The sequence below is a fragment of the Malus domestica genome, chromosome 14 (assembly GCF_042453785.1).
Source record: "Malus domestica chromosome 14, GDT2T_hap1".
NCBI lineage: Eukaryota > Viridiplantae > Streptophyta > Magnoliopsida > Rosales > Rosaceae > Malus > Malus domestica.
This window is the reverse complement of record NC_091674.1, coordinates 10,567,980-10,640,068: the sequence shown is the minus strand read 5'-3', so window position 1 is coordinate 10,640,068 and position 72,089 is coordinate 10,567,980. Positions and strand designations below refer to the sequence as shown.

The 72,089-nt window shown below is 37.3% G+C and overlaps 4 protein-coding genes and 1 long non-coding RNA gene across 5 annotated transcripts; 4 read left to right on the top strand and 1 right to left on the bottom strand.

The window, feature by feature from the left end:
• The first annotated feature begins 12,837 nt into the window (after positions 1 to 12,837).
• Positions 12,838 to 14,499, top strand: LOC139191149 (uncharacterized). Its single transcript, XM_070811711.1, has 2 exons — positions 12,838 to 13,425; positions 13,774 to 14,499. The coding sequence occupies exons 1-2, from the start codon at positions 12,838 to 12,840 to the stop codon at positions 14,497 to 14,499; spliced, it is 1,314 nt and encodes a 437-aa protein (XP_070667812.1).
• A 6,857-nt stretch (positions 14,500 to 21,356) lies between these two features.
• Positions 21,357 to 26,538, top strand: LOC103454580 (protein STRICTOSIDINE SYNTHASE-LIKE 10-like). Its single transcript, XM_008394180.4, has 3 exons — positions 21,357 to 21,779; positions 24,723 to 24,986; positions 25,820 to 26,538. Exons 1-3 carry the CDS (start codon positions 21,484 to 21,486, stop codon positions 26,385 to 26,387), a joined length of 1,128 nt encoding a protein of 375 aa, XP_008392402.3. The 5' UTR covers positions 21,357 to 21,483; the 3' UTR covers positions 26,388 to 26,538.
• A 19,766-nt stretch (positions 26,539 to 46,304) lies between these two features.
• LOC103454582 (uncharacterized) lies at positions 46,305 to 54,278 on the top strand. Its single transcript, XM_008394181.4, has 6 exons — positions 46,305 to 46,803; positions 47,315 to 47,421; positions 48,009 to 48,117; positions 48,204 to 48,365; positions 48,825 to 48,998; positions 54,019 to 54,278. The coding sequence occupies exons 1-6, from the start codon at positions 46,468 to 46,470 to the stop codon at positions 54,046 to 54,048; spliced, it is 918 nt and encodes a 305-aa protein (XP_008392403.3). The 5' UTR covers positions 46,305 to 46,467; the 3' UTR covers positions 54,049 to 54,278.
• A 97-nt stretch (positions 54,279 to 54,375) lies between these two features.
• Positions 54,376 to 59,461, bottom strand: LOC103454579 (uncharacterized). Its single transcript, XM_008394179.4, has 16 exons — positions 59,207 to 59,461; positions 58,593 to 58,792; positions 57,766 to 57,851; positions 57,562 to 57,657; positions 57,357 to 57,480; positions 56,616 to 56,677; positions 56,450 to 56,518; positions 56,285 to 56,355; positions 56,103 to 56,199; positions 55,872 to 55,946; positions 55,643 to 55,741; positions 55,335 to 55,478; positions 55,208 to 55,237; positions 55,060 to 55,122; positions 54,877 to 54,954; positions 54,376 to 54,778 (listed from the first exon to the last, which is right to left on the bottom strand). Exons 1-16 carry the CDS (start codon positions 59,323 to 59,325, stop codon positions 54,686 to 54,688), a joined length of 1,506 nt encoding a protein of 501 aa, XP_008392401.3. The 5' UTR covers positions 59,326 to 59,461; the 3' UTR covers positions 54,376 to 54,685.
• Positions 59,462 to 62,250: 2,789 nt separating this feature from the next.
• Positions 62,251 to 62,819, top strand: LOC114821150 (uncharacterized). Its single transcript, XR_003768565.2, has 2 exons — positions 62,251 to 62,482; positions 62,576 to 62,819. It is a non-coding gene; the product is annotated as an uncharacterized lncRNA (long non-coding RNA).
• The last annotated feature ends 9,270 nt before the right edge of the window (positions 62,820 to 72,089 follow it).

Here is a 72,089-nt window from a genome sequence, read left to right as displayed (position 1 = left end):
TTGATGGAAACATACCTCACTGTTGAAAGAAAATAGTCTCTCTATTTTTGGTGATACATCGACTTTACGGAGGGTTTTTTTATGCAAGGCCGATTGGAGGAGAAAGATATGAGGTTGAATATCATTGTGTTCAAATTTCATAATTTCTATGGAGCAGAAAATTCCAGTTTTGCAAGTTAATCCTGAGGAAGTTGCATTCCCGTTTGAACTACGCAACTGTGGGAGGATAAAAATTCAAAGTATTTCTTTATTTTTTCTAGTAACTTGCGGTATATGCCTAGAAAGCTAAGACATAGAGCTATAAGTTTCTTATTTTTTAAGAATTTTCTATAAAATGGAACAACCCTAGACTTGTGTGCAAGACAGATGATGTGTTTCCCAAGCCAACAAGAATTCTTTCCCATTTGGTGTCATTAATTGTTTAGAAATTTGTTTTGTTTTAGGATAGTTTCTACCATACTTTTTTTGGGTTTTCTAGTAAAATAGGATGTCCTAAGGCCATCTCCAACCGAAAAAGGGCCGAAGGGCTATGTTTAGTCATATGGCCCTGTAAGAAATTATATTTTAATGAATAGTATCAGGCCATATTTTATACCATCTCAAACCGAGGGGGCTAAAGGACCATAGGCCAAACATAGCCCTTTGACAAAAAAATCATCTTCAACCGAGGGGGCCAAAGGACCATAGGCCAAACATAATTTATTATTTTAATTGAATTAATATATTTAATTAAATTAAACTACCATATTAAAATAAGATTTTTGAACATATTGGAAGATTATTGAAAGAGGTGGCCATTTTAAATTATTGAAAAAAATTAAAGGAAAGATTATTGGAAGATAATAGAATGTAAAGAATTGAAATAAAATGAGGTAAGATAGTATTGAATGATAAAAAGTATGTGAGAAATGGTGTAGTAAAAAAAAGGTGGGTTGGGCTCGTTGAGCTGGCTGGCTTGATTTGGTGGTTTTGGCTCGATGGGACCCACAAGCCCTTTGGCCTAGCCCTCAGTTGGAGACTGTTTTCGTGTCATTTCAAGCTATTTTTAGCCCTATGACCCTTTGGCTATATCAGTTGGAGATAGCCTAAGCTGTCTTCATATCTCATTACACAATCATAATACCATATCATCACCATCTAAGCAATTTGCAAAGAAGAGCCTAGGAAGGTACCTTGCTAAGGATTTCTAGTTCTATCTTTCATTTATTTTTATTTTTATGTGTAACAAAGTACTCTTTTTAAAGGTTTATGATGAAGCAATGGCATGAATCTTTGCGAAATACTTTGTTAATTGTTATTTGATTCTATTTGTGCATATACTAAAATCTAGCCTTCTCCAACCTGTAAAGGGTTTTATTTACTTTTCAAGAATTTTAAAAGTGAAGAATATTGATGAATTTTATAATGTATTTTAGTGTACAAATTATGTATATCCCACTGAGATTTTGAAGGAATTCGCTCAATAATTCACATGATGGGGTTTAAGTAAATATGAGGGTTGATCCTTGGCTGCTCTGTTTTATAATTTTCATCATCACATACATAGGTTGTGTACAAATTACTGGTATTAAATAAGTATAAATCAATGCAAATCTAGGGAAAGAAACAAATAAGGAAGTGTGGAGGTCAAAAGGGAGTAGGATTCTCTCCCCTCCTAATCTCCCTCCCCTCCTATTTGAACAGTTACGGTTAAGCCACGTCAACATCTTGTGTTAATTTTTTAATAGCCAAAAGAAGACAAAAAGCAATATATGAGAGGATGGCAGGGAAATGGATAGGAATAAGTGGGGAGAGAATCATACTCTGGTCAAAAGTGGGATGGGGAAGTCATTTTTATGAGATTTTTTAGTGTTTTGGATAGGGATGGGTTCGAAAAATCGAAAACCGAAAAAAAAATCGAACTGAGGCTAAAAAAAACAAACCGAACGAATCTAATTGCTTTGGTTTCGATTTTAGGGGTATGGAAACCGAACCAAACCCGCATCATTTGGTTTTCGATGATTAAAGAGACTCTCCACTCGGTGATCGATCAGATGGACAGAGTTCAATTCCACCTCATGGCCTGATCCAACCATTTGCTTCGAATTGCTCCAAAACCTGTTGGTGTCACTACGCTCCAGCCACTTAGCGGATTCTATCCCCCAAGAATAATGTGATCGTATTAAGTTTGCTAGTTGCAGCTATTGACTGATGAATTATGAATGTGATCACCAACATCGTAAAATGTAAGATATGTAATATTTTTTTAATCCCATTTGTTGATAAGTTGGTGTCAAAAGTCTGGTGTGGTGTTATTCACATTTTCTTTATGTTGCGACAAGCAAGAGTTATGTCAATTGGCTAAGGCAGTGTATTACTTTTGCACTTGAGATTGATCTTGTTCCCTATTGATTAGAACAATTTACAATATCATGCTATCAAAAATTTATTTACGCAAGGGCATATTTGAAAGTACATCTATAAAATAGAACTTAAAAAAAGTTCGTGAAAGTCAATCATTTAAGACGAAAGCAGATGACATTTATCACAATGGTGAAAAACAATAATGCCTATGCATCATGATGCGGGTTGCATCCCCACAATTCCTCTTTTCCCTAACAACTCACTATTTAATAGGGTAATAGTAGGGAGACCAAATTTTTAAACCAAATAACATGGTTATTGATGCTTGGATTATTAGTTGTTGATTAACATGTTTATTTCCTATTTTTGACACATAATTTGAATTACGAATTTTGTCTAAAAAATTTGTCCATCTTGCATTAAGAAAAATACTTTTATCTACTTGTATTAAGCAATGTATTGGACCAAATTCTGGTAACACGGAAAAAATCTCTTGCTCCATTTTTTTTATTCTTTACAAATAGAAATATAAAACAAAATTGATAGAGTTTGACCATGCCCCAGAAGACCCAAAAGCAATATGACGCTAAAAGCCCGGTCAAGTTAGGCCATCTCCAACTGATCCGGCCAGAAGGCCATAAGGGTGAAAATAGTCTGAAATGACACGAAAATCGTCACCAATCAAAGGCTAGGCCAAAGGTTTTGTGGCCCCATCAGGCTACAATTGCATAATCGGGCCAACTAGCTGGCCTAAACCAGCCAGCCAAGGCTGGTCCAGAAATTTGAAGCCCAACGGCTATTAGTTGACGCCACCTAGTCGTTGGATTTGAATTTTTTTTATTAATTTTTTTTTTTTACAAAATTTAAAAAAATCTAATTGTTTTTTTTTTCCTATAACTACTTAAGCCATTAAACAATATTAAACAAAATTAAATAACATTAAACTTAAACAACATTAAAAAAAAACATTTAACAACATAAAACTTAAATGCCTACTCCATTCTTTTTTTGGCCTAAAGATGTGCAACAAGATCCTATTGTAGGTATTTGTTTGTGGCACGTGAACGTATCATCCTATTGCGCCTCATGTATTCGTTTAATGAGATATTACCAGTTCTTGGATCGAAAGGCAAATTAGGCCCATCATATATTTTTGCACGAGCACTCATTGACCTATTTGGATCATCTTAGTCGTCATCAGATTCTCCATCTATATAGCCATCACGCTCATCCTCCACAATCATGTTGTGTAATATGATGCACGACATCATGATGGAGTTCAATTTACCTCGACTCCACCATCTTTCATGTTCCTTGATGATCTTCCACCGTGTTTGTAGAATACCGAAAGCTCGCTCAACATCTTTCCGGTATGCCTCTTGGTGTAAGGTAAACCACCTTTGGGCGTCATCCATAGGGTTTGGAACTACTTGGACAAGTGTTGCCCACTTTAAGTAGATGTCATCTGCCAAGTAATACCCCATATTGTACTGACAGTTGTTGATGTAGTAGTTAAGTTGAGGTGATTTACCCTCCATTAGGTTATTGAATAAGGGTGAACGCCCAAGAACTATAATGTCATTTTAAGATCCAGGGACTCCAAAGAAAGCATGCCAGATCTATGTGTCAAACGAGGCACCTTCCATTAAAGCCTCATTGTCATCCGGTGGGACAGTTCTTCCACTACCAATGCATGCAATCTAATGACCATATCATGCCCAGAATGGCACAGTCTTCAGCTTTACGAAGGAGTTGATCCATATCTTCTTGATTTGGTTCACGGAGGTCCTCTTTGTAAAGGTGAACAATTGTGTCACAAAATTCAGCAAGACGATCAAGGCATGTAGACTCAGACATACCATATGTATCACCTATTGTATCAAGTAGGGAGGCATAGACCATCATTCAAAGTGCAATAGTAACCTTCTGATGAAGTGAGAAACCAGGGCGGGCTGCTCTGTCCAACTTCTGTTAAAAGTATAGATTGACATGCTAGACATCATGAAGTAAACGGTAAAAAACATGACGCCTCATCCAGAAACAAAATCTGAAATCCTCTTATGTGTACACCAGTTGGGGTTGAAATAGTTGTTCATCAGATTGTCATGCGACATCTCTCTATTTCGTGGTTTGTAAGAGCGACCAGCAACAGAGCCACCCCATTGAGGTTGTTCCTCAGTTGGCTCACACACCATGACCCCAGCCATGGCTGCCATATATGATGTGTTGCGCCATGCTTCATCTTCTTCATCAGACTCCTCATCTTCCCATCTCATCTGCGCCCATTTTTCTCCAATTCGGAATTGGATAAGGACCCCCAATTGGAATCCGAAGAGGATCCAAAGTTGGAATTCATTGCAAACTTGAATTAAAGAGATTGAATTGAAATAGACTGAATTGAAAGAGATATTGGAGAGGGCAAAGCTAAAAGTGTGTGAATTATAGCCCAATATCCACCCTATTTATGGACATTGGAAGCTAAAGATAAGAAGTGCCACACAGATAAAAATCCTATCTAAAATTCCTACAACCAATTACATCTCAACACGTGGCACTCGAAATCCGAGATGTAAAATTATTGAGATTCCTTATCAACAAGAAATCTGCAATGTTACTCACATATCGACACGTGTTACTTGAAACCCGAGACATAAATTTATTGAGATTCCTTATCAACAAGAAATCTGCAAAGTAACTCACTTATCGACACGTGCCACTCGAAATCCTATCCGAAAAATTATTGAGACCACATCTCGAAAAATTATTGAGGTAGTTTAATTTAAGTAACCATATTAATTAATTCAACTAAAATAATAAATTATGTTTGGCCTATGGCCTTTTGGCCCCTTCGGTTGGAGATGGTTTTTGTCACAAGACTATATTTGGCCTATGGCCCTTTGGCCCCTCAGTTGGAGATGATAAGAAATATAGCATGGCACCGTTCATTAAAATATTAATTTCTAAGAGGGCTATAGGGCTAAAACGGGCCATATGGCCCTTCTTCGGTTGGAGATGGCCTTAGAGAAACATTTTTCCTATATTCTGGTCTCCTTCCTTCTATGAAGTAGGTTCCAGAGTTCGAGTTCCTTCATTGCTTCCAATTCCTCTTCTTTTAAGGTTCAAATCTCTCTCTCCCCCTCTCTCTCCAAGTGGGTTAATTAGTTCATATTGTCTCTACTATTCCTCCAAAACTTTGTATTATGTGCTCGTATCAAGCCGTTAAATTGTTCTCCTCCTTGATTTTTCCAATTATGTTGGCTCACTTAAGCATCATGCTAATAAAGCTTTTGATTTTATGCAATATTATTACATGATTTTACCGAATGTACGTTTATAAGCCAATATGCATTATTGGGTTCTACAGATTTTCATGGTTGTTTCTGTTTCCATTGTCGAACTAAGACTCTTGTTTACAGTTGTTACAGTATATTGTTCCAAAAATACTATTACTTTACGTTTAAGACAGTTGCATTCAATTACATTGTGATTTTTTTACAAAAATGATATGATAATTACACTAAACTCATCTAAACTACGGGGAATGAGAATTGAATTTCGGTGTCGAGGGTTGAGCACACTGCTCTAGCCAACTTGGCTAAACTCATGCCTGCTAATTACATTGTGTTTGGTTTGTCTTTTAATAGTAGTACTTGTTAACATAATCACTGAACATTTGATTTGGTTGAGGAACTTGATATTTAATACAGAACAATTATTATTAGTTATAATGTTAGTTTGGTAGTTGTAGTTACTTCTTATTTTTCAATTCTGGTCATTCTTACTGTTCATGTGTGGTTTTCCTTTTGGGTTTTTATCACAAATGGTCCCTGACATTGATCAAACACATCATTTTGGTCCCTGACATTGAAAATCGATAGAAATGGTCCCTGACGTCCCTGACATTGATCAAACACATCACAAATGGTCCTTCCGTTAAAAACTTTTTGGGCAATTTTCAAAGCTTCGTAACTCAATCGTTTCTTAACCAAATTCGACCCATGATATATCAAAATGAAGATAGGAAAGTGTAAAACAAGATTATACCTATTTGGAAACCCAATGGTTGCTAGAGATAGCCGGAAAATAGCCTCAAATGTGACTGGTTCGCGAAAAAACTGGAAAACTCGCCTGAAATGGGGTAAACTTTAAACATTCATAACTTCTTCAATAATCAACGAAATCGAGTGATTCAAAAACGAATATCATACTTCTCGACGAGAATAAGAGAATGGTAGCTTTCTTGATGGCTAAATCGTCGTAGTTTTGCTAGAAAACGACTCGAAATTGGCTAACTCGAAAATGGTTATCCAAGTTCGAGCCATTTTCCGGTCAAACCACGGTAAATTAGCAGTCAATAAAGGTACCATTCTCTTTTTATCATTGAGAAGTATTATTTTCAGTATTGAATCACTCAATTTCGTTGAGTATTGAAGAAGTTATGAATGTTTAAAGTTTACCCCATTTCAGGCGAGTTTTCCAGTTTTTTCACGGACCAGTCACATTTGAGGCTATTTTCCGGCCATCACCGGTAACCATTGGGCTTCCAAATAGGTATAATCTTGTTCTAAACTTTCCTATCTTCATTTTGATATATCATTGGTCGAATTTGGTTAAGAAACGATTGAGTTACGAAGCTTTAAAAATTGCCCAAAAAGTTTTTAACGGAATGACCATTTGTGATGTGTTTGATCAATGTCAGGGACCATTTCTATTGATTTTCAATGTCAGGGACCAAAATGATGTGTTTGATCAATGTCAGGGACTATTTGTGATAAAAACCCTTTCCTTTTTGCATGTAGCAGAATGGAGATTGCTAGAATAGCAAGGTGTAGTTATCGTGCAGTTACAGTCGTCTTTGCTTTGTTTGAACACAGTAAATATGAAAATATCTGTAAAGAGATATGTTTAAGGTTTAAGAAACTAACAGTAGGGAGTTTTGAGCTGACATATTCTCTTCTCGAGCATCCTACTTGCTTGCTGCAATCGGATATGGATGTGCATTTTATTAAGGATAGTGAAGGATCACCAGATTATCATGAGCATTAGGCACTAGATTAGGACTTAGCTTAGCTATTATGCTAAGGTTGTTACAGTTGGTTATGTATTGATGATGACTCGGTATTAGAATAGATATTTTTATGGATCCATATATATCTCTTGTAATCTACAATTACAATTAATGAGAATCATTTTTCTTCAACCACAATCTTTGCCAATCTCTCTTTCTCTCTCTTCCAATTTTGTTTACACAGATACATAAATTTCTACATGGTATCTTCGCCGGAGTCCACCAACGTCGATCCTCCGCTTCTCGTTTCTTGATTTCTTGCATTTTCTTATCGCCCAAACATGTCTTACTTAATTTCTCTTCTATCTCTTTTGCAATTCGTCTGCAATTTCTATGGTGACTACTCTGAATTCCTCTAATTCTACTTCTCCTGCTACATCTTCTAGTCCTACTCCTCTTGGCGAAATCTCTAATACTATCCCTCTATCAATTGAGACAATCACCGTCCAAAATATTGCTAGAATGGTTTCGACAAAACTCAATCGCCAAAACTACATCACATGGCGTATCTTGTTTCTTCTCGTTCTGAAACGGTTCAAGCTTTTAGGGCTTATCAATGGCGACAATCTCTGTCCTTTGGATCTCAAACTCTCAATCATGCATATGAACTGTGGTGTGAACGAGATCAAATCCTGACGATTTGGATCAACTCCAATCTGGCTGAAGATCTTCTTCATCTGATTATTGGAATGGAAGATTCTTGTTCTCTATGGCAATCTCTCGAACGCCGCTTCGCCGGAGCTTCGTGCACTCATATTCATAGTCTTCGATCTAAAATCCAAACCATTCAGAAAGGTGATGCTTCCATGACCGATTACCTTAACTCTATTAAGGATATCTTTGATAAACTTGTTGCTGAGGGAAAAGCAATCTCTGATTCCGATCTTGTGGCTTATTTTCTTGCTGGACTCTCGAATGAATATGAATCTTTTGTTGATTCGATTGAAACAAGGACTAAGTTTGTTAATGGGGATGAACTCCATGGTCTTCTACTTAGTAAGGAGATATCTCTTCAGGAACGCAAAACTCGACCATCTTCCTCCTCTACATCTACACAATTTCATGCTTATGCTGCTCAGCAAGGATTTTCTAATTCCAACTCATTCCGAGGTAATTTTAAAGGCATATACCAAAATCAGAATCACAATCGTTTCAATCAGTATCACAATTTTGGCCCTGCTCCATCTTGTTCCTCATTTTCTAGAACAAATTCTGGGTAAAATTCTGGAAGTTTTCAGTCTAGACAATCCTTATTTCTTTCTGGTCATTCCATGCCATGTCAACTTTGTAATCAATATGGCCATTCTGCTCTTTATTATGGCCGTCTCTCACAGTTTGTTGCTTAGAATCCTCCTCCTATGGGTTTGAATGCTATGATTGGTTCACATTCTCTAAGCTGCTGGATTACTGACAGTGACACCACACATCATGTTACTCCTGATCCAGCTTTTCTAAATTCTGCAATACCCTACAATGGCACATAACAGCTCTTTTTTGGTGATGGCAAAGGTCTGTGTATTTGTCATACTGGCTATGCTTTAATTCGCACCCCTAATGTTGTGTTTAAACTTCATGATGTGTTATTAGTGCCTCAAGCTTCTCATAATCTCCTGTTAGTATATAAATTTGTCTATAAAAATTGGTGTTCGCTGACTTTTGATCCCTTTAGATTCTACATCAAGGATCTAAAAACTGGGAGGATGCTTTTCCAGGGCCCCAGTGAAGGTGGTTTGTACCCTTTATGTTGGAATGCTTCCAATGGTATTTATGGTATTGCCATCTCGCCTTATGCTTTAATGATAACCAAAGCTGATATCAATACATGGCACGGAAGACTTGGACATCCTTTTAGTCTAGTTTTAAATAAAGTAGTGAATAAAGGTCAATTGTATGTTGTTGGTTCAGTTTCTCAGAAGTCTTTTTGTTTAGATTGTCAACTTGGGAAGGCCTTTAAATTGCCATTTTCTACATTGCCTTGTACTTCAACTCGGCCATTTATTCTTGTTTATGCTGATGTATGGGGGTCCTTCTCCCACACATTCTTGTACTAGATATAGATATTACCTAATTCTAGTTGATGATTTCACTAAGTACATCTGGTTATATCCACTGCATTACAAATCAAATGTGTGTTCTGTTCTTCAGAATTTTGTTATGAAAGTTCAAACATTTTTTTACAGTAAGGTTCAATGTTTAAGGTCCAATTCAAGGGGTGAGTTCTTAAGTGCCATTTTGCAAAGTTTCTTTAATACTGATGGAATCACTCATCAAATAAGATGCCCCCACACTCCTGAGCAAAATGGATGTGCAGAAAGAAAACATAGTCATGTAGTTGAAATGGGTAAAACATTGCTTTCTCACAGTGGCTTACCAACGCAATACTGGATAGAAGCATTTCAAATTGTTGTTTATTTGATTAATAGGCTGCCTCTTCAATCCTCTTCTGTTAGCCCTTGGGAATTGTTATTCAAAGCTACTCCTAAGTATCACACTTTGAAGACATTTGGGTGTGCATGCTACCCATAGCAACAACCCTATTCTTCCAGTAAATTGGCTCCAAAGAGTAAGCTCTGTGTGTTTTTGGGATATAGCCTAAATCACAATGGATATAGGTGTCTAAATCCTATCATTAACATACTTTATATTTCGAGGCATATAGTGTTTGATGAAACTTCATTTCTTTTCAAACAATCACAGATTTCATCCCTGCCTCCTTCTTCTCTTCCTATCCCTACTACATTCTCTAATCCTATTTCTATCACTATACCTATTCCTACCCCTACCTCCATTCCTCCCACTTCACCCATCCCTACCACTTCACCAATTGCTTCCCCATCTCCTATATTAGTACCAGAACTTGCAACCACAAATAATTCCTCTCTTTCACTAATTGCACAACCTACTTCATCTATTCCAGTCAATCAACATCCTATGGTTACAAGAGCTAAAGCTGGTATAACTAAACCCGAAGGTTTTACAGCCACTAAGAACATTCTTCCACCCTTTGTTGACAACCTTACCATCATCCTTCCTACACCTACCACTTATCATCAAGCTTCTAAGAATCCCAATTTGGTGAAAGCAATGGCAGATGAATTTCAAGCCTTTCAAGCCACATGTACTTGGGAGTTAGTACCTTCACATCCAAGTTACAATCTAGTAGGATACAAATGGGTGTTTAAAATAAAACACAAGGCTGATGGATCCATCGAGAGGTATAAGGCTCGGTTGATGGCTAAAGGGTTCCACCAACAAGACGGCCTTGATTTTTCAAAGACCTTTAGCCCAGTAGCTAAACCAATAACCATCAGAATTCTTTTGTCTCTATGACATATGATTGGTTTGTGCATCAGTTGGATGTGAGTAATGCTTTGATGTATATATGATTCAACCTCTAAGTTTTGTGGATCAGTCTAAACCGCAACATGTTTGTAAACTCAAAAGCCCCCAGAGCTTGGTATAAAGCTTTCTACAGTGCCATTGTTTCCTTGGGTTTCTCATCCTTATCCTCTAATACGAGTATCTTCATAAAGAAAGATTCTCACATCACTTTCCTATTAGTTTATGTTGATGACATTATAATAACTGGGAGTTCCACTGCAGTATGTTAATCCATTATTTCCAAGCTTCAAGCTTTATTCCCAGTCAAAGACTTAGGAGATATCCACTATTTTCTTAGCATTGAAGTTCACAGGTATGCCAAAGGGTTATTTCTCAATCAATCCAAATATGCTTCAGATTTACTTAAGAAGAATGATATGCTTGGGGTCATACCATGTACGACTCCAGTTAGTTCAACAAAATTAGATCACTCTAATACCCCTCTCCCTAATCCCTCATCTTATCTGTCCATTGTTGGTGCTCTCTAATATCTCACTTGGACGAGACTTGATTTGGCGTTTGCAGTTAATCAAGTATGCCAATACATGCATAGTTCTAGAACTATTCACTTGCAGGTTGTGAAGAGAATTCTCTGGTACTTGAAGGGCACTATTGACTCGGGTTTATGGTTTACTAAAGGCTAGCAAGTTCTTACAGCATGGACTGATGCTGATTGGGCAGGATGCCCTGTTGACAGATGATCCATCAATGGATATTGTGTGTTTCTAGGACTGAATCTCATCTCTTGGAGTGCCAAGAAACAAAGTACAATTGTTCGATCCTCTACTGAAGCAGAGTACATATCACTAGCTCATACTGATGCAAAACTTAGTTGGGTTTGTAAAATTTTGCAAGATGTTTCATTTCCTCTCCTCAAAACACCAAGTATTTTCTGTGACAACAAAAGTACCATTGCTCTAACTTTCAACCCAGTTTTTCATGCCAGAACTAAACATGTAGAGATTGACTATCACTACATTAGGGAAAAAGTTCTTCTAGGTCATATCAGCATTCATCATATGGCTTTCTTGTTTCAAATTGCTAATATATTTACCAAATCACTACCTGCAGACAGATTTGCACAGTTAAGATCTAAGTTCTCAGTTCGATCCCCTTCCTTTAGCTTGAGGGGGTGTACTAAGGATAGTGAAAGATCACTAGATTATCATGAGCATTAGGCGCTGGATTAGTACTTAGCTTAGTTATTAAGCTAAGGTTGTTACAGTTAGTTATGTATTGATGCTGACTCAGCATTAGAATAGATATTTTTATAGATGCATATATATCCCTTATAATATGCAATTACAGTTAATGAGAATCATTTTTCTTCAACCACAATCTTTGCCAATCTCTCTATATCTCTCTTCCAATTCTGTTTACACAAATACATAAATTTCTACACATTTAATGCTTATGTGTTTATCGATGTTGAAGAGTAGTTTTGTTGATATTTCAGTCAAGGATCTTGTAAGTTCAAATAATAAGGATGGCAATCTTGCAGCGTCTAATCCTCCACCTCAGAGTCGTGCTGTTTCTAATTATGTTCTGACCAAGCACCTCATAGCCATGCAGTTTCTAATCATGTAACTCCTGATCATCTAACTTCTGATCATGCATCGTCTAATCATGTAACGTCTGGAGCACATAACCATGCAACACCTGGAGCTCCTACTCGTGGATTGTCTGATGATGCAACATCTAATCAGGCAGCTTCTAATAATGCAATGTCTAGTGATGTAACATCTAATCATGCAGCTTCTTACCATGCATAATTTATTGATGTAATATCTAACCATGATGCGTCCAACAATGAAGTATCTAATCGTGTAGCGTTTGGTGATGTGATATCTAATTATGCAACGTGTGATGATGTAATATCTAATCATTTAGCGTCTTCATCATGCATGTTAGATAGCATCTTCAGATTTCAAGAAAGCGATACACACATGTCTTAAGGTTGGAAAGAATACATTGATCATGTAGGCCAGAAGTTTGAATGAGGTGCAATTGAATTTCGTACAAAGTTGTGTATGTATGCCTTAGCGATGGGATTTCGTTTTGCTTATGCAAAGAATGATAAGCACCGTGTTGTTGTTGAATGTTTTAAAAAGATTTCAGATGGATGTAATTGGCGTGTTTTTGCTTCGGTTTGTCGGTTGAATGGTTTTTTCTACATAAAGACTCTAACTAATGTTCACACTTGCACGGGTGTTAACCGTGAGGAGAAAAGTAAGATGATGAGTGCAAGGATCGTATCTTCTGTTTTGGTGGATCAAATCTGGGAGAAACGGTCTATTAAGATAGTATATATTGTCAAGGATTTTAAGCAGAATTATGGTCTTGATATCCCTTACCATACTACATGGTGTGCAAAAGAAATGGCTAAGAGTGAAGTTCATGGCGATGAATCCTCATCTTATAGTCGATTGGTTGGTTATAGTAATGGTTTAATGTCAACTAATCCAGGGTCGCATTGTGTCTTGAATTGTGATCCTAAGACTTCTCGCTTTCAAAGATTGTTTATTTGTTATGGTGCTTGCATTGATGGTTTTTGGTGGTGCAAACCGTTGTTGTTTATAGATGTAACTGTTCTAGAAAGTAAGCATGAGCCACCAGGAAGAATGGAAATCAAGGTATAAGTTTAATATGATTGTTGATATGTATCTGTGAGGTGAAGAAAGGCACTTTTAGAATACTCATCATCCATTCTGTTTTTATGTTATTGGTTGGCAGGATATTTCCCCTTTGCGTTCGCTATAGTGGACTAAGAAAATGAAGAAAACTGGAGCTGGTTCTTTGAAAATTTAGCTAAAATTTTGACCCCACAAGGTAGGACAATTACATTTGTATCTGATCAGAACAAAGGTCTTGTTGAAGCTGTTTCAAACATCTTTCCAACATCCCATCATGCATTTTGCTTGCAAAATTTGAAACTGAATCTTTTATCTAAATTTCCAACTACTTATGGTAAATTTTTCCAGAATCTAATTGTTGATCTTTTTTCGAAATGCGCTCATGCTTTTACTAAAGCTACTTTTGAGGTTAATTTGAGAAATTTGAAACATGAAGGTGGTGCACCTGTTATGACCTTTCTCGAAGATCTTCCTAAGGAGAAGTGGTTACATGCCTACTTTAAGGGTAATCAGTATGGTGAAACGTGCAACAATGTTTCTCAAACATTTAATTCTTGGATTTTTGAGCTATGTGATTTGCCCATCTTTCATATGGTTGATGGCATCAAGATTAAACTCATGAGAATGATGGCTGAGTTGAGTCGTGAAGCAAAGCGATGGTCTTCCGTTCTATGCCCTGAGATGGAGAAAACCTTGAATGAAATATTGATGCTTGGTAGGAATTGGAATGTCAGTCGTTCTACTACTTCTGTTTATGAGGTGCATGCTAATTATTCTGTTATGGTTGATATGCGTAATCGTCTGTATTCCTCTAATGAGTCGCAAATTAATGGTTTTCCTTGTGTTCATGCACTTGTTGCTATACAAAAACATTCTGATAGCATTTATGAATATATTGATGACCACTTCAAGTCGAGCTATTTTAGAAGTTCGTATGGGTTTCATATTTCTGTTGTACCTGACACTAAGAACATGATGGATGGGGGTTCAGAAAATGTTGTCATGCTTCCACCCGTTAGGAAGAGACGAGGTAGACCAAGGACTAAAATGCCAAAATCTATTGGTGAAGTTTAGAAGGTCATTAAATTTGGTCGATATGGTGTTGTTGGAGTATATAATAATAAGTGTATGACAAATATTTTTGTTTATAATCTCATGTTTTTATTGAGGAAACTGTCGCACTATAAATTTCTTTACAAGCTGTGAATCAAATAACAAGATATTGTGTATGTAATCAAAAGGTAGGACAAAAACAAAACCACAATAATAAGACAACTTTACGTGATATAATGCAGTATCATATATAAACAATATATCAAACTATACTGTGCATATTTGTCTTATGACTTGATCTTTTTCTTTCTGGAACGAAAACAGGGTAAATTGGTTTGGTTGCTGCATGAAGAGAGTAGTTTTTGGACAACACAGGAGGACCTGGGTTTATTGAAATCATGTAAATTTTAAAAATAAACCAAAAGACTTTTTTTTCTTTACAATAATCAATATAGAAACAGAAAAGTAAAGGACTCTCCAAGCTCTCTCTTCCTCCAACCCTCAACAATATTTGTCAGTGTCTGATATTTTGTTTGTACATCAGGTCAGTGTTCGAGAAGGAGAATTGGATGATGAGTGAGGTTTGTTGGGTGCATCTTGCTTTATGCCATTGTGGTTCTGCTCAATTACTAAGAATTGTTATTGATTTCTTTTCCTGATAATCCTAAACAATCTGGAATAGGACGCACTAGAAAGATAAATTGTTCGATCGATCTGTTAATCACGTTTTTAATAAGCTAATAAGCTATTTAATATGTATATTTGTAAAGGAGAATGTTCAAAGTCATGAAGTCTGATTTCTTGCTTTCTAAGTGGGATAAATTTTCTAAATGTGACCGGAAAAAACGAAAACAAATGAATGTGGTTGGACTTCACCTTTGAAGCTTTGGAGTTTTCGTCTTGTTGGATGGATGATGGGTGAATTGTATTTTTCGTTATTTTTGTAATAAGTTAGATGTATTATAGGGTCGATTTGCATCAACTGGTAGACATGGCAAGCCATCATTGTTCAAGATCTTGACAAATGAAGATGGGAATCTAACGACTTATGCAAAATCACTCATCTCTGCTCCTTGATGCATTGCAACAAAATCTGCCGCTTTATTAGTTGCCTGATGAATGCCATTTCAAGCTTGAAAGAACTTCTGCAACTTGACAATACGAGTTAGAATGATTTCTTTTGAATCCAATTCTACAACTATGTTTGAGAAACCTATATATTGGGCAAGAAGTCACCCTTCCAACACCGCTAGAGCCTCCGCTACACAGATATTTACAGCCTTGATTTTAGAGATTTGGTCCTCTTTTTTTTTTCCAATGTTACATCTCGGAAGTTGACATGCTCTACTACAAATTTGTTTTTTTACTGGATAAAACTTAATTAAAGCGAGAAAAAACATCCGCCACAAAGTTTGCCTCTCTATAAATGTGCTTCCACCGGATTTTGGTAAAGTTCGAAGCCAACCATCGGATATCTTTAATTAAAGAAATGAGATTCTAGGGTATCTCGCAATAGCCTTAGGCCGCTGAATGAGACGAGGAGTTACCCTCCTCCATGATTTTCTTAAAACCCTTTAGCATTGCATGAATCAGACCCTCTTTGAAACCTCTCGCCTCAGCTCCATTAATGGTGGCCCCATCAAGATTAAAAGCTCCAGCACCGATCATATTGCCATATTCAGCTCCATTAATGGTGGCCCATTAATGCTTTTTGTAGCCAAGTTGTAGTTTTAATTGAAATTCTCCATTAAATGAGGCTCCCTACATTAATCTATCCATCGTCGATCAATAAGGAATCGTCACATCACATATTTTTTTCACTATGTCCGCACTTAAAACTGAACGAGGATCTTCTCTGGATCCTATTTGTGAGGATTCTGGATATTCTCATATTGTGTCTGTTTATCGTATCTTGTGCAGTTATAAATCATTTTAATTTTTTTTATTTAAAATTAAACATAAACAACATTTGATGAAAACAAACTACACGATGTGAGGGTTTGGGGATCCTCACAAAAAGGATCCTCATTCCTTAAAACTTGGATCACCCGTAACCATTTGAATGTAACTCGTTGATCTCAAAATGAGCCGTTGGGCTCAACTTAGTTAGCCAACAAGTGGCCGACATCAACTTAATTAGCCAACAAGGTGGCTGACATAACCCATGTGGGTTGGGTCACAAGCTTGTAAGTTGTTGCGCGTTGGGCGAGTTAGAGCATCCAATTTGCATGGGTGATGTTCAATTGATGGTTTACCACTCGCATAAGTGGGCCAGCCCATTAACCCAAATCTATTTTTTGGTTGGAATTTGCCTAATTTTTTAATTTTAACCCATAACTTCATTTTAGACCAAAGGTTAGAGTGTTTTAGGAGGAGAATAGAAGGCAAATTTTGAAATCTACTTCAAGGGTTAGAGTTGGTCTCAGATAAAGAATCTTTATTTAAAGTGAGAAGCTTTCTCAAGTTTCAAAATTGAGTGGAGGAGATTACTCCTTATCAAAAGATAAGGTTAAAAAAAATTACTTTATTTATTTAATGTTTGTAATAAAGAAAATATAAATATATTTAAATATTTAAATAAAAACATGTTTGCTTTTACAACAAATAACTTATCTTCATTGTATAAATTTTATAATCAAAACCGTTCAATTTTTATAATCAAAACCGTTCAATTTTTTAATCTACATTTGAAGATCATTTTTACGAAAAATTATTTAGATTAGAGATCCTTTAGTAATCCAAATGTATCTAAATCAACGGTGTAGATACAAGTAGCATATTCACGATTAACTGTTAATTTATTTGATATATTTTGATAACTAAACAATCTCCGGTTTACATGATTTTTTGTAATAATAATCTTTGATTGGAAATTAAAATATTGAATGGTTATTTCTAAAAAAAAATTAAGTAATGTGTTATTTTATTGTTAGAAGGATAGTGTAGTTTTAGTGGGTCAGATAGTTAATTCAAATTTAATATTAATGTTGCCAATAAGTACTTCTAGACCTGGCATTTGTGTTGTATTTTTCGTGTTTCTGTTTGTGTCGTTTTTGTGTCATACCCATATATCTTAACTGGTCGTGTCGTGTAACATCCGTTAAAGTAAACTGGTAATATGACCTAACCCAAAATCGACCCGTTAATATTATCAGGTAGTATGACTCGACCTGTTACGCATTAAAGAAAATATATTTTAATTCAATAAATAATGAAAATGAAAAACATAATTTGACAAAAAAAGAAAAGAAAACAAAATGCTAAATTAGTATATGTATACCACATTGGCACATAAATATTACTTCAAAATATAAAAAAATATTTGCCTTTCAAGTATTACATACTCCAATATAAGAGCCTAAGGAAAAAAAACATTAGTACATTGCTATAAAATATCAAATGTTCAATGATATGCAAAATGAAGGGACTTGCATTTAAAGGTTGGGAAATCTTGCATGTTTGTATATATTTTCACATTTTTTAGACTTGTACATTAATGATTCTGAATTTTATTTATTTTGAACTCCCTTAAAAATATTATTCATGAGGGTTTGTATGGTTTTAAAAATTCAAACAATGATGAACCCATACTCATAGTGTAGAGGATGCGATCACGAGTCTTTGCATATTTTTCACATTTTTTCGTACTTGTAAATTAATTATTATAATTTTGTTAATGTGTTTGGTATTTTTAAATTACTTGATACTTTTATTTTTAATGTGTTTTATAATTTTTCAATCTCACTCTTTAGTATACTATAAAAATAAATAAATAAGTAAAACTATTTTTTTTTAATTTATAGAGAATAATAATACAATAATACATATTTAATATACAATATATACATATAGATTATGATTATTGTATTTTATAGTAAGTCTTTTTTGTCACAGCTTGTCCCTGATTATTACGAAAATGCACTAGAGGTGAAGGGTTTTTGACTTTCGTTGACCAACGTATAGTGAGAAGTACGAAATTATTTCAGCGTATTCCTGAAATACTCGACAATACGAGCAGAAGAGGATTTGGAGTTACGGTTAAAGTTTTACGGAACTCTAACCTGAGAAGTACTTTTACTTTGGTTAATATATATATATATATATATATATAAGTATTATTATTTTATTAGTTGTTATTAGAATTAGAAATGGGAAAAGGAAAGAAAGAAGAAACAAAGAAAAGAGACTGGGCAGAAATGCCCAATCGGGAAAAGAGAGAGGAAGGGAACATGAGGGACAGAGAGAGAGTCCAGCGAATGGAGAGAATAGAGAGAGAAGCTGGCCAATTGGAACAGAGGAAAGGAGGGAGAGAGTGGCGCGGGGGATCGGCCGGATCCCCTTGGCCCGTTCTTGACACAATCAGCACCCATGCCTATTTTCGATGATTTTCACCCGTTTTTCCAACGAATTGCTTCGAGAAACCTCATGGGAAACACTCTAGGAGCCTTCCCTTATCCATTCCATCTCAAAATTGGAGAGATTTGGCTTTGAAAATGGAGAAAACCACAAGAAATGGGTGCGGCGGCTTTGGCTTCGAATCACCCAATCCCGAAGCAATTTCTTCCAATTGTCACCACCCATAGCATCCTCTTAAGGCCTAGAACAAAGCCCAAGCATTGGTTGGGACAGCAGAGTTGATTTGAGGATGAATTGGAACTCACCTATTTCTAGGGTTCTTCACGGGTTTGATGGAATTGGAACCTTTCCAGGCCAAATTGGTCTTGGCCTCAGGTATAAAGTTTACTCTACTCATTGAGATCTTCATTTCTGTAAATATTGGTAATTTTTGGAGATAGTTGGATTTTCCAGCGAGCCGGGGCGGCCCGTGCGGCAGCACGTGGCCAGTGGCCCGCCAATGTCATTCTTAGCATGTGTTTAATGTTCTAGGTTCAGTTTTGATAATTGATTGACGTAAATTAAGTAATTGAACCTAAGTTCGTTACGATTCGTGGTTAGGTGAAAATGTGAATTGACGATCCGACCGTTGGATCATCACCAAACTTTGATACATTGTAATACGTAATATTTGAGGATTATAGGAACTTACGGATTGGGAATCCAATTTACGGATCTTCCGGAATTGGAGTTGTAAGTTCATAAAATAGAATGTTAACCGTCACTTGGTTTTGACAATTGACGGAGATCCGACCGTTGGATGGTAAGGAAATTTTAGGATGTTGTTCTAGAGATATATTGTGGACCTCTGGAAGTTATGGATTGGAAATCTGATTTGCAGATCTTTCGAATCGAACTACGTAATGACGTGTTTTATATAAGTTATATATTCTATCGATATGATTTCTGAAGTTTGATTTGATGATTGTTCTAGGCGCCGATCGTCATGACTTCTTGATGTGTTGTGCTAGGGAGTTGTAGGGCGAACTCCAGGTGAGTTGGCAGTTATTTTCTGTTTATACCTATATACTACTGATTTTTCCCAGAAATTGAATTTAAATGAAAGTGCGTTTTAAAATGACATGCATGCATAATATATGAAATATATGAATTAGTATTTGATGCATATATATATGAAATGGTGTTGTGGACGCACAGGTGAGTATCAGGTGAGTTTTATGTTGTTCATATGATTTATTGTTTGATGTGAATTGTGTTGAGAGCTCATAACCCGTACCCCTAGTGTTAGTGCTTATATTATTCACCCCACACCACACGCTCACCTTGGATCCAAGTAGGCGCATGTGGTACAGACCATTAGAGGTGGTTCCGACAAGTCGTACAGACCATTAGAGGTGGTTCCGACTTGTAGGTGACTTTAGATTGTTATACAGCTGTTGATGAGAGAAACACTAGAGCGTATTCTTACACCATTCTTGTCGTACAGACTATTTCAGGTAGTTCCGATTTATGTGCAGAGTAGCACCGTACAGGTCACAGTTGGTGACTCTGGTTGGATTGGATATTGAGCTATAGAATTAACCGTACAGAACAGCTGCAGGGTCTCCGGTTGATTCCTTATTTCACCTGTTATATTGTTGCATCCTTATTATGTTTTGATGCATAGCATGGCATATTTTCCTGAAAAGTATTTAAGACTTGTGATTTGAGTTTTGTTGTTATATATGATTATATATATATTATTTTCTGGGAAAGTATACAGGTTTTACAGCGAGAGGTTAGAAGTGTTGTTAAATGAAATATTTTCGAAAAACTTTGTTTTACTGACCCACTCAATCTTGTTTTGCGCCTCTCCAGGTTCAAGATAGTAGAACTTTGGTGACCACGAGGAATCCAACAGTGTTATGACAGAATTCACAAAAGTAGGACTCACCCTCGGGTGTTACATCTTAGTAATTGTATCTTTAAAGCTTCCGAACTGTGTAAATGGTTACGTCACTCTCACGTGACGGCCAGCATGTCCTCCTTCGAGAGGGGGTGTGTCATTTTTAGTAGTTTATAACATTAAAATCAGCATAATAACTTTTTTCTTAACGTATCAAAACAGGTTATCCGCGTGTCACCTTCGTGTAAACCTGTTAATGACCTATTATTAATATGTTCTAAATCGTATATCCATATAACGACCCGATTAGTTATCGTTTTGACTCAAAACCCGTTATTTTGTGTTCCATATGTCATGTAAAAAATTACCAGATCTACCCCTTAGTGTAAAAATAGATTGATGTACTTAAAAAATAAAAAAAGTTAACGATAATGTTTATGTTGTAGTGGAAATATGACCTCTCATTTTTTTACCCTAGTTAGTTGAATTATTAAGGAAACTTTAACAAAAAATTTCTGATACTGTTTATTTTAAAAAAAAAATTATATTATTACGCTAAAAAAAATCAAACATGATATTATTTACTTTACCCTTATTTTGTCATTATGGTTAAAATTCAAATTTTGAAACTTTTTTTATTAGTTTTCTAATTATTAAATGTAGATGTAGACTCCGGACTCCGGAGGCAGAGAACTCAATCATATTCGCCCCTCAACTAGTCTACGGTCTACTGGTCAATTTGTTTTGTTGTTTACTCGGAAGAGATGAACCCAAAGCTAAGGTTGATTGCAGGAGTACTTGCAGTGGTGGCCGCAGCGTTGGCCGTCAACCCACCTGACTATTGGAAGCTCCTTGGGCTTGGAGTACCTCCGATTCCGGGCTCCATTGACCTCCTCCACACTGCACAAGTTATCCCTGTTCCTGGAGCTTTGGGACCCGAGAGTCTCGCCTTCGACCCCACTGGAGATGGGCCCTACACCGGCGTCGCCGACGGCCGTGTTCTCAAGTGGGATCGGAACGATCGCCGGTGGACTGATTTTGCAGTCACCACTTCTCAAAGGTAACCAAAACTGAACCCAATCTTTATATTATCAAATCATTATTTATTGATTTTTTTTTTTTTGCATGTTGCTAGTGTTTGCGCTTTTGCCAGCATGATTTGCATTAGCTGCTTATAATTTTTATTTATTTCTTTGACAGTCAGTTCAATTAATTAGCCTGCCACTCAAGAAATTTGATTTGGGTTCCTCCATTTCTTGCCAAAATTTACAAATGTTTGATGATTTAGCAATTTGAACAAATGGATTGTAAAGGTAATTTCAGTAGGATTTTACCTAGTTCTTGTGTTATGTGTCGTTATCCTATCGTGCACTGGAATTACAATCGTTGAATCGTGTGAATGATCAAATTCGAGTGCATCGATGGTGGCACACCTAACACCTTGTGGCAAGAAGAACCACACTTGTGAAGTTATATAGAGGAGAACAAATTTGAGAAAATCTTACTTGGCGTTTGTGTGGAAGAAATTTGTGTTCTTTTTGTCTGATGAATTGCAAACAGATTTTCTTTAGATTAAGAGGATTCTGGTCAATTTTTAACTCGTCACCTACAAATCATAAATTCAGTTGAAGTAGATTTCAAGCTTACCATGTAAATGGGATCTACTTGAATGGAAAATGCATGATTGAACTTGCAGAGGATGCGAACCTTAAGGTGGAAGCCAGCTACTTGCTTGTTAAAGGTGCTTGCCCACAGATATTTGTAGATCTCCCTATAGATATTGTGTCACCTTCAATCTTGGTGTTATTAGCAAATATTAGGTGAGAGAGCGCCTATCTCATAGCTGTTATTGTGGGTTGAAGATTCGTTTCCAGGGTTTAACAAGCTAGCTAGGCACCTTGCGCTTAAAAGCAAGTAGCTTTTATTTGGAAATGGGCTGCAAGTAGTATGAGTTGAAGGGAAGAGCAATAGTAAGTAATAATAAGTAGACCGGAAAACTGTTGGCTGAACAAAAGAAGTATGGCTTGAGAAAGTAAGATCTCCGATCAGTTGTCAGGAAAAGGAGGTCCTATGATATTTTAGAATAAGAATAATGGGGACTAACAGGTAAATGCAAATATAGTCCTTTTATCCAAATCTAGGCTTTTGAATTTGTAGCTAGGCAGCTACTCTCTAGCTTCCAGCTTTTCTTTCGGACTTGAAGCCAAGCATAGGCCTTGCTGTTGCTTTAAAGCTTGGACTTAGCCAGGGAACCTCAGTTAAACAAACGAGTAATCTAAAGAGTCATCTAATCCCCACCCCCTTCCGGCGGGCGGGTAAGGAGTTGGCAGCATGTTGAGGTAGAAGTTAAACTAGAGATAGTAGTTCCAGTATGAAATAGAAAGGAATAGAATAAAGGCTTTGTCCTACTATAATACAAGGAGTAGCCAACGCTACCTTATAACCTTGAAGTAAGGATCTAGAAGATTAGGAGCAAGAGTAAGAGTAACTCTAGTTGCGAACAGTTCGAGTTCTAGTTCTATACAAGACAGATAGTAACTGTAGCTAACAAGTGTTCCCTGAGTGCAATCCTACTTATGCTCTTTCTACTATATTGGCAGAACGGGGGCCAAGTTATATAGGTCTGGGCATGAAGCTACAGGTTCTATTTGCAGTCGTGAGACAGAGTTCAGAGGCAACTTGTTATAAAGGTATCTGTGCGTGTTAATAGATCTTCTATGCAGGTAGTAGCATTAATGGGTGAATCACTTTCTTAGGTAAGGTTTAGTTTCTTTATTAAAAGGATAAGCACGGCGTTACCTCTTTGTCCCAACATTTGGCCGGTGTAGGCTATTAACTTTCTTGTTAGAAGTAGTTAACGAACATAAATAAGGCCATTTGATGTCTATAATAATATAATTTAAGATTGGGTGAATGCCCGCTCCTTGGGTATGCTTTCAAAAGGGCCTTTTTCATACGTGCCGGTGTTCATGGTCTGTTGTTTTTCGGTTCTCGTGGGGGAAGGCGGGATTGGCATATATACAAGTTGGGAGTGTTCTTGGGCATGTGTGCTCACCTGAACTACTAATAACGGGATTTGCCTGCATTACATGTAAGGGGAATGGAACTCTTGTTTGAAAAGTTTAGCTGCGTTACCTAGCTCAGCTTCTCCTATGGCTTTTTGGATTATGGAAGTAGGGTAATGTGCAGACAAAGAAGGGCAAATAGTCTTTCTGCATGCAAAATGATTTAATCCCATGTACTTCTTTACAACTTGTTCTAGGAGTTCAGAATTTATAGCCTCTATCGTAATTTTCTGAAGCACATGCTCTAGGGAGCAACTCAACTTCTTCCTCAGGCACGATGTAGCAGAGGATGTCAGGAACATATGATACTATTTGAGTAAAGAAACCCTGCTCCCTGAAACAAACTTCAATTCATGGAGCATTTACCTTAAAACATAATCATGCTATGAGACCCAGTATCACTTAATGCCAATGTTTTAAAAGGAGGAGGCATGGGCGAGGCGTCTCATGGATAGCCCCAGGTGCCCCCGACAAAGCCTAGGCGAGTTTTCGCCCACTCCCACAAAACAGAGGCGATTTTCCTCATTCCCCCACCTCCAAGGCCACCTAGGCGCGCCTTGGGCCGAGTTTTTTAAAACACTGCTTAATACCCAGTTTAGAGTTATACCAACATGGAGTTTTAATCGTGACAGGGTAAAAAAAAGATGAATAATATGGCTGCATGGTTATGCTATGCCAAAAGGTTTACTTTTAAATATTCTGTTTATTTTATGTTCCTTCTGAGTTTCTGTCAATTTATATATGGCAAGGAGTCACATAGTTATCTGAAGTTCAGCTGAAATGGGGGATATTTTGCATAATTCATAATGTTAATTGATTGCCCTCCAAACTGTGTTAAATTTAGTTCAGGCATAAAAAACTTACTGAGAGCATTCAACTCATAGCAATGCTTTTTTACTTTGTTAAGCTTTGATTAATTGAATGCTATTGTTTTCAAGGAAGGAGTGTGTTCGCCCTTTCGCACCAGAAATGGAGCATGTCTGTGGAAGGCCTTTAGGATTAAAATTTGATAAGAAAAATGGAGATCTTTATATCGCTGATGCGTATCTTGGCCTTCAAGTAGTAGGTCCTGCTGGAGGGTTGGCATCTCAAGTGGTCAGAGAAGTTGAAGGTCAGCCACTTCGCTTCACCAATGACATGGACATTGATGAGCATAAGGATGTAATTTACTTCACAGATTCAAGCACAATCTTCCAGAGAAGGTAATTTAAGTACAAAGACTTACATTATCTCCTTATGCATATGATATGATGAGGGTCTTACGTTCTGCATCCCCCTCAGTTTTTGTCAAGTAACTATCTGATGGCAGATGTTCAGTGGTATGACATGTCAAAAGTTCAACGGTTTAATCTTCAAATTACCTTTTCAATTTTCATGTGAATAGTGCATTCCAGATAAACTTCTTGTGCTAATTTGGCATCTAAGCTCTTTTGATCAAACCCCAGATGACGTTTAGTCTGCTTCACTTCAATGGTCACACATTATTCCTCCACGCGTATCAAAACATGAAAAACCTTGTTTAAACTATAGATGAGTTGTCTGTAGAATGCACCTAGTAGAAAGATCAAAAAAAAAAAAAAAAGGTCGTACCCAGTACACAAGGCTCCCGCTTTACGCAGGGTCTGGGAGAGGTGAATGTCGGCTAGCCTTACCCCCATTTATGGAGAGGTTGCTCCCAAGTCTCGAACCCGAGACCTACCGCTCATGGGCGAAGGCACTTGCCATCGCACCAAGTGCGACCTCTCTAGTAGAAAGATCAAAGCAAAAGATATATTTCAGTGTCATGGTACAGTTTAGCATTCTGTATGCGTCAAGTGTCCAATTGATTGGATACTAAGCTAATTGTGCCAGATTGAGAAAAACAAAGTTTTAGCTCTTTTTTTGTTCTCTTCGCCATCATTATCCTTTATTTTTCATAATCAAGATCTGTTTTCATTTCTGTTTTTTTACTCCATTGCTAAATGTAGGAATTGTTTTGAATTATTTGTTGAAATAACTTTCAAGTTTAGAATTTTGTGCTTCTGTGAGTTTGCAGGCAGTTCATGTCATCAGTCTTGAACGGAGACAGGACTGGCAGATTACTGAAGTACGACAAATCAAGCAAAGAAGTAACTGTTTTACTACGAGGTCTTGCCTTTGCCAATGGTGTTGCTCTGAGCAAAGACCGCTCTTTTGTGCTAGTAGCTGAAACCACTACTTGCAGGATCTTGAGGATTTGGCTTGATGGTCCAAATGCTGGAAATACTGATGTTTTTGCTGAGCTTCCAGGATTCCCAGACAACATAAGAAGGAACTCGAATGGAGAGTTTTGGGTTGCATTGCATGCAAAGAGTGGATTTGTATCCAAGTTTATTACCTCGAACACATGGGTTGGAAAGTTGATGTTAAAGCTTCCCCTCGGCTTTAAGCGTCTGCATTCCCTACTAGTAGGAGGCAAGGCCCATGCAACTGCCGTGAAGTTGAGCGAGAATGGAGAAGTTTTGCAAGTTTTGGAAGATTGTGAGGGAAAGACTATAAAGTTCATTAGTGAACTGGAAGAGAAGGATGGGGAGCTGTGGATAGGGTCAGTTTTAATGCCTTTCATAGGCATTTATAAACTATAGAAAGTATGAAGCAAGTAGATTTTGATGTAATTTTAATAAAACATGTACTTTAAACTGCATAGCAGAATCTGTTTGAATCATCTTCTCTCCTTATTGTACAAACCTTATATACAGTTCTGTTCCACTACTGAATTAAAATTACCGTTAGAAATGTTCCAACAATTGTTAGCTTCTGTTCATGTCTTTGTGGCTCATTAAAACACTCCACCACAAAGGACTGTAACCAATTTGGGAAACTTGCATGACCAGGTTTATCGCTATTGTTGCGTCCCAAGTCACTATTATTGGGCTATGTGAAGAGTCTTACACAAGACCTTGTCGTATTTGTGGTTTTCGAAGCCAAAGTAGTGATGGACCCATTTGTGTTAGTAGTTTGGGCAACACCATAACGATGAACTTGTTTTATGTAAGTCCTGATAACAAAGATGTGATTAGAATACTGAAAAACATCAAACCCATGCATTAAAATACCTAAAAAATGGAGCTAAAAAAAATCTTCATAGAAATAGGTGGCAAAGAAGTACTTCAGAAATTTATGGGTTAAAAATGAATAAAAAAATTATGGACTAAAAAATTCCTTTTTGGTAAGACTTATTATTATGGTACGACATTAAAATATATGATTTAGACTTATAAATATCTTTCACTTAATAATTAATAGGCTTGATTGAGAGGTAACCTAGCAATACATAAGGACTTGTCCATGCTCTTATAGTACACACCCTATTCTAGTGTTGAACCATATTCAATACCAAGACACTTCAATTGCCGAGAGTAGAAGACGATTCTAAGTTCTTCGACATCAACCTAGTTTTCTTCTATAGATAAGTAATTTACTTTGATTTATTACATATGTATCTTAATGTCTTGTTGTTGAGTTTTTCATGATAATATCTTACACAAATTTGGTTCAAGTGCAAATTACAATTTTCATTTAAGAAACTGTTGTCATGCACATGCATTGCCTGTGGTCGTAATATTAGTGAGGTCGTTGGGCCCTTATATGTAGGGTAGTGATATTCACATATCATTTTTTTATCTTTCACGCATCCTCTATTAATTTTTATTCTTGGTCATGTTCTAATTATTAAGTACTGAATTCTTAGTTTCAAAACTATTCCATTGTTAGAGAGACTAAATTTCTAAACTAAATTTTGTAAACTAAATGATGTGGTTATTGATGATTGAATTATTAGCTAAGTGTTGATTCACGTGCTTATTTTATATTATTGACAAATCATTTAATTTGCAAATTTAATTTAAAATTTTAGTTTCCATAGCATAATCCTTTTCGAATTGAAGATAAGTTAGGTTTTCTCAGCATCTTTGTCTTCAGGGAAGTTTGATGTTAGACCAAGTCAGTGTGAGACTCTTGCTTCCGAGACTTCAGGCAGTTGTGATCACTCTAAACTCTTATCCATGCAGAGTTAGCTTAGGTTACAACTCTTTCAAATGTTTGTTGTTTCTGGGATATATATCCTTTCTATAGTTTGTTGTAATCTTTGAAGTTTTGAATAGCCTTGTAAATAGGGATTGCTTTACCTGATGTAATCTGAAATGGAATATAAATACATGCAGCCTCTCTTTGAAAAGATATGCAATTAAAGTGAACTCTAGAGCGTTCTTAAGTTTTACATGGTATACGAGCCCTAGTAAGTCCAACGACACAGATCCAATTTTTTTTCCAATGGTTGATAGTTCCAACGGTGCTGCAACCTTAGACACCTCCCTTCCCAACCCTCCCAACCCCACAATACCTGCTATGAACTCCTTCTCGTCCATGACTACAGTCGTCAATATCAAACTGGATCGAACCAACTATCCTCTATGGTTGGCTCAGATCCTACCAATCATCAGGAGTCGTGACCTGATGGGTTATGTAGATGGGTCCATCGCATGTCCTCCCAAACAGCTTCCTGGTGTTGCTGCCATCAATCCCACATACACAACCTGGGTCCATCATGATCAAATGATACTGAGTTGGATAAATGGCTCCCTCACGCCATCTGTGATGTCTGTTGTGGCCAGCAAGCGATGCTCTCGTGATACCTGGGAGGCTTTCAAGCAAAGGTATGCTTCCTCGCCCCAAAATCGCATCTTGTTTCTTCGGAATGAACTGATGCAGACAAAAAAAGGTGATATGTCTATTGTTGATTACCTGGATCGAATGAACTCGATTTCTGATAACCTTGCCCTAGTTGGGCAACCAGTGAATGATGATGAGCTTGTCCAGATTATCTTGAACAATCTGGGTCCTGCCTATGAAATGACTGTGAGTGTTGCACAGGCACGTGACACTCCAATCACGTACCCTACACTTGAGGCTCTCCTACTCACCACGGAGAGGATGATGGCTGAGCAAATGGCTCCTGCTGTCGAGACTGCTCCTGTGAATGCATTTGTGACTGCAAGAGGTTGTGGTGGACGACTTCGAGGTAATGGACGCGGTGTGTCTCCGTCTGCACGAGGTGGTGGTGCTACCCACCAGCGAGGTTTCTTTCCTCGCAACAATAATCAGAGGCCCAACTCGGCCTGAAATGGTGAGAAGATCACGGCTACAGGTGACAGACTCACTTGTCAAATCTGTGGAAAACAAGGGCACCCTGCCCTAGATTGTTATCAAAGAATGAATGTAGCATATGAAGGGCGCATTCCAGCTAAGAGACTTACTGCTATGGCCACATCTCCGGTCACCATCAACAAGCAACCTAATGGACAGTGGCTGCTTGACACAGGTGCTAATGCACATGTGACTCTAGATCTTCAAAATTTGATCAATCCGAAAGAATATAATGGTAATGAGAATGTTGGTGGTGTAGGTAATGATACTGGTCTTTCTATCTCTCATCTTGGTTCAAATAGAATTCAAACTCAGTCTTGCTCATTTGAATTAAAAAATATTTTAAGATGTCCCACTGCCTCAACCAATATTATTTCTACCCATAGGTTTACTCTAGATAATAATTGTTATTTACTTATCTTTCCTCATTTTTTCCTTGTTAAGGACCTCAAGACCCAGAAGACGTTTTTCCACGGGAGATGTGAGAATGGCTTATACCCATTTTCTGGTGGCGGTGGACAGTTCAATTACCCTATTTCAGTATGTGTAAGCATTCGAGTCTCGGCCCAAAAATGGCATTCACGCCTTGGTCATCCTGCGTCGTCTATTATTATTAAGTATTTAGTTTCAAATAAACGAGTACCAATTCATGGTACTTCTGATGTAATGTTTTGTCAATCATGTCCCTTGGGAAAAAGTACTAAACTCCCATTTAGTGCTTCTGAGTCTGTTTCCCAATTTCCTTTGCAAATTTTACATTTGGATGTTTGGTGTTCTCCAGTTGTTTCAATTGAAGGTTTTAAATATTATGTTTTGTTTGCGGATGATTTTTCTCGATACTCTTGGATTTTTCCCATAAAAAATAAGTCTGAAGTGTTTGACATCTTTGTCACTTTTAAATCTAAAGTGGAAAATATGTTCAATACGTCCATTAAAATTTTTCAGTGTGATGAAGGAGGAGAGTACAAGAGTCGTGTTTTTCAAAATTTTCTTGCAAAACATGGAATTTCTCAAAGGTTTTCGTGCCCAAAACATCCCGAGCAAAATGGTATTGCAGAGAGAAAACATCGACATATTGTCGAAACTGGTATTGTCATGCTTTCTCATTCTCATATTTCCAACAAATATTGGTCTGACGCTTGTTTAACGGCAACTTATTTAATCAATAGACTGCCACGCGGATTTTGTCATATAAATCACCCTATGAAAAATTGTTTGGCAAATTTCCAAAATATGAGACGCTTAAGGTATTTGGTTGTAAGTGTTTTCCTTGGCTTGTGCCTTATTCACAAAATAAACTTCAACCCAAGTCAAAACCGTGTGTGTTTTTAGGTTACTCACTGAACCATCAAGGGTACAAATGTCTAGACTTGTCCACGAGACGAATATATTTGTCTTGCCATGTTCTATTCGATGATGACTCATTTCCATTTAAGGAACTCACATCTCCACCGGAAAACGTTGATCCAATAGGTAATGCTACATCTCCTGATCTTTTGTTTACTTTTCCTATTGTAGTGTCCACCTCTTCCACCAACTCGCTGACTTCATCACATAACTTAGTGTCTTTGCCTCAATCAATTACCACTGCCATTGATTTGACAAACCCTCCACAAAGTCCAACACTATCACAGCCTATAAATCCGCCACCTACCTTATCTTCACCCCACCCTATATCCACTAATCTTAATTTAAATGAGCAAGCACTAGTTTCTAAACCAACCGTACATCCGCCCATACCATCTTCAGAGCGTGCCCATACCTAGATGAGTCAGCCCTCTGCGCCACTGCAACGAATGACAACTCGTTCGCAGTCAGGAATACTAAAACCTAATCCTAAATATGCGTTGCATGTTTCTACTGACGCTTCTTCTGTTGAACCAACGTGTTTTAGTCAGGCAGTGAAGAATAAAGCATGGCGGGATGCCATGGTTCAAGAGTTTAATGCTTTGCAACGTTGTGGTACGTGGAAACTTGTTCCTTATCATCCTAAAATGAATCTGTTGCCAAACAAATGGGTGTTCAAGATCAAAAAAAGGGCAGATGGCTCGGTGGAGAGGCACAAGGCCAGGTTGGTTGCCAATGGATTTCATCAACAGTCTAGAATTGATTACACAGACTTTTAATCCTGTGGTCAAGCACAGCACCATCCGACTTGTCCTCAGTTTAGCAGTTTCAAAAAGGGGGCACATAAGACAACTGGATGTACAGAACGCCTTTTTGCATGAATTTTTAAAGGAGGATGTATATATGCGCCAACCTACTGGCTTTGTTGATCAACAATATCCAAATCATGTGTGTAAATTACAACGCAGCATATATGGCTTGAAACAAGCTCCCCGAGCGTGGTTCCATCGATTTTCAGAGTTTCTACTGCAATTAGGGTTTCACGGTTCAACTTGTGATTACAGTTTATTTGTTTTCAATCACCATGGTGTCTATTTGATCTTATTGATTTATGTAGATGACATCATGTTGACAGGAAATAGTTCTTCCCACATGTCGAGCTTGATCAAGAAATTGGGTACTTTATTCTCAATGAAGGACTTGGGTCCACTCCATTATTTTTTGGGGGTAGAAGTTAATTATTTTGGTCAACAAATGCATCTCAATCAAGCAAAGTATGCTTTGGATTTGCTGAAACGTACAAAATTTTTGGATGTCAAACCAATTTCTACTCCAATTCCTAGTGGCCACAAGCTTAGTGCCTATGATGGTGAGCCACACAACAATCCAGAGATGTACCGTAGTGTTGTGGGTGCCTGACAATATTTGACAATCACGCGACCGGACCTTTCCTATGCTATGAACCAGGTATGTCAGTTCATGCATTCTCCAAAGACTACACATTGACAGGCAGTAAAGAGGATTCTTCGTTATGTAAAAGCCACCTACAATCATGGTCTTGTCTATAAACCTGGTTTTGCTCATCTCATAGCTTATTCTGATGTTGATTATGCTGGTAATCTAGATACCCGACATACAACTGGTGGTTTTTGTATTTATTTTGGGTCCAATCTCGTGTCATGGAGTTCTAAGAAGCAAAAGACTGTTAGTAGGTCCAGTTCTGAAGCTGAATATAGGCAGCTTGCTTACACAACTGCAAAAATTTCGTGGCTCAGGTCTCTATTTCGAGATTTGTACTTGCATCTTGACACACCCACAATTTGGTGCGACAATATTTCTTCAATTGCTCTTGCTTCTAATCCCATGTTTCACTCACGGACAAAGCACTTGGAGGTTGACTATCAATACGTTCGAGAGAAGGTGGTTCGACGTCAGTTACTTGTTAATTACATATGTTCTCAAGATCAGGTTGCTGATCTGTTCACAAAGGGATTGTCATCAACAAGGTTCAAGCTTCTTGTTTCCAAGCTTCCAGTTGTTCCTCCCCCTGTCAGTTTGCGGGGGGCTGTTAGACCAAGTCAGTGTGAGACTCTTGCTTCCAAGACTTCAGGCAGTTGTGATCACTCTAAACTCTTATCCATGCAGAGTTAGCTTAGGTTACAACTCTTTCAAATGTTTGTTGTTTCTGGGATATGTATCCTTTGTATAGTTTGTTGTAATCTTTGAAGTTTTAAATAGCCTTGTAAATAGAGATTGCTTTACCTGATGTAATCTAAAATGGAATATAAATACATGCAGCCTCTCTTTGAAAAGGTATGCAATTAAAGTGAACTCTAGAGCGTTCTTAAGTTTTACAGTTTGCATCTTGCACAACTTTTTCTAAGTTTAACACTAAAAAGGTGCATGATTTGAATTGAGTCAAACAATCAACAAATCCTAACAAATTGATATCCAACTCGTCATTCACATAAAAAAAGTAAATAGGTAAAACGTCCGTCACCTGCAACTTTTCTTCCCAGTTCCCACACACCAACTGGCTGGCTCCGGCAGTGGGAGCGCACTTTAAGGTACTATTGCGTCCTCGATAAGTCCAGTAAATTAATTACTTACATGCACTACCATTTGACACGTTGTGTGTGTATGTATATAGCATTAGTATTACAGCATCTGCTGCTGCTGCTGCTTAAGTATTACAGCATCTGCTGCTGCTGCTGCTTAATCTCTCCAGTTTCCACAAGCATGAAGCCAAAGCTGATGTTCTTGGCAGCAACCATAGGCGTTGTGGTGTTGTCACAGCAACCATAGGCGTTGTGGTGTTGTCAATCTTGATTTCCCGTAACGCCGTCGCGTCAGGTTTCCCTCTATCAGTAATACTAATAACCGAGCAGCAGCAGCAGCAGTAAATCTTTCAAATGGCCATAATTTTGAAGTTGTTCCAATTGTAGTGGGAAGTAGTAATAGTAGCAATGCTGCTTCAGCTGTTGGTCCTGAAAGCTTCGTCTTCAACGCTCTGAGGTCCCTATACCGGAGTATTGGATGGCCGCCAAATGGGATCAGCATCAACACCGGTGGATCAGTTTCGCTCTAACTTCTCCAAATAGGTACATATCTCCTCTATAATTTCTCTGCCTTTTTAATGTTTTTCTGTGTTCTTTCTTTGTTTTTTGTATCCTTAAAAACAAGTTTTAATAACATGATATTATTATTTTTATTTACACAAATGATATTTAATTAAAGAGATCCAACATAAGATCTCAGGTTCAGGAGTGAATGTTTTCATGAACCCAAATCCAAATCTAAAAAAAACTGAGCTGAAGGATCAAATAATCCGGGCCGTTGAAATTTGATCAAACGACTACAATTATTATAACTTTTAAATGGATCCCCTGTTTGTAGCCGTTGGATCAAATTTCAACGACCCAGATCATTTGATTCTTAGGCTCAGTTTTTTTAGATCCGAAGAGGATATAGGTTCTGTTTTCATACCTAGGTTCATGGTTTAGTTTTAGTCGGTGTTTAAAATATCGATATTGATGGAAATATCGATTTGCAAATTTGCGAAAATATTGACAGATATAACGAATATAGATATCAGTCGCTTTCGATGGAAATGATGAAAATTTAAAATAAAACTTTAGGGATTTTTAAACATTGGTTTGGACAAAATATAAGAGTTTCTCCGATATTTAATAAATGTGTAAAAAATACCGACGATATATGTTGATTTTAGCCTAAACTTAAGTTTATCCAATATGAGGTGAAGTTTGGACTTCACTCCAATTTCCATATATTTCTCTGATTTTTTGGATATTTACCTGGAAATATCCACAGTATCGAAGAAATATTAAACACTGGTTTTAGGCAATATTATTATTATTATTATTATTATTTTGAACAAACAATATTATCTAAGCCTCATAATGGGTTAGCAATAATGTGGTTCAAATTCATCTTTAACGAGAATCGAACATAAGACCTCTCATTTACAAGTGAAGAGAATACTATTTGAAATTAAGTTGCAATATTTATTGTTACACAAATAGGGGTGACTGCATGCCCTAAGACACAAAAGTGAGCAGCTCTGACTCCCAAGGCCAGTCAGATGAGTTTGTTGGTTGCATAGTGGCCCGGTGGTCGATCGGACATACGTTTACGGATCCGCTGATGGTAATGGCCAATTGGCAATCGACTGTCAGTGTTGGAGAAATTTGTTTTTGCATCCATTGCATGAAACGAGTGTCTATATGCTACAAACATGTAATAATTTAGCAATTTAAAATACTTGTTTTGTGCAACGGGTGCAAGAATGTTTTATACGTGGTATTGGGGCTGAACCAGGATTCTCTCATGAGCATTCCCTAGGGATCCTAGGGATCCCGCAATCATGTCCGTTCATCGTGTATCGTGCGGTTAGAAATCATTTAAAATTTAAATTTTAAAATTCAAATATGAATAGTACTTAACGAAAACTGACCGCACGATATAAAATGAACGGACAAGATTGCGGGATCCCTAGGGAAATGCTCATGAGAGAATTCTGGTTCATTGGGGCTAGCTAGCTCCTAGCTGCAGCTAGTACTTACCCCTCAGCAACCAAACTTTGTACTAAACCTGATTAAACAAACCAAAATTTTGAATTCTAGGGTTGACAAATGAATTTCATGGATTGATTTAAAACATCTTCCGATTTTTCTGAGTATTTCTTGTTAGTTTATGCTTTCTCTTTTGCCAGAGTGCAAAAAATTGGTGATATAGTAAAACTCTATAATCTGTATAGGAATAACCTCTAAGTAGTTATAGAAAGTTTCGGGTCCAACTTGGGTAAGTTATCTATAAGAATAAATTCTATATTGTAATAAGTATTATATTTTAGGTCCCGTCTTAAGAAATTTGTCTTCACATAGTAATAATTGTCAATAAAGCCTTAATCATAAGAAAAAAACAATTGCAATCTTCTATTAGAGTATGAGATACTTATCATAAGAAAAAAAATGAGAATATAAAGTAATGGGGATATGAAAAATCAGCACTCAACTGTTTGATCAAATGGGTCAACAAATGTATAGAAAACTAACATACAGTGTAGAAATTGCGCAGTCCTTTCTTTTACTTCTTAGTGTGTAAGCAGTTTCTTATATGTAATACCTAGAAACTAAGAGCACTGCAAGGCACAAAGACTTGTGCTCAGTATATTGTTACTGCTTGGGTACGTAGAAATTAACTTGCTCAATTAAATCGGTTAGCAGACATGGTTGTGAAGGGTCACATGAACACGATCAAACCGAGCACATTTGTGGGCGTCCATTAGGCCTTTGTTTCAACCAAACAACTGGTGACGTTTACATTGTTGATGCTTATGGGGCTCCTCGTTGTGGGCCCCGAAGGCTGCTTAGCTACTACGGTGGTGACATGTGTACATGCCATTCCATTTGGATTTACCAATGGCTTGGACATTGACAGTGACGGAGCCACATGAGGACTAGGTAATCCAGGACTCATCCTGAAATTTAAACTTATATTAATTGTCTACTGATTTGTGCAAGAATGAGAATGTAGTGTATTAGTAGATCAGACTTTGGACTTATCATTAGGTCCTGGGGTCGACACATGGAAAACTAACTAGCTAGATTTAGCTAAGAGGAGAGGAAGGTTAAATTTTTGCTTAACATTAAAACCCATAAAATTGCACTGTTTGTGGGCTTCAAGAAAAGGGCTTGAGTTGTTAAGTTTAAGAGAAAATAATATTAAAATATTTTAACTTAACCTAAAATGGCTAGTATTGTAAGCGGTAGCTAATCAAATTAACATTTGGATCATTTGGCTAGTCACAATAACAAAAATTTAGCTAGTACTGTTGGAGATGCGTGTACTCTAATACTATAACCATTGGTCACATGGAACAGGATAACATTGGACTAACAGATTTTAAGAGCAAGGAAGGTTAAGGAGCCATGAAAATGGTCACAAACTCATTTCTCAGCATTGCCCTGAGTCCAGACGCCTGCCACGCGCACACCCATATCAATGCCTTTCAGATGATCGGAATGTCCTCGTGTCTAGACCTCTCCGGCTTCTTTGAGAAAGAGGTGAGGATAAAATGATTTATCTTCTTGTTTGCAATTGAATGTTTCGATTTTTGAAATGAAGTTGAAACATGCATGTGCTTCCGTAAACTTTCAATTTGGTCTCATGTTTTTTGGGTCTCGCTCTCACATTACACCTTTTTCTGGCATTTTGCTTGGCAGTATGGTCTCTAGAGCCGACATGAATGAAGTTTATGCTGAATTTGCCAATTCCATCGACTCCCAAGAAGCCGTCGAGAATTCCCATGTGGAAAGGTGCCCTGGGAGCCTACTTTATCAACGCATTTGCTATTTCCCGGTGGCCCTTCCTTATGGTGTTTTCATTGCTTCTTCTCTGCGTAGATCTCTCCAGCTGGTTGTGCTCAATAGTCAAACGTTAGCACACAAAATCCACATGCTCAAACTTGTTCTGGTTTGATTTCACGAATGGTGGTCGTTTGAGTATCCCCCCATCGTCTAGGGTTCAGACATGAGAAGAACGAGAGTCAGATTCTTGTGTTGGTGCTAGAATAAGGTGTTCTGTCGTTGAAGTTGTGGATTTGATTTGGAGTTTGGTACCTAAATTCGGTTCCAAGGTTTTCTTTGGTTCAGTGAAAGTTGGCTGGACTACAACATCCATCTTTGGTGGGCCGCCGCAAAGGGCATTATGTGGTTCAATGGAAGGGGACTAAATGGGCCATTTCTACTTTGGTGGAAGTTGGCTGGGTCGGCAACTTCTTGCTTTGGTCGGACGCTGTTGTGCTGACAGCATCGATAGAAAGTTTTATTTTCGTGACTTCTGACCTAGGTTCGTGATGCCAACTTATAATTCGAGAATGCTTCAATTGTATTCTTCTCATTAGAAGAAATTATACATACATACATACATACATACATACATTCATACATATATATATATATATATATATATATATATATATATATATATATATATATATATATAATCTAGAAAACCGATTAAGGAAGGGAATCCTCAATACAATTGAATAACAGCATTTATCTTCCTATTCTAACAGAAACTATATATATAGTTTTAAAATTTGATGGAATAAAAAATGTAAGAGGATAACATAATTTAGCAAATGGCTTGTAGCTCAGTTAGAGCATTAAAGTCTGACATAGCTTCCTTGAATGCGTATATTGCTAATTTGAACGTGTATATATAATAAGCTTCTACTCTCGCAAACACGTGCTCTATATTAAATTAAAGGTCTATTGCTAATTTGAGCATTAAAGTTTTGTCATAGAGGAGAAGGATTGCTGCAAAGGAATGATGGTTTCATCATCTTTGATCTCTACAGGGACATGTGCACTATTTTTATTTTTATTTTTATTTTTATTTTTATTTTTATTTTTGTTCAAACATGTGCACTATTTTAAAGTCTGACGTAGCTTCTGCTTCATCTGCTTCGTACCTTATAATTTAAGGAAAACTAATGAAAATGGCTTGAAAACTTTAAGTTTTAATGATAAGGACAAAATAAAGGGTAAAGTGAATAGTACCATGATTGACTTTTTAGTGTAAAAATGTGGTTTTTCGTTAAAGTGAACAATACCGAATGCTTTTCGTTAAAGTTCCCTATAATTTATCTCCAACGGTAGGGTATTAATAGTGGATCCAGAGCTTTGGCCCACTGATATCCACCGTGGCTATAATCATGGACAGCATCAATTGCAAAAAGAGTGGGCCCATTTGATCGTATGGCCACATATTTGTCCAAGCCCAACAATTAATCTCAGTCTCAAGTCTCAAATCTTAATAGTGGAGTGGTCCCAATTTTTCAACCGTCCATTTTATCTTTAAGTGTAATTTTCAGCCATATACGATATGATAATGATCTGACGTATTTCATCATGTGGCTGAAGATGAACAAAACGACTCGGAGTAGGCCATTTGTGTGTGGATTATGTTCCTTCTTTTGAATGAAAGTACACTTTGCTTTTCATCTGAGAGGATAACATAATTTGGACAAGAAAACACGTAGGATATATACAATCGTCCACAATTATTAGAATCTCACATTAATTAATCGGCCTAACATAGTCCTCCACCAACATCACTGATATTGTTCCAACTTAAGCACCTATTATTACGTACTAAAATTTGTCATACTCAGTTATATTTGGGGTGGATACTCTCATATATTAATTATTTTTTATTTTATCATATGATTAATGTGTGATCATATTCTCCAACATTCTACAACGTAACAACGGTGAGGCTTCGGTTTGTGGAGATAGTCGTGGTTTAAGGTTAAGAGTTAATTTAAGGTTTCGGTTGTGTGTTGTATGAGTTTGGCTTCAGGGTCATGCTTTTATGCGGAGAGTTTTTCTTTATGAGATTAATTTTTTTACCGTTAAAATCCTTGATTTTTGTCAACGTTTTTAATATACTGTTAAATTTTATCTAATGAATGTAGTTTTATGTAAAAAAAAAAATGTCATTTCAACTAAATCATAACAAAGTTTATTAACTGCCATTACCCTGAGAAGAGACCAAAAATAAAACATACAACAAAGTATATTTATTTGCGATCCAGCTGATATCACATGGTGCCACTAATAATCATTCTATTAGTGAATTGATTCAAACTTACCGTGCAAAGTTACTGCGTAACTGGGAATGTAATATTTGACATATCCATTGTAAGATGAATTTCGTTGTTGTTGAGTTGACCAACATGAGCCTCGCTCATCATTTGGGTAACGTCTATTTTGAGCAAGCTCCATCTTCTTTTAAGCAATTATTTATTATCTAACATTTCTGAATCTCTCAACCTTGCAACATTATTTTATAATTATTTTTTTGTCGAATTATTAGCCCCTTTGTTTAACAAAAACAAAAAAAAAGTACCATGAGAATAGACAAAAAGAATATAACAAGGCTAGTTGGGACTTTGTCTTAGTTTGGACTTTGGAGTAGGGTGAGACGAGGTTGAAAGGTAATTAAAATATATAAGAAGAAAAAATCCGCCAAATGTTAAATTATTGATTGATCTGCACAACATTATTAGTAATTTAGAATTGCATAATGCTAGTGGGTGAGTCTGTCATGATTGCATCATGTAATCTTGCAGTTTCGTGTTTAAATATAACTTCTCATGATTGAAAGAAAATGATTATATTTCTTTAACAACAGTGTAACATTATCTACTATATAAATTTCATGATCAAAATAGTTCTATCACTGTATTATCATCTGAAAATCATTTTTATAAAACTTCTTTTAATATAGAAATCGTTTAGTCATCCTTATATGTCGATTATGTGTCAATTAAATCGATAGTCACAGTAACAAATAGATCTTCTTCACGAACTATCAATTTGTTTGATTTGTATAAATAACTAAACAATCTTCAAACTGAATTATTTCTTGTGAGATGACCTATAGATAAAGATAAGTATCAAATGAACAATTCTATGACGTTTATACAAAAAATAATGGCTTTTTAGCAAAATGGTTCATGAGATTAACATAACTCCTCATTTTGATCCTTAAGATTTAAAATTGACAGAACTGGTCATTGAATTTGTTCACCACCAATCATTTTAATCATTTCGTGAAAATCTCCATTAAATAAGAAGAAAATGACAAAAATACATTTAATTTTGTCAAATCATTTTGTTTAATTGTTTATTAAATTGACAATATTTGTGTCATTTTGATCCTTATTTAACAGATATTTGTTCACCAAAATAATTAATAATGGACAAACTCAATAACCACTTCTATTGATTTCAAATCTCAATTACTAAAGTGAGAAGTTACGTCAATTTTTGAGACTATTTTAACTAAAATGCCAAAATAATATTACATCTCATTAAAGAATCAATAATTCATTCCATGCAAAGAGTCAAAAACGCTGTCCTAAAACAATACCAGCTGGCAGCTTATCAACCATGAAGCAAAAGCTTCATGTTAGCCATGTCATGATCAAGTTACAGGACGCATCTCACCTCTGAAGAAGGAGCCAAACGATTGACGTCAAAGATAACTTAGACACGCACTGTTTCACTCATTCCATCTCATTGTGATATTATCCACTGCTTCAGCCTTATGTAGTATTCCTCCAAATTTGAAAACATAACTTTACAAAGAGAAAAAAAAAAAAAAAGTGGATGGCAAGAATTCAAACTTGAGATCTTTTCGATTTTAGAAGAGTTGGTTTTAGGATACTACTATTCATCACATATCCTTTTTCGACCTTTTACAAGTAAATTTTTATCCAATTTTTATTCCATCTAAAGTTGAAATTTGAGACAAATGTGTGCAAGGTAAAGATGGTACGTCAATAGCACCACTCATAGTTTCATTGGCATGTTGCAATAATATACAAAAAATTTGAATTTAAGAAAGAGCTCTTGTTGGAAAATATTAGTATTTTGGTTTATTTGAATGTTTGGTTTTCTGGGCTTAACCCGTTAGAATTAGGTTTTGTTAGAGATTAGGGTTAGTTTATTATAAATAGGGTGTTTTGTTATTCATTAGAGAAAAGTCATTCACAATGTAGTATTGTGGGGTTTTGTAGCTGTTTCGGCATTCTCGTTCGTTTAGTAATATTCTTATTATTTTGTAGTTTTATTCATTGCGCACTCTAATATTCAACTACTCTAACGTTCAATTCTTATTCTTGATGTAAATAATATTATTTGTTTAAAAAAAATGATACTTACTTTTGTTGAGAAAGATGATTTTCACAGATTCTTATATTTTTTTTATTAATTTTAATATCAAATTATATAAATTAAACAAAAATAACGAACATCGTAAATGAAGACTCCTGAAAAGATAAACATAGTGCCTGTTTGTCGTTTATCGTTTATCGTTGCGAAAAAGAAGAGGGATAGCTTGTCAATTCATACTCAGCCAGTGAAGTCATAAGAGTGGGCCCATTTTAGCGATTTGGTTGAAGTCTTTAAGATGGAAGAGCAGAGTAACAATTTTGCTAATACGGATTATAACTAATTCATGCGTCTGTCGCACATCAGCTATTCTATGATCTCCTAACACTCATCTACGTGTCATGTATATGTGTGCCAGATTTGGAAGGTTTTTAATTGAACCAAAATAAAGAGTTTTTATCACCCTCCAAAAAGAATTATCATAAATAGAAATAAGTGACTAAAATCAACGGCGCTAGGCCCTAATCAGATAGCAGACAGCATGTTAAGACTTAGTGTTTAGACGACTATAGAAGTGCTCTCCTAAAGTTCTCAATACGAGGACCTATGAGGTCCTCTTTCATCTAAGCCATTACATTGATCTAAGGATAGATTAACTTAAGCTTAACATATTCTTGTTTTACCTTAACAAAATATATACGGCAAATGAATTAAATTAACAAAAAATTAAAAATAATCTCTTCCTACAATTCGTCTCGTCTTCTTCCCAGCTGTTATCCTCCTAAAATTTGAATTCTCTTTCAAGATTTGTAATCAAATTTGTGGATGCAAATTTTTCCTCCTTGATCTTGGACAAAATTGCACCTACAAAACAATTAACACCTTAGGGTCAAGACCAAGAGCCTCACGCGCTCACGATGAATGGGGGGCTTGGCCGAAGAACCTCCAATGCCAAAGTTAGAATTTAGAGAAAAAAGTGTTTGGAGAGTATTGAGAATTTTGCAAGTGTGTTGGATTTGGCTTTTTGGTGAGAATGGGAGTATATTTATAGGGATAGGAGGTGGCCGGCCTAGCTAGGGTTTTTTGGGTTTAATTTAGGTTTATTAGGAGTTACAAAATAATTAGCCAATAACTCCCTAATTAACTTGGCTAATTATTTGTCATACAAAGGAAAAAAGGTAGAAAGAAAGGCTGATTTCTTTTGGGGATGAAAGATGGCCGGCCTTTTTGTGGGAGTTAGGGTAAAGTGAATGGTCTAAATGCTAATTAAGGGAATAATTAGCTAATTAACCCATTAATTAGCTATTTATCATTATTTTAGAAGGAATGTTTTAGGAATTATGGAATAAGTATAGTATTTAGCTAATTGATTAGCTAAATAATGAAATAGGAAATATATGAATAAATTAGGTTTTAAGTTAATACCTATTTTGAACACTTTTAACTTGGTTGAGGGATAATTGTCACAACCCGTCCCGAGATTCTATTTATCGAGGTTGTGAAATGACGAAATTGTCCTTGACGGATGCTAAGGTATGTGTGTGACATATTATGGAATAATGCATATTTTCCTAAGTTTGGAAAATTTGAAATGGATTAAAAATTATTTGCAATTTGTGTGGTTAGGGAAAGAGGTTGGACTTGTTTTGGGATGGACCACACACACACACGGGACACCTTGCCTTTCTCTCCCCCGTGCTCTCTCTCTCTCTCTCATCTTCTCAGTTCACTCTCTCTCCCTTCGAATTGTACGGACAAAGAACAAAACCCTCGAATCATCACGGATCGACGCCAATAAGGTGAGGTTCTTCATCCTTTCAACCTCCTGATTCGAATGGTGCAATTTTTAGAACTTAGAACCTTCGAAATCACGTGAAATCCGAACCCCATTTTGAAATCACTGTTCATGCACACGTGAATTGTTGATTTTCAGGAAATTCTAAGCTTACAGTGAGCTTAGTGAGGTCCTAAGGAAGCTCGAAGTGCTTAGTTTGAAGTTTTGGACGTCGGGATCACTGAGTTCGAAGTTGGCCGGTTTTCTTGGAATTTCTCCGGTGAGATTTCGTCATTTTTAGAGCCTTAAACTAGTACATCGTGATTCTACATGCTTGGGGCTTCATTTTGATATAAAATGCGTGAAAAATGGTTGAGAAATGACGGAGAACAAGGCAATTGAAAAATCTCCAGTTTTCTGGTGACCGGAAAAACCAGTCCGGCGACTGGAGGAAGAAGATGATGTGCGTGAGCACGTAGGTCCGTGCCCCTCCCGGCCCGTAGGGGCGCGTGCAGCCTCGAAATTTTTTTTCTAAAAATACCTCGACGTCCGTGACGTCGAGTAGGTCACTGTGGTACATTCATATATCCAAATTGAGCACCGTATGAGAAGTTATTACAAATTGTCGGTTATGTGCTTTAATTAACATTTTTATAGTTGTTTCGCATATAGGTGATACCTATCCCGATGACGAGCGCATCCAGGGACGTCACGGGGGTTACGACCCTTCGACTTACCAGTAAGTGGGCAGTTATTTTCTGTTATTACCTATATACTACTGAAATTCCCAGAAATTGAATTTAAAAGAAAGTATGTTTTTAAGATGCCATGCATGCATATTATGAATTATATGAATTGATAATTGATGCATATATATATATATATATATATATATATATATATATATATATATGTGAATTGATGTTGTGGACGCACAGGTGAGTTTTATGTTATTTATATGAATCATTGATGATGTGAATTATGTTGAGAGCTCATAACCTGCATCCCTGGTGTTAGTGCTTATATTATTCACCGCACCGCACGCTCACCTTGGATCCAAGTAGGTGCATGTTGTACAGACCATGAGAGGATTCCGATATGCTAGTCGTACAGATCACTAGAGGTGGTTCCGACTGGTAGGTGACCTTAGATTATGTGCACAGATGATTGATGAGTGAAGCACTAGAGCGTATTATTACACCATTCTTGTTGTACAGACTACTTCAGGTAGTTCCGACTTATGTGCAGAGTAGTGTCGTATAGGTCACCGTGGTGACTCCGGTTGGTTTGGATATTGAGCTATGGAATTAACCGTACATGACCAACTGCAGGGTCTCCGGTTGATTCATTATGTCACCTGTTATATTGATGTGTTCTTAATCTGTTATTGACATTTATGGCATGGCATATTTTCTGGGTTTTGATAAAGATTGGTAATTTGAGATATTTGAAGAAGTATATGCATATTATGTTATTTTCTGGGAAAGTATACAAGTTTTACAGCGAGGGGTTAAAAATGTTTTAAATGAAATGTTTTTGAAAAACTTTGGTTTTACTGACCCACTCAATTTTGTTTTGCGCCCCTCCAGATTCTGGTTAGCAGCGCTGGTGGCCCACGAGGATTCCCACGGCGTACTGACAGACTACATAAATGTAGGACTCACCTGCGGGTGTTGTAATTTAGTTATGGTCCTACTTGACTGCACCTAGTACTAATGCTCTGAATTTGTGTGTTTCACACTTAAACTTACTCTAGGATGCTAGTTGGATATTATTGCTAGTAGTTGGTTTTTATTCCTTCGTATTTCTCTTATCTTTTGCTTCCGCATCGCACTTTTGGTTATGTCACGCTCACGTGACGGCCAGCACGCCTTGATTATAGGATCGGGATGTGTCAATAATTGTCTGCTACTTGCGCGTATGAATCCTGGTATGCCCCAAGGGTAGTTTTGTCTTCTTTTGTCAAAAATCCACGTGTCGCCTTGTGAATATTTTTGGCTCCACAAAATTGTGCCCTAATGGCTTTGCAATTATAAGAAGGAGAGGATGATGCACATCAACTCAACACAATCATCCTTTTGGCTATTTAAATTAGATCAAAGAGGCACAACAAACGTGGTGGTGGCCACTGTTTGATGTGAATTCACTGCAAAATGGATGGCAAAATACAGGATTGCCTCCAATAAACTTAAGGCTTTTGATAATGTCTGCAAGGCCGCTCGTTTAGACCCGTCGGCAATGGCGGTTCGAAATCTGAAACATGTGAGAAATCTGGGGAAAGACCTCTTTGCCAACTGGAAGGAATTCACCCGTGAACTTTTTTTTTTTGTTCTTTATTTAATCTGTTTGATATATTGTTATGGTATAACAAAGATAATTTAAGCTTCTTGGTTAATTTATCATTAGATCAATTTAATGGCTCAGATGAAAGAGGACCTCAATGGTTCTCAAAATGAGGACCTTAGGAGAGCACCACTCTAGACGACTAGGTGACTAGGCGGGGCTTAGGCGGAAGCCTAAGCGAACTGAGCAGATTTAAATAAATTTTTTTATATATGGTATAAATAAGAGAGACACATAGCTTGCATAATAAAATGACATATAAATTATAAAGTATTAGAATATATTGAAAACATGGGGAACAAACATATAATGAGTGTTTCATCCAAACATTTAACAAGTCTTTTACATTTTATTGAAAAAACAAAATGCAAAATGAAAGCTACCGATTTTTTATCTAAGTAAGGGTTACGATCTAGGCGGGCTAGGTGGACGCTTAAACTAGTCTAGGGGCACTTTCTTGATTTTAAAAAGCCTACGAACTAAACAGGGTAATAACCAACCACCTATCGCCTAAGCAGAACTAGACGAAGATTTTTAGAACAGTGACTAAATTTGAGAAATCTCATATTTCTAGTTAGACAAGCAATGTGTTCATCTATTTTACAATATACACTAGAATAGTGCTTAGAAAATAACGATGATGAATGTTGTTGCTTTTGATAGTTACTAAATTAATTATACTTTATCAAGTTGAAATTATTTTTTGTGTTGGCATTATGAATCACACCCCCTCATAAAAGATAGTGACTAAATGAAGTATATTTTTATAATAATCCTACTCATATGTTGTCATCGTATGCTTGTCGATACAAGTATATGCATGCTCACTACGGGTGAAACTTTGGATGGAAATACTTGATTATGACTGATTTTGAATTAAAAAGTTTTAAAATATTTCACTAAATTCAAATTAGAAATCAAAAATTTTAAATTCGAAAAAAAAAAACCTGAACTGAATTAGATAGGAATTGAAATGTATTTGAATATTTCTCAAAATTGATACTTATTTTTTTTTAACTTTTTGGATTGGAATTTGAAACATGTATTTTCAATTCCGGCAAAAATTTAGGCCTAGTGAGGACTTAGGATAGGGACTTTATGTCAACATGGAAGTTAATGTGTTGACGTATTTTGAGTAAAAATACAATATTCATAGATAAGAAAGAAAATCGTATTTAAAATTATAAATAAATAAATAAATAAAAGATGGAAGCTCTGCTGGTAAAAGAAGAAAGCCACTCCTTGGCCCTATAAATAAGTAAAAGACTCCTTGGCCCAAAAGAAAAGCTGAAATCCCGACATACAAAACCAAGTGCGCAGGAGGAGACACCCTCAAATGAAGCTTCAGCAATGGCGTTAATGGCAACCAGAACAAACTTCTTTAGGCTTCTCACAACAAAAGCACCAATTTTGGGATCTGGGTCTTGCTCCAATGGCCTCAAGCGACCGGTTCGGGTTGACCGGGGCGGTGGAGCCGGGTTGACGTCGCCGTATTCCACCTTTGCGGTGGCGCAGCAGCCAGAGTCCGGGATCATTGGGTCGAGGCCACCGCACATGGGGTTGGAGATATTGGGTGTGAAAGATTACGAAGATTATAGGAGGTCTTTGTACGGTGAAATCACTCACAAGGCTTTGCTTGTTGATGCTGTTGGTACCCTTGTTGTTCCTTCCCAACCAATGGCTCAGGTCCTCTCTCTTTCTCTCTCTCTCTAACGCTTTACATGCACACCCACATTTTCATTTCTCAATTTTTCTATCTATGCATGTAAATTGTAATGAACCTTTAGGTTTCTGGGTTTGTATGTATATGAATTGAACTTTTGGGTTTCTGGGTTTGTGTGTAACTGCATAGAAGTTCTTGGATCTTGTGTCCTTTCTTATTTTTTCTTTCTTTCATTTTCCGTTTTGGTGTTTTGGGTTATGTTCATACATAAATGATAAAAATCCAGGAACTTCTTGTGCATATTTCAATCGTGGGAGTATATTTATAGATAATAGATATTGATTATTTACGCATGTATTGAGTTTCTGAGTTTTTTGTGATAGAATTGGATTCCTGGGAATTTTCCTTTTAAAATTACATTTTGGTTGCCGTTTGTAGCTTTTTTGCAGGTTTTAGGATTTCTTTATTTCTTGCGTGATTATCTGTCTCTATGACTGCTGATATATTGAATTTTTTTTCTTTCTGTTTGCATAGATATATAGGAAGATAGGCGAGAAATATGGAGTGGAGTACTCAGAGGCCGAGATTTTAAACAGATACAGACGAGCTTACGAGCAGCCTTGGGGAAGATCTCGTCTCAGGTCTCTTCCCATCTTCATTTTCAATGTTTCTATTTCCCCTTGTATACTGGGGTACATATGGTTTTTGCTAATCCATTTGCTATCGTTTTAACTGTAAGTTTTATGTCTTTAGTTTTTTATTCGTTGGCATTTTATGGGATTGAAAATGTTTACATCAATTTTTGCCTGTAATAGCTATTATTTGGCATTTTGGAAGCTGGCTAGGAAGCTAATTCATAGCCTCTGTGTTCTAAAGTTTATCGGTAGAGATTTGATGCTGCATGCAATCAACTCACTTCTTTTTTCATAACCGAGTATTGACTGGAAAAGATCTAACAATCTAATGGTCTTGTGGCTTCTTATTGTATTTTGGGAAATATATTGACAGTCCCCTAAAGTTTAGCATAGAGCTTTCCCCCGTCTAGCCATTGTGTTTTCAATGGGGTTGGTTAAGTAGAAGTGAATCCTTTCTTTCTGTTTCTTTTCAGTGTCCCCTTTAATCTCATTCATTAAATACAGAAGTTTAGCAGTAAGCCTGCCATGTTTGGAGTGAATTCTCTGATTTTCTCTTTTATCTTTAAAGTGTGTGTTTCCTCTTTGCGTTGTAGATATGTAAATGATGGGAGACCCTTCTGGCAATATATAGTCAGTTCTTCCACTGGCTGCTCAGATTCTCAGTACTTTGAAGAGCTTTATAACTACTATACGACTGACAAGGTTGGGTAATTTTTAAGTACCATTTTCTGTGTAGCAATATATAGGCGTGAAGTGGGTTTATAATATACTTCTGTGTTTTCTCATAGGCTTGGCACCTCTGTGATCCTGATGCTGAGAGAGTGTTTAAAGCTCTGAGGAAAGCAGGTGTCAAAGTAGCTGTTGTGTCAAATTTTGATACCCGATTAAGACCTGTTTTACATGCTCTACATTGTGAACAATGGTTTGATGCAATAGCAGTGTCAGCTGAAGTAAGTGAATTGCTTAGTATCTTTCTGCAGTATGCATGTCTCTCTCTCTCTCTCTCTCTCTCTCTCTCTCTCTCTCACGCATACACACACAGGCGCAAATTCTAGAATCTTCTGCAGTAAGCATGGTTCTTGAATTAGGTGATTGGTTGTCCATATCATCCATCGTTCAGAAACTAAGAAGTTGAGTCCAACAAAATTAGTCTTTATTTTGCAGTAATTATGAAAGAAGGTGATACTGTCCTTGTTTAACTCCCACCCTCCGACTGACACAAAAAGGGAACGCAAAAGCTAAATGGGATTTTTGAGAATTCCATATTTGTATATATACATACAAAAAGATTTTTTTTTTTTTTAAATGTTTTTTTGTTCTCCACATAATCCGTTGGTCTGATGACAAAATAGCTCTGTTGTTGGTATCGTTGGGTCATTGCTGATGCTATGAATATTTCATATGAACAGGTTGAAGCAGAGAAGCCAAATCCAACAATATTTCTTAAAGCTTGTGAGTTATTGGGAGTAAAACCTGAGGATGCTGTGCACGTAGGTGATGATCGTAGGAATGATATATGGGGTGCTAGAGATGCAGGCTGTGATGCTTGGCTTTGGGGAAGTGATGTTCACTCCTTCAAGGAGGTACGTCCCCGTCATAAGTCTTTTTATGCGAAGGAAATTTGTAGGCAAGGGTGTTATGCTGTATAATGTAGTCTCTACATGTATTTTATGCGTATCTTTTCTACAACAACAACAACAACAACAAAGCCTTTTCCCACTAAGTGGGGTCGGCTATATGAATCCTAGAACGCCATTGCGCTCGGTTTTGTGTCATGTCCTCCGTTAGATCCAAGTACTCTAAGTCTTTTCTTAGAGTCTCTTCCAAAGTTTTCCTAGGTCTTCCTCTACCCCTTCGGCCCTGAACCTCTGTCCAGTAGTCACATCTTCGAACCGGAGCGTCATTCGGCCTTCTTTGCACATGTCCAAATCACCGGAGCCGATTTTCTCTAATCTTTCCTACAATTTCGGCTACTCCTACTTTACCTCGGATATCCTCATTCCCAATCTTATCCTTTCTCGTGTGCCCACACATCCCACGAAGCATCCTCATCTCCGCTACACCCATTTTGTGTACGTGTTGATGCTTCACCGCCCAACATTCTGTGCCATACAACATCGCTGGCCTTATTGCCGTCCTATAAAATTTTCCCTTGAGCTTCAGTGGCCTACGACGGTCACACAACACGCCGGATGCATTCTTACACTTCATCCATCCAGCTCGTATTCTATGGTTGAGATCTCCATCTAATTCTCCGTTCTCTTGCAAGATAGATCCTAGGTAGCTAAAACGGTCGCTTTTTGTGATTTTCGCTAGATTGCTCCGGTCATTAGTGTGGATAAATATATAAATGGATAGAGATAGGAAAGCAAACACAAGATGTGCGTGGTTCACCCATATTGGCTACGTCCACGGAATAGAAGAGTTCTCATTAATTGTGAAGGGTTTACACAAGTACATAGGTTCAAGCTCTCCTTTAGTGAGTACAAGTGAATGATTTAGTACAAATGACATTAGGAAATATTGTGGGAGAATGATCTCGTAATCACGAAACTTCTAAGTATCGGAGTGTGGAGTCGTCTTGACTTGCCTTATCTGTCTCATAGGTAGATGTGGCATCTTCTCTGGAAGTACTCTTCCTCCATCCAGGGGTGGTATCTTTAACTGGTGGAGATGCACAAGGTAATGTATCAATTTCACTTGAAGCTTACTTGTAGTTTCAGGCTTGGTCAAGCGCGATACAAACCATGTAGTAGGAGTCCCCCAAGTCGCCGAGCTAGGGGGTCTGCTGAAAGAGGTGACAGACAAGGTAAGCAATCAGAGCTCCGACTGATTGTTCACCTTCTCCCCATCTTGCAGCAGCATGAAGGATAAAGAGAAGAAAAATGAGAAGAGATGATATGAGATACTTTTGCTTTTGAAGAAGTAACTTTCCACAGGCTTATTCTTGAACTGAGCTGGAGGGTTTTCTGGTTTCCTCCAGAGTATAAGGCCGACTGAAGAATTTGAGGGTCAAAACAAGTCCATCAAATCTAGAGTACGTTCCACCCTGCTGATATGGGATACTTTTGCTTTTGACAGAGTAATGGATGTATCGGCACGTGTGCTGTTACGCTTGTCTCCACATGCTTCCTTGTATCCTTCGCACTTGCCATGCCAGGTAAGTAATCAGGTAAGGGGTTCCAGGCAGTCAGATCCTGGCTGGAAGCTTGATTCCAAGTGCTGACTGATTGCTCTCTTTCTCCTTGTCTTGCAGGTAAAAACAAGGCCAAAGGAAAAGACAGGGAAAAAGCATGATATGGGATACTCTTGCTTTTAACCCTGATGATATGAGATATTCTTGCTCTAGTATAGCTTGTTTGCAGAGGTATTATCGGGGGGAAAGAAAGCTGAATATTTCGAAAGGCTTCGTTGGGAGTGCCCTCTCAGATATGATGAAGGGTTGAGCATTTTTGCAGGTCTGCCTGTCCGTTGGGGATGGGGGTCGACATATATAGGAGTCTCCCTAACAAGTAGTACTGCTATTCCTTTACCCTGCTTGGTCATAGCATGGTAGTGGGAGCTGCCAGTTTCACATGTTTTAACTCTGTCAGAGCACTTTGAAAAAGTGGTCTGTGGTATCTGGCTCTCGAGATTCGGAGAACGATGCCTCTTCGATTTTTGAGAAAGCAATCATGCTGGGGGTCTGACTCTCGAGATTCGGAGAGCAGTGTCTCTTCGATTTTTGAGGAAGTAATCATGTTGGGAGTCTGGCTCTCGAGATTCGGATGGCAGTGCCTCTTCGATTTTGGAGCAAGCAATCTTGTTGGGAGTGTTGTCTCGAATGTGAGTAAAGGTTGGGCATGTTTGCTAGTCTACCTTGCCACGAAGCACAAAGGTTGACACACAGGGACTTTCCAATTATCCAGCAATGGTACTGTTCCTTTACCCTCTCTTCGATTTTGAGAAAGTAGTCATGTTGGGAGTCTGGCTCTCGAGATTCGGAGGACGGTGCCTCTTCGATTTTGGAGCAAGCAATCTTGTTGGGAGTGTTTTCTCGAATGTGAGTAAAGGTTGGGCATGTTTGCTAGTCTACCTTGCCACGAAGCACAGAGGTTGACACACAGGGACTTTCCAATTATCCAGCAGTGGTACTGTTCCTTTACCCTTGTGGGTAATAATATGGTAGCTAGACCTTCAAAATTTATGTGTCTAAACTTTGTTAGTGCTGTTTCTTTGCTATTCTTTCACCTTTCTTGGTCAGAGCGATGTAGTGGGAGCTGCAAGCTTCACGTGCTCAACTTTGGCAGAGAACTTTGGCAAAGTTATCTGTGGTACCCATGAGCTATTGTTGCGTGTGGGAAGTGGGTGATTGAACAGTAAGATTCATGTGCTTTCTACTTCACCAGAAGTCTTCGACAGAATGCCCATAATTTCTGCAAAGCTGAGTGTTCGTGTGACAGGTGCTGACAAGGCTAGAAAAGTAGGTGCCTCTTCGATTTCTGAGATCGGCCCTCGTGGTCTCTGAGCAGCCCAGCTTTTGAGAAAGCGAGCGCCTCTTCGATTGATTCGGAGAACGATGCCTCATCGATTTTTGAGAAAGCAATCATGCTGGGGGTCTGGCTCTCGAAGATTCGGGGAGCAGTGTCTCTTCGATTTTTGAGAAAGTAATCATGTTGGGAGTCTGGCTCTCGAGATTCGGAGGGCGGTGCCTCTTCGATTTTGGAGCAAGCAATCTTGTTGGGAGTGTTTTCTCGAATGTGAGTAAATGTTGGGCATGTTTGCTAGTCTACCTTGCCACGAAGCACAGAGGTTGACACACAGGGACTTTCCAATTATCCAGCAATGGTACTGTTCCTTTACCCTCTCTTCGATTTTTAAGAAAGTAGTCATGTTGGGAGTCTGGCTCTCGAGATTCAGAGGACGGTGCCTCTTCGATTTTGGAGCAAGCAATCTTATTGGGAGTGTTTTCTCGAATATGAGTAAAGGTTGGGCATGTTTGCTAGTCTACCTTGCCACGAAGCACAGAGGTTGACACACAGGGACTTTCCAATTATCCAGCAGTGGTACTGTTCCTTTACCCTTGTGGGTAATAATATGGTAGCTAGACCTTCAAAATTTATGGGTCTAAACTTTGTTAGTGTTGTTTCTTTGCTATTCTTTTACCCTTCTTGGTCAGAGCGATGTAGTGGGAGCTGCAAGCTTCACGTGCTCAACTTTGGCAAAGAACTTTGGCAAAGTTTTCTGTGGTACCCATGAGCTATTGTTGCGTGTGGGAAGTGGGTGATTGAACAGTAAGATTCATGTGTTTTCTACTTCCCCAGAAGTCTTTGACAGAATGCCCATAATTTCCGCAAAGCTGAGTGTGCGTGTGACAGGTGCTGACAAGGCTGGAAAAGTAGGTGCCTCTTCGATTTCTGCGATCGGCCCTCGTGGTCTCTGGGGAGCCCAGCTTTTGAGAAAGCGAGCGCCTCTTCGATTTCTGAGATCAGCCTTCGTGGTCTTTGAGCAGCCCAACTTTTGAGAAAGCAAACGCCTCTTCGATTTCTGAGCAGGCGCCTCTTCGATTTCTGAAGCTCCGTCGAGTGCAGATTTTTATAAGGGCTGGCATTAAGTTCCAAAGCACACTTGAATCTCCACCAGTAGAAGCTTCATTCTTGCACTTCTAAGATCTTGATTTGTCCGATCTCTTCTCTCTTCAACACCTTTGAAAATGTCTGGCCCCTCCGACCGTCGTTTTGACTTGAACCTTGTTGAAGAGGCAGCCCCGCCTTCTCCAGACAACATATGGCGCCCATCCTTCGTCTCCCCTACTGGTCCTCTTACCGTTGGGGATTCCGTGATGAAGAATGATATGACCGCTGCGGTGGTGGCCAGGAACCTTCTCACTCCCAAAGATAACAGACTACTTTCCAAACGGTCTGATGAGTTAGCTGTTAAGGATTCGCTGGCTCTCAGTGTTCAGTGTGCAGGTTCTGTGTCTAATATGGCCCAACGCCTATTTGCTCGAACCCGCCAAGTTGAATCATTGGCGGCTGAAGTGATGAGTCTCAAACAGGAGATTAGAGGGCTCAAGCATGAGAATAAACAGTTGCACCGGCTCGCACATGACTATGCTACAAACATGAAGAGGAAGCTTGACCAGATGAAGGAAACTGATGGTCAGGTTTTACTTGATCATCAGAGATTTGTGGGTTTGTTCCAAAGGCATTTATTGCCTTCGTCTTCTGGGGCTATACCGCGTAATGAAGCTCCAAATGATCAACCTCTGATGCCTCCTTCTAGGGTTCTGTCCAGTACTGAGGCTCCAAATGATCCCCCTCCGGTGCCTTCTCTTTCTGGGGCTCTACCGACTGCTGAGACTTCTCCTAAGCAACCTTTGTGAAGGCTCCCTCTTGTGTGTTTATTTTGACTCATGTATATGTACATATTTGTAGCTTATCGGGGATATCAATAAATAAGCTTTCCTTCATTTCAACGTATTGTGTTAAATACACCAAAGCCTTCTTTGCTAAGTTCTTTGAATTTTCTTTTGTTGAAGCTTGTATGTTGAAGCTTTAATCACCCAAAAATTGCACGTAATTGACTTTGCGTAAACTAATTAGTTTTGTGCTGCTGATGCAGGTGGCTCAGAGGGTAGGGGTCCATGTTTAACATGATGTCGTATTATTATGCGACCTGAACGATGCTCGCTCTGTACAGGTTTTTATTTAGCTTCTTCAATGCGGGTGTTGTGTGTAATGTGCTTTTGTTGTAATATGTATCAGAGAGGCGTGATTTGGTGCTAATTTAAAGAAACACATTGATCTCCTTCAATAAGTATAACTAGTTTGGGTGCAAAAATGTCAACCAAACCACTCGAAATGGAAGAGATTTTCCAGACACCCCTTTACTTGCTTGTATTTTTATATTTTTAGCATTTGAGTTGAATAGATCAAAGGATAATCTAGGGGGAAAAAACATAAAGAGAAGTACGCAAAAGAAGAAAAATGGGTTGCCAAACCCACTCAAAATTACGAATTTCGTGTAGACCAAGAGTATAACTAGTTTCATCAGACAAGGAAGATTGAATTTGAAACTTTCTAACATATAACTTCAAAAATTCATATTCCCTTTTAACATAACATTCATCCAGTAAACAAAACCACCTCTGCTTACGCCGATCATACACCCAAGGCTGTGATGGGGTATTCCAAAACTGCGAGACCTCTACAAGGCAATGCTACTTGTCCTTAGAAGAAGCTCTAAAGTTTAGAAAGGGGAGAAAATTACTCCTCTATCGTCTTCTGGTTTAACCAGATGAAGGTCCAGCTTGGGTTCTGCTCTTCTTGTAGTAACTCCCAAATCTTTGGGCAACCGCAGCATCATATGATGTATCCCATACCTGCAAATTCAGCCATTACATTAGCAGTCGTGATACACCATTGAAAAGCCACCTTTCAAAAAGTGCAACGATAAACAAGATACAGAAAGACAGCTCACTTCCAGTTTCCCTTTTGAGCCTCCTATGGCCAGCAAAAAAGGGTTATCTTCCGCAAACGAAATAGAAAAGACAGCTCCCTGACAACATTCAGAGCAGAGTCCAACAATCAATCTCGCATTAAACAGAAGAAACAGAAGAATAACTTGTTGCATTAAAATGATGAACTATGATCAATCACTTACTGCTTTAGGATTCCTGGATGAAATGCATGAAGGTTGGTTGTTTGACAAATCCCAAAGCTTTACCTGTAACAAATGGTAGTGGATACATTACAAAACATTCCAATCTGCCAGGTATGCCAGTGTGCAGGTAGTGAGAAACACTTCATACCATTTTATCTGTGGATCCAGTTGCAAGAAGCTGGGACACAAAAAAAAAGAAGGCACAAAGGTGAGATTACACATAACTTGGCGATACAAAAAAGTACGCCAAATTGAGAAGAAAAAGAGGACTGTACATTAGGTGCTGCAGGGTTATATGAGATTGAGCAAACAGCTTTGTCATGAGCATGAAGAGTAAAACTCGGTTTAGACTCGGAAGTAGGAGCAGATGTGGCAGCCCGAATATCAAACCCTTTGATTGTGCCATCTTCTAGGCTCACCTGGATGGATTTACAAAATGTAATGATCAATAAACGATAATTCTCATTTAGCCAGAGAGCAACTGTTTCCACATATTAACAAATAACACGAAAGGGGATAAACAAAAAGCAAACGCTTTGTGATAAGTACGAAAAAAGACTGTCTTAAGAGCCAAGGCACACACCACAAATGAATGCTCAGTGTGTGGATCCCATGCTAAGCTTTCTACATCAGCTGTGACTGTCCACTTATACCCAGAATGTGATGGCACCCTCCCATCTTTCTGGAATGAATAACAATTGTAAATGCACAAGTCAAATAAATTTTCAAACAAATAAGTTTCTTACAATCGCTTAAGTTTCTAGGATAACAAATAAATGCCAACAGAGTAACATTTGTAAAACATTAAATACCAAGACTACTGTATGATCAAAAGAACCACTGAGAAGAACTTGCGGGGCAAAATGATTCCATGCAACTGCCTGAACCTGTAAAAATAGTATGAAGATGGTTAATGAAAAAATTTGAAAGGAAAAGTAACTCCTTAAAATGAAGATCTCAGGATTGCATTTGTTCTATAGCATGCCATTGAAAATTTGATTTCAGGTTAGAGCATAGAAAATCAATCCTGTCTAAATTCTTGCCTTGTCTGTATGGTGCTCCATGGTAATATTACATTTTCCGGTAGCCACATCCCAAATCTTAACTTGTTTGTCAGCACTTGCACTAGCAAGTATATTTCTGTTTATAGGAAAAGACAAGATAAGTTTATGAACCTTCCACTGAAGCAACAATAGGTAGTACAAAACTCTAGAAGAGTACAAACCTGTACTCCTTATTCCAAGCAAGCCCGAGAACTGAATCTCTGTGACTGTCTTCTTTGTATTTGATTGATACCTAATACAAAGGAAGTTTCGGAATTGGTAAAGAAAGTTAAAAAGAGTTGCACAATTATCAAAAGCCCAAACAGTGAAAGAATTGAGCATCGAACCTTCTTTCCTTTCTTTTTTTTCTTCTCAGCAATACCACCCAATATCACGCATGGTTGCACTTCATCAATCTGAAAAACAGCAAAAAATGTTAGAAATTACAATAACATTTCCATCAATTACCCACATAAACCTATGCAATGAGACTAGTATCCATGAACTACATACAATGTCAAGATCCCATATCTCAATGGAAGGTTCATCCATTAAACCAACAGCAACGAAGTTCCCTGTCAACATAGAAAACATTTAGACATCAATTAAATATAAAGGTAAAGCAAAGCCAAAACTGAAATTTGAAAAAAAAAATAGATAAAAATTGCAATTGATATCAAGGAAAACAACTATTCACAATGTATAAGATAATCGTCATTAAACTTCACCATAAGAGGGAGCTCATGGTAACAGAAATTTTGAGCGGAATAAATCTAATTTTAACAAGATTGTACATGCCATCAAAGAAAAAAACAGTGAAAAAGAACTTTATTAGAAGAAGATATTACAATTATTCTAAAAACAGATTCTAACTATAAATATAATTCACGTATATGAGTAACCTCCAGATGTTTCAAACAAAATGCACACGTAACACATGAAAAAATATCTAAATTGTGATAAAAATGCAACTGATATCAAGGAAAACAACTATTCATAATGCATAAGATAATCGTCATTAAACGTCACCATAAAAAAGAGCTCACGGTTACAGAAATTAGAGCAGAATAAATCTAATTTAAACAAGTTTGTACTCGCTATCAAAGAAATAAACAGTGAAAACAGAACTTTATTAGAAGAAGATATTACAAAATTTCTGAAAACATAAGAAATTCTAACTATAAATATAGTTCAGGTACATGAGTAACCTCCAGAAGTTTCAAACAAAATGCATGCGTAGCACATGAATCGCACCTTTGTCTCCACCTTTGAGAGGACAATCAAGCCATGCTGTGCAAAGGGGAAATGATGAAAGGATGACGTCATGGTGAACAAAAACATCTGCTTCACCATCTTCTGATTCAACATACAGCCATATCTGCTCGTACATAATTCAATTACGATCAGTGGAAAACAGACAAGAAAAAGGAATCAAATAATTTAAAAAATTATTACATGCCTCAAGCTGGCTGACTTCATCCTCATTGCGGGCGCAAACTATGACTGCATCACTTGGATTAATTGTCATGTCATCACTGTCTTCAGAATCCTCGTCCTTTGAGGAAATAAAAATGAGAATGAAAAACCAAGTTGCTCTCCTAACCTCACAAAAGAAGGAAAGAAAACAAAAATAATGGCATAATTTACGTAGTAAAAAACTTACATCATCCTTTTCCTTCTTTAGATATGGATCCATATCGTTACTTGGGTAGTAAAGGTCCCCAACCCCACTACTAAACACGTCAATGCCTGAGATCAGACATACGAAGATGCACGGTTAGCTATACATCCTAATCAACACTCATGAGAAGAAGCATATGGTAAACTTAATCAAATTACTAGTCAGTAACTTCATCAATGCTTCAAGTTCAACAGTGCATAATACATCCATTTTAATTGAAGATAGTTGAGGTTCCACCATAAAACCAATTGGCAATATCAGAAGTAGCTCAATTACTTATAAGCACATGCAAGGTCCCTCCTTTCCCTAACATGTGGACAACGCAGATCGGGTGACATGGAGCACGTGTGGCCACTGTGCTTTACACGCAGGAACTTGCTCCAATACCATGAAGAAAGTTGAGGTTCCACCATAGAACCCATTAGCAATATGGGGAGTTACTTATAAGCACATGCAAGGTTCCTCCTTCCCCAACTTGGGATTGATATGTACTAACAAAACTTAATCAAATTACTAGTCAGTAACTTCAACAATGCTTCAAGTTCAACATTGCATAATACCTCCATTTTATTGACATGGTAAAACCATATGCACTAACAAAACCATCTAACTGTAAACTAAAGAAAAAGAAAATTTTACAGGTCTCACAAGACTTCAAGTTTATTGACCAAAAAAAAACCACTATCAAGTTTAACTCTGAGCAACCGTTTGATTGCCCATCCAACATCTCCAGCTTAAGCAACATTGTAACTAACCCCCTCTTATGCTCCGAAAATGATTTCAAGAAAATAAAGAACAAAGGGGAATACCATCATCCTCGTCGTCATAATGTTCCATGTCGAGTTCCCTCAATCCATCGGCTATGTCATCAAACTTGGCCCCTGGCTCGGTAACTTTAGGAGCTCTTCCGAGTGCTTTTGCCACCTCTAATGCTTGGGAGACTTGATCACCCTGCTTGGGGGTTTCAACATCCATTTCTCCATCATCGTCCTCACTTTCAGCATCTCCACTGCAAAATCAATAACCCATCAAAACCATACAAGTCGGTGAGTCGAAAATCAACACCCGAACCGCCTAAAGCTTCATATCGCAATTCACAAACCACATTACACATACACTACCCTGGAAATTCAACTCTTTCCCACTTGGTTCAAGAAATAAACCGCCAATCCTCCACCAAGTTTTTCACTTTTCAGAGAAAAAAAATTACCCACCTTAAAAAATTACCCAATTATTCATTTCAAAGAAAGTGAACATCTTTGACACAAAATTTGAACTACCACCAAACATCAATAAGTTGAGAGCTCCGCAACAATGGCAGCTAAAGGAAAATCCATGTTCCCGCAAGCAGTACAGCACTCTACGACAGCAAAAACAAAGACATACAAAATGAAAAATGAGAAACGAGGCGAAGAAGTTTCACCTTTTCTCCAAGGCGCCGGTTTTAATCAGCTCTTCGATTTCCTCTTTGGTGGGCGGGTCGGCGACGGAGGGAACCGGCTTCGAAACCCCTTTGGGCACCCACGAAATTGCTGATATCATTTTTTTCTTCTTCTTTTCGAAACTGGGTTCGATTCAATCGCGGTGTTTTGGTGGAGGTTTAGGAGGTTTAGGAAATTTGGCGGTGTAGCAAACGGTTTCAGCTGCCACTCGTTCGACCCGGTGAGAAGTAGGGTATGGAATAAAACTTATTTTTTATATTAACATCCACAAAATGTTGAATGCACCCCACATTAAAATTTAATATTAATGACTAATTTACTCTACTATGTAATGACAATTTTGATCTTATTAGGTTTAAAAAATAATAAAAAATTTATAAATACACCCCAAATCACTTTTAATGTATTATTTATCTATTTCAACTATCAAAACCCCTCACATTCTCCATTGTTGAATAAAACCCTAAGCAATGAAACTACAAACATGTTGATTGAGAAAAATAATTTTTGACGAATGGAATACGAAGTCGATGTTTCGAAAGCTTTGAAATCATTATTATTGTTATTGAAAAACGTTCAAATGAACCTAAACATTTTTTGAAATCATTCAATTTGAAATCATTCGGCAAACTAACGTTCAGATAGTTTGAAATCATTCGGCAAAATAAAAAATGAGTTCTATAAGATTTGATAAATGTGGGGTGTGTATAGAAAATATAAGGTGTATATTAAGAATGTGGGGTGTGAGGGTATTATGGGGAAGAAAGTGGGGTGTATTAAGATAATTTTTAATTGAAAAAGTAAATGTGGGGTATATTAAGTATGTGGGGTTTATTCAACAATTTGTGGGGTGCTAATATAATAAGCCTAAAACTTCGGTTTTTGTTTCTCTTTTCTGTGTAATTCCACATGCGCCCCGGTGAGTTTCAGCGGTTGTTTCATTTTGATCCCCAAACTTTGTTTTTTCTTCCCGAGTTGCTCCCTAATTTAAAGACATGCTAATTAAGTACAAATGTACAATAGTGACGAGTTTGATACTAATTTATAATCAGACATGTTTTAAAAAACAGCATATCATATATGGCGGGACCATAGACTTTGGACCACCAGATCAAGACTAATGGAATGAAGAGATCAGATCTCGGAGCTCGAAGCAACTCATGAAACCCGAACTAGGATCATCATCATAGGGACTGTGAGAGCATGTCACCTTCAAGGAAAATGCACTTTCCAAAGCATATTTAGGGGCATTTGTGTGATCATGAATTTTATTGGCCTGGAGTAAGGTGGATCAGAATATGAATACCTTAGAAGTCCTATCATGGACTCAATGGCTCATATTGGAACAAGCCCCCTGAACGGACCAATGATGCCACTACATCTTGTTGGGCTTCGAAATTATAGGAGCATGTTTACTTCGCAAGACACGAAAATCTAATTCAATTGAGGATCAAAATGGTTTAGTATGAACATTACATTTGTAGACCGAGTGGGAGAATATTTGATTTATTCCAATATAAATCAACTATGAGTGGTTTACAATGTAATAGGAATGTAATATTTGAGATGTTGAATTTTGTTATTTTATTTCCTCTGAATCAATCTTATATTTTGTGTCTTGGAATACAGTTAAGATTGATTTTAGTCCTTAACAATTATGTAATTATGATAACTAACTGATAGGCTAAGAAAATGGGATTTGGGATACACAATCAAATCTTCCCATAAAGTAGTTGTATTGGGCTAGGTGTTTGTAGAAGATATCGGTATTGTTAAAGCTTTTCTTCGTTTCTAATCGACCCAATGGCTGTTGTTGGAGATATTTTTAGGCCAGTCATCTTTATTTTAATTTTGTGTTCTAATCATATAACCATATTAGGCTAACAAATGGGATACCGTACTTCTTTATTCTAATTCTTAATGAAAAATAGAAAGAAAAAAAAATCATGCTATATCTCACTTGAAGATTGCCAAATAATGACTTGATCATCCATTTTTTATTGAAATCTTGTTTCTTTTTTACAAATGTGTCATGAAACATGTAAATGGAGTAAAATTGAACTATGGCTAGGACTTTTTGAGGAACTTGGGAGTAAGGATGAGGCACAAGTATGGGTGGGTTACTTATGAAATCAGATTTTGGGTTTAATGTCTGTCTATTTTGTATAAGATTAAAATAGGAAATTCAAGTTTCATTAAAATTTGGTGAATTCAACTCAAATTTGGGTACAAAATTTGTGCTTGCTTACTTGGTAAAATAAATTCAGGCCCCACATGGACAAAATTGTCGGTCCGCCACTACGTGCTAACGTTGTTAGGGGGGCTCAGAAAACTGAAAACCGAAAGAAGAAAAAAACCACTAAGTATCGAACCGATTAAGATATGAATTAATATGTTATTTATTTATGTTCGGCATTCATTTTCCATTCTCAATTTCAATTCAACTATTAGCTTAATCTTAACCCAAGCCGAATTGTATGAGAGATAAATGATGTCATTGACAAAATTTGCAAGGAAAATTAATATAGTTGGTAAGCACACGAAAACACTACCCTCTTGCCAATTGGTCTTTTTTTAATTTAAAATGTAAGTTTTAGTTATGTCTTAGATCTAATTACATATTTTTTAATATAAATTTCAAAAGTAAAGGAAGAATAATTAACCACCTACTACATGTGACACATCCCGACCCAATGTCCTGATAAACACTCGAAATCGAGGCATGCTGGTTGACACATGAAATATGACAAAGCCAGGATCTGTAAGTGATGTGTCAAAAGTACGAATAAATTAGAGTAAGGGTATAAAAATAAAAGCAAGAGTAGAGTGCGCAGTGAGTGTGATGGACATTTAATTAAGGGAAATACCCCAAAATGAAACATTTCTTAATATTAGGACAGAAATAGGACAACTGGTCATGTACAAGCCATGCACACCATGCACAAAACCGAAATTACTAAAATGCCTGCATATAAATACTAAAAACCCTTAGCTTATTTCATCATTTTTGTCATTTAGAAGATATGATGCTGAGAGAGCTCTGTGAGCTCTGGGTTTCTAGGTTGAGCTCAAATCTCTGAGCTTCGATTTTCAAGAGAGAGAAGTCAAGAGTGAAGCTTTGAAGTGAGGGTTTCTCGTTTGCATCAATATTTCATCATTAAAGATATGATTTTTGTACCAAATTTTTTCTTTTGGCTAGAAAGCTCCATTCTTTCTAGCCAGTAAAGCTTCAACATCCATATTTATGCCGCCATCAGGTTTGTCTCTCTCTCTCTCTCTCTCATCTCTTTCTCACTTTAACTTGATCATTGTCTCCATTTTTGTAACTAATTATTTGTTTGTTTAATTAGGTTTTTGGATTTGAAAAGGTGGGTAGTCGAACAAAAGACGGATAGGGAAGAAAGGGCTTGAAATGTGTTATGGAAACCTTTATTTGTTGATAGGTTTTGTTATTTTAGATTTCTGGGTTTCAATCTTAAGAGTTTTGCATTTTAATTTTTGTTTAGGGTATTGAAGATTCATGGAGTCGTGTTTGTGGATTTAGCTTAGAGGATTTGTTACAGAATGCTCAATATTTGTTAATTTTGTTATGAACTTGCAAATTTTTGTGAATCTGGAATGGGTGTTTGTCTGAAAATGTTTGTGAATTACAAGTATTAGTTCAATATAAAAGAAATTGTGCACGATATGCACATGACATGCACATTTGTCATCGCTATATGATTTGCCTTATGCTTGTATATTGTTATCAGTATATACAAGGTGTTGGATTCTAGGTTTCAAAAGGTCCTTCAGACGATGAGTTAAAACCATAACAATGAGTTTAGAAGAAGAAAAAGAAAGAAAAAAAAAAAGATGTAAAAACCTCCAAGTTTCGAACTCATGTCTTGTTGAAATTAAATGTATAGTCCCTACCATTACAAAATAGTTAGATATGCCTAGATCAACCCATGCATGGCATGATGTAGGAAGTGTGAGATTTGGTAACACACTTCAACACATTCCCTCTTTTACCCAACTCATTTCATCCTCATCATGGTAGACTTATGTATATATATGATTCTCACACATAGTTGCAATAACCATTAACCCTCATAATTAATTAGACTTCTTAAATAGCCAAAACAATTGAGAACACAAACATGTCCAAGTTTCCACATGAAACTAAGGGCTTTAACGCGGAGTTCCATATGTGGTACAGCATAGAACCTCCTCCATTTCCGAGGTCGCCAAATGCAAATCCTACGTCAACTTGGAGACATCGCTGAAAAGTATAGATTAGGTACGCGGGAGACTCGACTATGAGACGGGCATCACCGAGTATTGGAATCACAAGCTAATGAAGGCAGAAAAAGAGCTTGTGGACAACGATGAAGCCAACGAAGCATTTTACCATGCAAGTAAGCAGAAAACGAAGGTTGACATGTCTGGAGAAAGGATCACATTCCTAAATTCTAAATTGTTCCAGAGTCGTCGAGGCCATATTGAGTCGTACGAGCGTTCTCGAGAAGGAAAGGTCGAAATAGAGGAGGAACGTAGCAAAGGCTTGAGGATTCTCGTCGACTAGGGAAGGGAAAGGAACCGCGTTAACCATAATGGGTTATATGACATTTTATTGTTGTGCAATGTATTAGCTAAGTATTTTATGATAATAAACACATGTACTATGTATCCTTGTTATATGACCATAACATGCACATACCAAGCACACATAATGCATATCAAATGTACATAATATGCATATCACCTTTTAATATCTTATGCACATAATATACCATGCGCAAGACATGCACACCTTATGTACGTAACCTGCACAGCATATGCATGTTGTATGCACACATTGGGAAAATTTTGTGAAATTTCTGTAATTAAACTAAAACACAAATTGGAACACACCCAGTATTGTACCCCGTCAAAAATAAAAAATTTCCCACACATTATTGTAAACCTAGTCGGCATTAGCATGTTAGCCTTAGGATTCTCTTCAAGACTGGGCGCCAAAAGGGATGAGACTTAACACATTATTTTAGGGTTTCATATCTTCGAAAATGCACCATCCTCATAGTAGTGAAATCCCAAACAATAAAGTGCAAATTGGATAGCAAATTTTGCCTTCCATGCTTTGTTTCTAAATGGATTGGTTGGCAAATTAGTTAGCAAATTGACAAGACAAGGCAGATGCAGTGTAAATGTGGTGTACATGACCCTCATGTCTTGTCCTAACCTACTTGAGGTGTGCATTGCATTCAATATGTGTAAGATGTGCTTTTTCTTCATGCCAACTCATAAATTTCTCAATGTTTAATAATAATATATCACAAAAGTAGTGGGTTTTAATTTATGTTTTGTTTGGGGACTTAATTTGACCTAAGAGGGTTTTGGAAAATGTTAATTTTTCCAATTCAAGTTTATGTGTTTTCAATATTCAAGACGCAGCTTGCAATATGCATATCATGACCATATGAGATCATTTAGTGTGCTTAGCGTGTGCATAGTATGTGGATTTAGTGTGCATGCATTGTATATGGAGAGAGGTTATCTTTAATTTACTTCTGTAATGGTATTGGTTGATTTTGTTTTTTAATTATTACATAAGAAGTTAACTTTTTATCATGGAAAGTTGCACTGTTTGAATGACCTTTTTTGTGATTGGAAGTTGCACCGTTTGAATGACCCTTATTCTCCATCTATTTAAGTTGTTTGTGTTTTATTACAAACCACAAGTTCAATTTCCATCTTCCAAAAAAAAAAAAGGAAACTTTAATGAAAAGCTCTCGGTACTGTTCACTTTAACGAAAAATCACATTTTTACACTAAAAAATCAATCATGGTACTATTCACTTTACCCCTTTATTTTGTCCTTATCGTTAAAATTCAAAGTTTTCAAGCATTTTCATTAGCTTTCCTAAAAAAAGAAAACCAAAAGTTGAAAATGATGAAGAAATGCCACACCACCTCTTCATCTATGCAATCTGTTTTTTATGACGTTCTTCTCAAAATTCTCATCATCGTTGCTTCCCGCTCGTTAAATGACCTTTTTGGCGAATATGGTCTAGAAGAAGTTCAAGGAAATAGCTGAAGACCACTGCATTTACCCACACATCTATATTATAGACTTTGAGACTGTCAACCTACTTAGATCATGGGGCACGTCTAACAAAGTCTCAACAATCATCAAATACTACATCCAATGTCGCAACCCTGAGGCTCTTTACATGGTGGGGATGCAATACTTCTTCCGAGACAACAAGGAAGAATCTATAATTTAGCGGCTTAAGAGTGCAATCACTGTGGGCCATCAAGTAGCAATGTCCGTGTACAATACGATCTTAGTGTGCCACGGGTGGGATTCCAAGCACAAAGGGCTCAACCTTCTCTATTCTCTCAACTGTCACAACTCGGGATGGTTCAGTGTAATGGAATGCCGAGAGAAATTTCGGTTGTGTCAGGTTTTTGGGCGCATATGGAAGTAAGGGTCCCGAATCCTAAAACTGCACCACAACAACGCTGCCATTAAATCTTGTAATGACTGTGGAAGTCCTCAGGGTCCTGTCACACTCCGAACGCATTGGGATGCATGTGACTATAAAAAATTCACTACATGTAATGCTTGTAGATGGCATCAGGAAGTGAATATATTTTGTGATATATTATGTGGTAAAGATAGGTACTAAGTTTGTGTTTTGTTCGTTTAATTTTGTTGTAATCACAACGTTTAAATTCCAACGTTTAATTTTGTTGTCTCTCATGTATTACTAAATTCATATTTCTATGTACTTTTAAAATTTTACTTTGTACAGATACACAAACAACAAGCTTTAAAAACTAAACATAATTACAAAAAATAGCCCAAGGTGTCATCATTTTCATGTCATTGATCTAATTTGCCGCCACTTTTTCCCACTCATCAATGTTTGTCTATTTTTTATTATTTTATGTGGATATTGTGCATGAATGACTGACATGCAAAGCAAATGCACATTCCATGCACATACACATGCACATGAAATGCACAATATATGCACACGATAGCTTCATGTCTCCTAGGTATCGTTTGGTATGCAGACGGGACAGGAAGAAACAGAATGGGATGGGACGGAATGGGACGGGACGGGAAGGAATTGAGAGGGAGTAAAGATGCCTTCGGATGGAAACAAGGAGGAAGAAGAAGGAGATGGAGAGATTATAATTTTGTGTTTTACGGATGTGGAACGAGTCGTTCCAGGGGGGTGAGGCAGAACGAAAATTCACCCAAAATTCATCCCGTGGAACAGCGCGTTCCACCTGTTTTAAGAGCACTAAACGTGGGACGAAACGCCTCGTCCCATTCCGTTCCGTCCCGTCCCACGTGCCAAACGGTACCTAAACGAACCCACAAAGTACAAATAATAGTCAATGACAGGTCCCATAGGTTTGGTGTGTGGTTGGGTTCTCCAGGGTTGTTTGAATTAAGAGTGATGACGTTTGGTTATTGTGCATGCATGGTTGGGTTGTAAACTCTCAACCATCTCATCCAGTTTTTTTTATTGTGTATACACAAACAAGAAGTTTTAAAAAATAGGCATAATTAAGAAATTGTGATAATTAATTACGAAATTGTGCACGAATGACTTTTGGGTTGCAGGAGAGGTGGTGTATTTATTCGTGCTTGTCTAAACACAAACCACCTCATCCAATTGCCGAACAATGAAGAAAGGCACAAAGACCTCAACTTTCATACAATCTCTTTCATATGAGCTTCTTTTGGAAATACTCACCAAGGTTGCTTCCCGCTCATTTCGTTCCCTATATTCAGCAAAACTAGTGTGCAAGAAGTTCAACCAACTCGCATAACATGACCGCATCTTTGAACACATCAGCATTTGGAGATTTGAAAAGTTCGATCAGCTGACTTCATGGATGAGACATGAAGAAGTATACAGTTCTTGGAACGGTGCATAGAGTGCAACAATCCCGAGGCCCTATACACCCAAGGGATGCGATGGTACTTCTGATGCAATAATTTTGAACTCGAAATTGAGTCTCTAAAGATGGCGATCTCCAAGGGTCATTAAGCATTAACGACGTCTATGGTGAAATTTTGGTATGCTGGGGGGGGGGGAATGAAAAAGACATAGGCCTCAACCTTCTACATTCTCTCAAGCATAAAAAATTTGGTGTGCCGGGGGAGAGGGGATGAAAAAAGACAGAGGCCTCAACCTTCTACATTTTCTCAAGCATAAAAAATTGGTAAGCGTAATGGAGTGTAGAGAAAGAGTTCGGCGATTTTTTTTGGTGAATTCAGGTGGAAAAGGAAGTTAAATGTAGAATAATAAAACTTCACAAGGACAATGTTGCTGTCAAAGCATATAGTGACTGTGGAAATGCACAAGGCCCTTTCACAGTCTGACCCCATTGAGATTTCTGGTGCCATGACAAATTCAGTAGCTGCAATTCGTGCAGCCATAGGAAATGAACATTTTTTGTGATATGTTAAATGGTTTTAATATGGACTAGGTTTGTTTCTTTTCCTTTATTTTTCTTCAAATTTAGTTGTCATGTACTTTTTGTTAGTAAATGAAAAAGGGAGAAGCTTTTGGTATCATTAACAATGTTTGCTTTCTTAAATGAAAAGATGCATAACACAAAGTGTGAACAAAGCATGCCTAAGTCTCAAAAACTCGATGTCGCAGGTTCGAATCGTGTAAGACATGATTATGTGTCATTGTTCATCACATTACGTCAAAATTAGAATACAATAATTGAGCACAAACCCAAATGACCTCCTTTATGCATCTTGTGTGCATATAGTGTATAGTTTTCTAAAAAAATTAAAGCCAAAGCCAAGAAATATTTGACCCCAGCCATAGAACCCACGAACTCACAAAATACAAGTAAAGTCAAAAAACCCAGTAGCCATAAAACATATGAACACAATACTCATAAATATTGTACTTCGAAATCAAAACCCATAACAAACCTTTAAAAAATTAAAAACATTATTCCCCAAATATTGTAAAGAAACCCGCGTCGTATTGGGCTTTGACTCATGTTGATTCATCCAATCCCACCTGCGACCTTTATGAGATCTTTGGTGGATGAATTATTATCCATTACACACCAAGCTTTTGGGATTGTGAGTTGAGAATTGTATTGCCACCTAAAAGTTAGATGTGATCTGAATCTTGAGTCACCAGTTAGAAAACAGATGAGAGAAGAGACTGTTGAAATGATGGCCATCAGTGAGAGAGAAAGGGTTGCCATTGGTGAGGTGGGTTTAAAAGGGTGAATGCATCATTAGGGTTCTTTAGCAAAGAGAGAGTAGAGAGAGAGAAACCAAAAAATGTGATGAAATAATACGAGGGCATTAGGTCATTTCAAGGTGTAAGAAAAACCTATTTCTGTCCAGCGAATGTGCATGGCGTGTGCATGCTCTGTGCATATTTAAAAAATCCTATTTTTGTCCCAAGATTAAGAAAATGTGCCATTTTGGGGTATTTCCCTTTAATTAATGCATATACTAGAAACTATAACATCTAAATGCCTACAACGGAAGTATACAAAATAACACATACGAATATATTAATTACTAAATTACTAAATTACTACGAATAATCCCTACAACGATGATCGAGAAGATTATGCCACTATGTATCGACATCAAGAGCTCCAAAGCCTACTAAATCTTAAAGGGGCGCAAAACAAAGTGTGAGTGAATAAAAAATAAAGATTTCTAAAAATCATTTACTCTTTCGAACATACCACCTCATTGTAAAAAATCAGTATAATGAACAAAATCATACTACATCATAAGTATGAAAAACCAAGGTAATAGCACAAATTAATTATTCATTATGAAGAACTGACAATTATAAATCACGAAAATCCCAAATATATTGTTGTAAACAGTAATAAGTAGAAAAACATCATGGTATCAGTGAAAAACTGATCTTCCAAGTGAGGATGGGCAAAATACCCATGGGTTTGGGTAACCGAGGTTACCCGCCCATTTAAAGTTCACAGTTACGATTATGGGCAACCGTTTAGACAAACAAATGGTTATGGGTATAACTGTTTATCCGTGAAATTTAAATGGACGCTTATGGGTATTACCCGCAGTTATAACGAGTATCCATTTACCCATTTAATATAATATATGTAAAATTAAAAAAAAAAATTAAAAACCCTAAATTTTCAATCTTTCTGCCAGACTCAGAGTCATAAACGCCCCATCCCCCGCTCATCTCTCCCTCATCGCTGTCATCTCTCTCATCTCCGTCGATTATCTATCTCTCATTGCCGCCCTCTCTCATCTACGCCGCTCATCTCTCTTTCCTCGCCGCTCATCTCTCTCTCATCTTCGTCGCTCATCTATCTCTCCTCGCCGCCCTTTCTCATCTCTGCCGCTCATCTCTCTCTCCTCGCCCCTCAAGGTGCGTTTTACCCTTCCGATTTCATACTTAACTGATTAATTATTAATTTATTTGTTTATGAATGCTTATAAGATAGTTTCCTTGGTTTTTGCCTATATGCAAATGAATCCATTAGAGAGGTGTGTGTGAACTTATTGCTTTTAGGAAATCAAATTCTTCTTGAGCTGCTATGTAATTCATTCTTCGTGATTGAAAGATGATATAGGGACGCTAAAAGCCTGGAATTTTTTTTCACACTATTAGTCATCATCTCGTCCACTATTGGAATTGTATGAGGACTTAAATGATTAAAATAGGGAAATGCATGCTAAAATGTATCTATAACGGTGTTTAATTGTTAGAAAACGAAAATTATAACAAATTTTTCTTTTGTAATTTTCAAGTTGTTAAAAAAACATGTAGAAGAGTAAAAAAATGGTAAATGGGTAAAAAAATGATAAACATGTTCAAAAACGGGTAAACGGGTAAATGATTATGGTTAAATGAGTACATGGTTATGATTATGGTTAACCATTTATAAACGGTTATGGGTATGAGTATTACCGTTTATGCAATTACCCAACTGGTAAACGGTTATGGCTAAATAACCACGGTTACCCGCCTGTTATAACCGTTGCTCATCCCTACTTCCAAGTAAGCAGGTAAATTACAAATCATCAACAAAACAGACATGTTATGCTCATTAGATAAATACACAAGCTCACGTAGAGATGTTCTGACATGAACATGTTGGGTGTATAAATCTACACATGATGGCGCAAAACGCATCACATATGAGTTCTAGTTGCCTATTGCAAACCAGTACATGCTGGCACCAACAATGGATCCAATGCGAACATAATGGTGCATGTGAACGTACTCGTGAAGTTAGTTTTGACCCCAGACAATACTATAGACACCGTGTTGATAAACCAACATTAGTTTTGATTGATTCTGCTGAGTCACAGTCCTATTCTAACAAGGACAACACATAGGACACGCTTGGAGAAGACAAGTCCTAGTCCTAGTCCTAATTTGTTCAGTCTGCTTCTAGTTCTTGTGTAATTATGAATGTATTCTAATATCTTAATCCTGTATTGATTAGTTTTATATTCCTATAAATGTTAATGGAATCCGGCTCTCTCATTATTGAGTTGAGTTTACAAACATATCAAATTATCTTTCATATGTAAGCATACATGATGAGCGGATAAGTCATATGAAAACATGTCATGAATAATGTCTCAAATCACAAGCGTTACAAATCATAATAACCATTGCAATTCCTAAAAGTAATACACGATAGTAAAACGTTTCCCAAGAAAGGTTCTCAAAAATAAAAAATCAGATCATCATCATCACAATAAACATTTGCATAATATGTGTAAAAGTAAGGCATGATATAAAAGCATCACGTAAAACCAGTTTCGGAAAATATATAATATAGTTTAAAAGCAAAAGTCCACTCACAGATTACACCTTATGAGTCTCCACATCCACACGATGAGGGTGGAATATTCCCTCGACGTTGACCGAAATGTTCCAAGTTTGGGTCACGTGGATAGAATATTCGGTCGCCACCAAGGAATATTCAGGGGACTCTGGTTGCTGCAGCTAACCGTGCATGGGTCGAAATTTTGCCACAATCTGGGTTTTTGGCTATGAAGTTTCATAGGGCCAAAACAAGCTCAAAACTCAACCATTTTTCATGTACAATATGTCAAAATGAAGCTTGAACAACCATGAATGAGATTTTACCTATTGGGAGTTTAAACGGTGGCTAGAAATGGTATGAAAAATTGGGCTCTTGGGTTTCTTCGAATCCAAGGCATATTCGAGCTTGCAAGGTTCGAATTTGAAGCTAGGGATAATGATGAGTGGATTGGTGGTGGTGGGAGTCTCGCCCAACTCAATGAGTTCGAGGTGATAGGAGGAATGTAATGATGATGCTGTATGGTATTAGTTTGTTAGAGAATTAGTGGTGGTGTCGCCATTGTCGTCCTTGTGTGTATGTTGGAGGAGGAAGAAGAAAGTGAGAACAATGAAAGGGAGAGGAAAGTGTGAAACTGAGTGAGGAAGGGAGATGAATTGAGTGAGTGCAAGGAGAACTGAGAGAGTGGGTCCAAGTGGACCCAAAACCCAACATAATAAAATAGTAATGGAAATGTTAAGAAATATCATGAATTAATAATGCTTTTGAACTCTAACGTTATGTGGAATCTTCATTTTAACTTTAAATTATGTTTCACTTGAACTCACACGTTCATGTTGACGAGTACTACAAGAATACACTAAAATAATATATCACATGTGTCACAAGCTCAAGGGTTAGCCGAAGGCAACACTTACCCATCTAAAGGCATTTTGGACATTTCACACATTCGAGACTCGACGAAGATTCATTTAAAACATGTATAATTACCATTTTGTTTCTATTTTGTTTGGATAGTTGTTCATTAGTGATTTTGAATTT

Excerpts from the sequence above, each read along its gene's own strand:
- LOC139191149 (XM_070811711.1), top strand. The coding sequence starts at position 12,838 with ATGGGATTTCGTTTTGCTTATGCAAAGAATGATAAGCACCGTGTTGTT. Across the intron at positions 13,426-13,773 it reads CAGGAAGAATGGAAATCAAG|AATCTAATTGTTGATCTTTT; the intron begins GTATAAGTTTAA and ends AAATTTTTCCAG.
- LOC103454580 (XM_008394180.4), top strand. The coding sequence starts at position 21,484 with ATGAACCCAAAGCTAAGGTTGATTGCAGGAGTACTTGCAGTGGTGGCC. Across the intron at positions 21,780-24,722 it reads GCAGTCACCACTTCTCAAAG|GAAGGAGTGTGTTCGCCCTT; the intron begins GTAACCAAAACT and ends ATTGTTTTCAAG. Across the intron at positions 24,987-25,819 it reads AGCACAATCTTCCAGAGAAG|GCAGTTCATGTCATCAGTCT; the intron begins GTAATTTAAGTA and ends GTGAGTTTGCAG.
- LOC103454582 (XM_008394181.4), top strand. The coding sequence starts at position 46,468 with ATGGCGTTAATGGCAACCAGAACAAACTTCTTTAGGCTTCTCACAACA. Across the intron at positions 46,804-47,314 it reads CTTCCCAACCAATGGCTCAG|ATATATAGGAAGATAGGCGA; the intron begins GTCCTCTCTCTT and ends CTGTTTGCATAG. Across the intron at positions 47,422-48,008 it reads TGGGGAAGATCTCGTCTCAG|ATATGTAAATGATGGGAGAC; the intron begins GTCTCTTCCCAT and ends TTTGCGTTGTAG.
- LOC103454579 (XM_008394179.4), bottom strand. The coding sequence starts at position 59,325 with ATGATATCAGCAATTTCGTGGGTGCCCAAAGGGGTTTCGAAGCCGGTT. Across the intron at positions 54,955-55,059 it reads CATCCAGGAATCCTAAAGCA|GGAGCTGTCTTTTCTATTTC; the intron begins GTAAGTGATTGA and ends GAATGTTGTCAG. Across the intron at positions 54,779-54,876 it reads GCTCAAAAGGGAAACTGGAA|GTATGGGATACATCATATGA; the intron begins GTGAGCTGTCTT and ends CTGAATTTGCAG.